Consider the following 57,651-nt stretch of genomic DNA (forward strand, 5'->3'; position numbering starts at 1 on the left):
TGGGGCGCGCGGCCCCGCCCGCCTCATGCATAATTCATGAGGGCGCCACGCCCCCTCCCCTCCATGCTGCATATTCATGAGTGCCCGCCCTCCGCCAATATTCATGAGTCGTCACGCCCCCCCGGATAGGCAACGCCCCCTCATTGAATATTCACGAGGCGGCCGCTATATAAGGAGGGGGGGGGGCTGAAGCGTTGCGTCAGTGGCTTCGCGGCCTCGCAGGCGGTGAAATGTCCGCGGCCGGGGTCTCCCTCACGGCGCCCCCTCAGCGCAGCGCTGACGGGATCGAGGCCTCTCGCGGCCTGTTGGGGCCCCCTCCACCGGGGCAGGGCCTGGCCCGGGTCTCTGGGGTGTCATCCCAGCGCAGCCACAGCCCCCTTGGTCCCGCCACCCATGAAATCCTGTGGAGCTGCTCTGCCTCCGTGTGGTTTCTCAGGGGGTTTTGAGGTCCTTCCTCTGGCCCAGGGGCTCTCGGCTGTCCCASAGCACGCCCTGGCTGCTTCCAGCCCCTTCCCGCCTCACGCTTCCCCTTCTGATGAAGCCCCGGCTTTAAAAAGACACCGCAAAAACCCCGCTATGAACCTTCCTCGTTTTGCTTTGCTCTTTTTTACGGCTTTTCTCTGCAGCCCCGGCACACGCTCCTTTCCGGCCTCTCCGCGGCGCTGGCTCAGCGTGGCCCAGCTCGAGCTCCCGCTCGGCTCTCCCGCTGTCTATAAACGCGCGGCGGCTCCACAAGTGAGATTAGCAGGTTATAAACTCTCCGCCGCGTTAACTGGCGGAGCGCAGAGGCCAACGCCGCGCAAACCCTCTGGTTTAACCCTTTCTGGCACCCGCTCGTAGATATTCGGTTCACGTTTTGCTCCCGCGCCCGCAACGCTCGGATCCACGGGCCGAAGAGTTTGGAGGAACCCAAAACCCAACCCTCAGCTCCCGCTAACCCCTTCCTCCCAGCGCACGGCGGCCCCGCGCCCGCGTCCCCAAAATTTCAGGCCTTTCCCGACCYGTCGTCTTCCATCGCTGCTTGAAACAGGGACTTAAAATTCATCTYGACTCTTCCCTTCCTCTAAAATGCCTCGTCTAAACGGGGTGGTGGAGCAGACTCTACGCTTGCCCGATTTAGAGGTGAATTCCTGGGAGCTGAGGGGCAGAGAGGTTTAGGAAATGGCATCATTTAAACAGCGTGTTTCCAAGTACAACCTGTGAAGCCCTGTTCCCGGTGGATTCTCTGGTGTCTAGTAGTATGGTTGGGCTCCACCTTTTCGGTGCCCCAGCGCAGGGCATTAATTTGCATTGCTTTTCTACACTCAGATACTCAACAGATTTCACCGAGAGGGGAAGGCTTTGAACTATCTTCCTCCCGAGAGGTGCCACATCCTATGGGGGAGCCTCGAAGGAAGAGATGCAAAATCACATTTAATCATCCTGTTTTTTTTTTTTTTGGGGGGGGGAAGGGAGGGTGTGGTGAAGGGGTTGCAAAACAGAGCTGGCTTAGAGGCGATGCGCACCCGGAGCATCCTATCTGCTCGTGGACTGCGCCGCACGTGCCAGCAGGGAAAAGGGAGCAGCGAACAGCCAGGCAAATGGGCTTTGAAAATAAGCCAGTGGGGACCAGACAGCAAGGCATGGGCACGAGCAGAGCGTGCTGGCTGCCATCRGGGATGAGATCTGTGTGCACAGGCAAACCTGGCTCCATCCCTGCCTGAGGAGCAGATTCCTGGGATCTGTTCTGCGGCAGCTCCCCTTCTCCCATCCCACCTACGGGCAGGTTTTGCAGAGGGACACCCTTCCAGGAGGGAAGGTTAAAGAGGTGAGCTGTGGAGTCCAGATGCACATGCCTTGCTCGGGAATTGGAGGAATTTGAGCCTCCTTGGCACGTCGCTGGACTCGTGGTAGCGGGGAACCGAGCTAACCAGCGGGTGACTGAAGACAAATGCTACGTGGAGTTTCAGATCCATGTGATACGGTGCACCAGCATTGCCTGAGGGAACGCAGAACCCACGGAAAAGTGGGCTGGCAAGGTCCCCAAGGGGTTATCCAGCCGTGCCCCTTTCCTACAGCAGGATCAGCTCCGGCTGAGTCACTCCTGAGCAATGCTTGTTCATCCTGTTCGTAAAAACCTCCAGTGCTGGCAACCCACCTCCCCCTCCAGGCGACTGGCTGAGTCTATCCCTATCATCAGAAAGATTTTTCCCTCGTTAGACATAAATCTCCCATARTGCTCATCCCAACGTGCCCGCTGGCCACGCTAATCCACATCCCTTCCTCCTCCCTTAGGCAATTAGTGGGGGAATCTAGCCTAGGAGCTACCTTAGTGCAACGGCTCCATGAATCAAAAAGTGCCTCGGTCAGTGGCCGAGTCAGATCCCAGGGAAGAGGCTTGTGCTTGGCACTGTGCTGACGGATGAGGCCGGAGGCGGGCTTGGGAGGTCGGCCCTGGCTTGTCCGGGTGTTAAACGTGAGGCGTGGGAGCACCCAGCACCCCGCGCAGATGGGAGGCCTGGCCATCTTACCGCCGCTGTTCTGCTTTCCGAGTTACTCCACGCACTGGATCAGGAAGGCCTCTCTCTGCTTAAGCTGGTCCTGTACCCCTGCCTCTATATTTGTACAGCACCAAGCGCTTGATAATAGGGCCGTGAATAACAGCTAAATCTATCCCTGCTAAATCTATCCCTGCCTGCAGGCTGAACRTGTACGGAGTTGTGCGCAGCTCCATCCTCTCCGTAAATTAGGGGTGCAAGAAGGCTTGGGCTAGTCATTGCTGAGGTTTGGGTCATTGATCGGCTTCAGGGAGGGTCAGTCCAACAAAAATACCCTGAAGTTTCCAAAGGGCAATTCATCAGTTTGAAGATCCTGGGAGGTGAGGTAGCAGGGAAGGAGGAAGCAGATAAACTGTCGCTGTCACGTTCCCCTGAAACTTTTCGTGGCGTGAGTTTGCTCTTTCCCACGCCAGCTGTGGAGGTGCTGAGCACAGTGTGGCAGGACTCACGGAAGGATATTCGGGTAGAAGAGGCTGTTCCTCCTGCCGCTAGGACTAAGGAAGAGGGACGTGGATCAATTTGGTATTTGTCAGTCGCTTGCCACAGGGGTGACTGTCATGCAGGGACATTCRGAGGCTTCAGGAAGCCGTCGTGGAGGGTTAGGATGGGACGTGCCTACGGAGTCCGAAAGTGCCTGGCTTGTTCCCAGCCATCAGCCCTTCATGCTCTGGGCTTGCAAACAGGCAGCGCTGGCTGCTCCTGCTGCCGGGCGAGAACATCAAGCCCTAGCGCGAGCAGGCTGCATCCCCTACCGAATGCTGCAACGGGTACGACGGGGCCTGCTGAGGGGCTGGAGATCAGCAAACCCTTCTGCAAAATGTAACATCTGCGGTCCCTTTTCCCGAACCCGTCAGCCCGTGGGAGTGTTGTTGGGACATCTCCTCGGGGAGCTGTCTTTTCTTGCAAGGCTGCGTGCTGAGCAGGACAGAGCACAGCGAAGCGGTGCCTTGGGTTCAGACGTACTACTCTCCGAGGCCTGGTAGCCCTTGTTAGCAAGCAGTGAAAAACGTGTTTAAGGGAATTTCCTCCCGGTACAGACAGGCAGGAGTGCTGGGCTGAGTTTTAGCTAACTCACCTGCACAAACTCTCTGCTGCTTCTGCCCGAGGGGTCTCAGGTCTCAGAGGCGCTTCCCCGTTGTAGCTTTGGTGTGTTAGCCTGTTAGGTGGTGCKCTGGGAAGCATTTTGTGGCCCAAGGTGGCACGTGGTGCGGTTGTCCTGTTGACCATCAGAACTAAACGTCTATCACATACTGCCTTCGGTCAGAGGGCTGGACACTGCGATCCAGATTGCTCCTACTCTTTGGTCCAAGGAGAGATCAGCTGGTAGCATGCCATCGCTGACAGACACGTGCTAAGCCTCTTCTCAAAGATCTCCAGTGATGGGTACCCTGAAGCCTTCCCAGGCAATCAGTCCCAATCCTGTAGTATTTCACTCTTTGACCTGAATTCCTCTAACTGAAATTTAAGTCTGCGATTTGTCCAGTCCGCCAAGGATGTCTTCCCCCTACCTACCGTCCCATCTGAACAAATACCTGTGTTTGCTTCATGTCTCTGTTATATATAATTTCTAAATCCTGGTGCCAAAACATCCACAAAGAAGAAAGTCTAAGAGAGGCTTTTTTGCCTGGACCGGGAGGAATATAARAATTAATTTGGGGCAGGGAAAGATACAGAGGGAAGTGCTGTCTCGAATATCCCTGTGTCCGTGGGGGCARCAGAGCCTGGTACTGTTCGTGTACTGGTGGGGAGAAGTGACACGGGACTGGGGAGATTCCCTGACAGCYGGTGTTGGAAAGTGGAGGGACGGCTACAGGGACACGCAGGGGGCTGGCTTGTTCTTGGTTAAATCCTGAACTATCCAGGCTTAAACACAAATGGTGGAAACCCCTGTAGCTGTGGCTTGCTGAAGTTTAGCCCGTGTAAATAGCTAAGGTGGCACCTGCCTAGTTGAGCTGACTCTGGCAAGGTGATCCTCCAGCCTGTCTCTGTCAAACGCAGGAAAATCATACAATTATGTCTAAAAGCACTTTCAGCAATGAACGGAATTGCAAAAAGTCTTTTATTCTTGCCAAGGACTGAATATTCACAATGGTCACAGAGCTGTGGTGACTATGAGATGGCCGTGCCATCCCTGTTTCCTCCTAATCCAGTCGAATCAAATAAACCCAAGGGCACATAGGGGAACCTTAGCCTTAAGCAGTATCCAGGGGGTTCTTGCGCTGCAGTTCAGCTCAGAGCAAACACGGTCCTTCCCAAAGGCGCCAGCTGTGATCAGGAGAGAGCTGCAGCCTCTTGCAACTGCTGATCTTCTCTGCTTGCCTCTTGGGTCCTCTTCTGGCCAGAGGAGGATTGGTTGGGAAAAGCAGTGTTTGTGGCTTGCCAAGGAGGTGCAGGGAGGGTATCTCAGTGGCAGTGGGGTTGGAGATGAGTCCTGAGATGGGATCTTATCCCCCATAAGGTCAGCGAAGCAGCAGGGACGAAACCTCTGTTGCTAACACAGCTCAAAAGACTTGTTTCCTCTTACAGAGCTGCACTAGCAGAAAGGGTCCCTCACTTCATGCCCACTTTGATCCCCGCAGTTGCAGCCCCTCTGATCCCTGTGCCATCCAGCTGGGCTGTTTCAGTCACCTCCCCYGGGACACTTGTTTTCTACCAGGTTCCTCCTTGGGTCTACAAGAACCTCTTTCYTCACCTCCAGCTTGGCCAAGGTGACTTTATATATATATTTTTTTCTGGGAAGTCCATCGTGTTGAGTTTGTGCATGACTTTATTTTGTCATACGGAGCTCGCACCCTTTTGCATATTGCCTGAAGCAGATTTCAGTAGAGCTTGGTTGTTACCCTCATGGCAATTGGCCTTAGGGCTCTAACAGGCTCACAGATTTCTACGTTCAGGAGCTTGAATCGTTTAGAAGAAATGACAGCTTTTTTTCATTTTTAAGCATATCTGAGATTCAGAATCCCCTTAGGAGGAATTTGCTGTTTCCTTTGGCAAAGGAGCTGGTGCGGAGGGTCTCCGTGTGCCCAGATCCCTCATGTGCTCAGTGCGACTCCTTTAAGACCACTGTTTTCCACTAGTGAATCATATCATACCTGCACCCCTGGATTATCTAAGTGCAGGGAAGATGAATCCGAGAAAATCCGAGGAGGCAGAGCCTTTGCACTGGTTGCTATGGAAATCTCTTGTGCTTCTGTCTTCTGCTTCTTTTCACCTATTTGCTGGGGCACTAAAACAATCTGCCTTTTCCCCACATTTTAATTTAAGCGTCCTGTAATTGAGAGCCAGCGTGATCAAGCTAGATTTGTGGATCGAGGACGCACGCGTGAACGAAACGGCGCTCACCGCCTGGCTGCGTTCGTTATCTCTGCGGCCGCCAGCGAGGGCCGGCGTTATCGCTGAAATCCTGTCCCTCCCCGATAAAGGCTCTCGGCAGAGAAAACGTGGCTGCAGAGATGCAGGCAAAGCCCTCCATCTTCGAGCCTGCGTGGAAAACCCGCTGTTGGAGGGAGGAAGAGCAGATTCATGCCCCCAGAAAGAGCTCCTGAACGTGGCTGGAGCCTACAGGAGGTAGCGCTGGTTTCGCCACGCAGGATTTCCAAAGGGGGCTGGGGAGAGGCACCTGGGTCCTCCACGGCTGCCGGGAACTTGCTGGGGGCTCTCGTTTACTTCTTGCTGCCTTGCCCACGCTTCTGTTTCTAGCTGTGTCCATCTTAGCTGTCGAATGACTAAGGATTTCAGCGCATCGATCCGCTCTGTTGTGGAGACTCGCAAAATACCAGTCAGCAATAAAGATGCATAAAAGCAATAAATTCCCAGGCAACAAAAAACCTGCTAGTGGCTTTATTAAGCCGTAATGACAACACGAAGGCGTTTCGGTGCCGGGACTGGTCTTCGTCCAGACTCCAGGCTGGCTCTCCCCGGCGGCTGTCCCATAGATGTCGCCGCTAGACAGAGTCAGACGGGGCGCCTTGTTCCCGCGGATGTCGGCAGGTCCCCGTGGAGTCGCCCTGTCCCCCGGCAGCAGGCTGGCCTTGGAGCCGGAGCCCGGGGAGTCCTCGGGGAGGGAGGTCAGAGCCTGTCCCCAGCTTTTGTTGCTCCAGATAGAGCCACCAGGATCTCAGTGCTACGGACCAGGCTGAGCCTCCCRTTCCTTCCTTCTGATTTGCCTCCTGTTAGTCATAAGTAGCTTTTTCCAGCTCCAGGGGCAAGTTAGTGATGGCAGGACCTTGATCACAGCAAACATGGGAAGAGGAGACAGACCCTTTTCCCCACCTAAGCCACTCAAGAGAAAACTGCCATGCAGAGCTTTAGCTCTCAGCAGAGGTCCTAGTCATAGAGGGTGGGATTGAGGAAGGGATCTCTCCCATATATTCTCCCACATTATTCCTGCACATCCTGCCTCACCTCGACAGGACTTTGTTTTCGTGTCTCCACGTTTTTCCGACCAAAACTYGGCGATTCGGGGTGTGTGGAGCCCYGTGCTGGCCTGCAGAGGGTATCCTAAGCCCGTGCAAGGCTCTAACCTCGCTTCCCGCAGCCCTGAACYGAAAACTCTGCCTTGCCCAGCCTGCTGGGGGACTTTTCTTTGCTTCTCACCTCTCCTGAGGAGCTGGTGGGATTCTGCTGCTGCCCTGCTTCTTCGTGGCCCTCCCAGCAAGGATGCCAGCGCTGGTGGGAGGTCTACCATGGGGTCACACAGCCCCATTTGCAGGTGGGGGATGTTTTGCAGCACAGCCGGGAGGGATGGACATTTTTGCCATCTGTCCTCCATCCTGGTTGTTCCTTGTTCCTGCTTGGCTGCAATTCCCACCCGGCCCAGCCTCACTTTGCATCTCTGACCCCSTTCCCTCTTCCATTGCAAGCAACCRTGCYGGCCRCAGCTCGCTGCCTGGAGCGCAAGGTGGAGCACCAGAGGCCAAGTGCATCGCGCTGCACGTTTGGTCCAGCCTCTTCGAGTAATTCACCCTCGGAGGCAATCCTGCCCCTTCCCAATGCTTGCTGTGGCTTTGCTCTGCCGGCTTCTCTTTGGCCCCTCTCTCTTCTTCCGTCGCTGACCTCCGTCCCTGGAGGGGATTCCCTCTGTCCTTCCTCCCCGTCCTCTCCAGATCACTGGTTTCACTCTGATTCTAGGCTAGGTACCATGCACTGGTGTTGGGCTTGGCACCCCACTTAAAAGATGGTGAAATTACAGGATTTCCCATTCCAGGGAAATGTCTATGCTGTTCCATTGGTAAATTATCTTTTTAAGCCTCATCAGTYAGTGGCTGCCTTAAACCCCCAAAACGTGCAGATTTAGAGGCCCTAAAAAAATCCTCTGACACTTCGATTCATGCAAAAAATACCTTTGCTTGCAAGTAGCTCTGGCTGTTTGCATGGAGAACAGACATTCCCAAATGCTGGAATGTGCTCCCGCAGGGYTTGACCGGATCCCGCTGCAATTCCACAGAGCCCCTGGGAACGCGCTTTGCCTTAAAGCTACTGTAACAAATGACGTTCCCTACACCCCGGGCTGCAGGTGTTCTCCCCCACAGTCATTAGAGTGCTGTACGATGATAAATGCAAACGCTGCTCCTCCCTTTCCCGGTGTGGTGAGTCAGGGAGAGGCAGGGTGATGTCCTCTGCAGATTRCCTGTGTAGCTCGAGGGGTCGTGTGGAGACGCGGTGAAGTATCTGAGCGAGGCTGAGTTTCCCGCGGGGCCCGTTGGGCAGAGCGGTTTCTGGGATTGCTCCACAGGGAACGCTCTGCTTGAATGTCCCCTTCTGTCCAGCATCCCAAGCACAGCTGCCTTCAAGAGACCTTCAGGAGCCTGCTGAGCTCTTGCCGGTGTTGATCACTCATCAGGGTGGGAATAGGAAATCAGATGTTGAGTGAGGCGACATCTGTACTGGACTTGCAGCCAGAGGCAGCTTCCCCGAGCTGCTGCTGATTCATGGGGAGGTGCTGATGATTGCTCGGAGACAAGGTGTTTCCTTGCAGCTTCAGGAGAAGTTCACCGCTGATGTACAGCCTCTTCGCTTGGAGGCACRTCTCCTGCCATCATGCTGCTGTCAGGAGAGCTGAACCAAAGCCAGGACCTGGCTGGGGTTGGCACAAGAGACCGACTGCAGAGACGGCTCCAGCGAGCCCACCGAGGAGTTCAAGAGTTACACTGGCAGTCGSGGGAAGGAGGTGGCTTCTTTTCCATGGTTTCCCACGAACTACAGCATTACTCCACCTCCGTTTTAGTGTAGCACAGGTATTAGCCACTTTCCAAGGGTTTGAGGTGAAACCCAACCCTCTGCGGATTGGTGGTTGCACTGGGATGGAGGGCTCAGCAGGACGGGGAAGGAATAGATGTGCCATTTGGGAAACTCACCTCCGTGCCAGGACAGCTCATGTGGGGTCCAGTCCGGCAGCGCCTGGGACAGCAGGGAACAGCATAAAGACAGGTCAAGGCCCAGCCCAAATGCTCCTCACCAGCTCCTCTTCCCATCCATGCGCCGCAGAGCCAGCTCCGATCCAGCAGTGAAAGCAGGTCCTAATGCATCGGTGCGGGGAGGCAGGATTTACTCTGCCGCTTGGGGAAAAAAGGTGTTTTTCCTCCTCATCCAACTCTCTCCATCTCCGCATGGTACCCAGGGAAGCCAGTGAGGAGTGGAGCCACCCAAGACATCAGCCCCAATTAACCGAAAGTCCCTCTACACCTCCTGATGGCTTATGTACCTCCAGGGAGGAGGGCTGTCGAGCAGGACGGATCGGGAACAGGAGCCTGCCCTCGCTGGGCTCTGCCGGCTAGCTTGAGCCGTTAGGATGGTTGGTCGATGGTTGCAGGGTGTTGGGGAAAGAGGAAGGCGCTGTGCGTTAGTGACCCTGACAGTCCTGCCCTGGGCTCAGTGCTTCGAAAGGTGGAGGTAGGCTGACTTCTCTGTGGTGGCCGCTCGGATCTGGAGGAGAATTAATAGCCACTGCCTGCTGGAAAAGCCCAAAAGAGAGACAAATAGGAAAAAGGCTGACACGAAGCGTTCTTCAGGGCATCCAGCTTGTGGCCGAACCCTGGGCACGACAACGTCCTTGCGCAGAAAGAGAGCACGACGGCGGCATAACCTAACAGCGACGTATCGTTGCTTTAGGAGGGCAGCGGGAGGGAGGGATAAAGCCCCCTGAAATGAGGTTGTGTGGGAAAGCAGATGGAGGGGATAAACTGGGRCTGTGCCTCCACCGGGCCCTGCGATGGGTGTTTGAACTCTGCAGCACGGCTCAGCCCGGGCTGCCAGCATCGGCTGCACGTTTTCTGCTCTTTGGGGACTTTGAAAATACGAATCAGGGGACCRAGCGGAGAGCAGGTGCTGTTTGTTTTCCTTTCCTCCCTTCCAGATTGCTCCATCATCTCCATGTGGTGGGGAACGGGGAGTTTTGCGAAGTCGTGGCACAAGTACAATTTTGATTTTGCTCGGTTGAAACCTACCTGGTGGAGCTCACCGCCAGGAGGTGGCAGAGAGACAACCTCCCCGCAAACCCTGGGCAGGACCTATGGATGGTGGGAACATGCAGTCTGCAGCTGTTTTACCAAAATTAAAAAGCAGCTACTGTTGGAATGGGTTTAAAGTGAGATTTTCTTTGCTGGAAAGCTATTCCATAGATATTCACTGCCTTCTYATGTGGTTGCTCTGGCATATCTAGTGCTGGTTATCCGCCCTCTGAACAGATAAAGTCCTTAGACCCTGGGGAAACACGAGCTGGTGGGGATGGGATGCCACCTGGAAATTCAAGGTCCTCTAGCAGGGGGAGTTGAAAGCCTCTGTTCGGCCCGACTCATGGGCAGGATTGCAGGAGGAGGACCACAGGAGGAGGACCACAGGAGAAAGACCACAGGAGGCCTGGGTGAGATACCATCCGGGGCTGGTTCCCTTTCCAATCAGTAGAGGAAGTTTGTCCCTTCCAAGGAGGACATCATCCCATTTCATGCCTATCTTGCTGGCATGGGATGGGCCCATCTTCATGGACTATAGCTGACCAGGCAGGCCGAGGTCAGATGCGTCGTCTCCTCCTCTAAGGTACTGAATAGATGCAAAAAAAAAATATATATATATATATGTAGCCCACAGTCAAGTGAGACAGCAGCTCCTCCATCCCTACGTGTCCCTGGGGTAGGAGTCAGTCCTGCTGCTTTGCAGCCTGATTTCTTTATTTTGAGTTGTAAAGACTCATGTTCTGCAGGTTTCCAGCTCCGTCTCCTGTAGCTGGCAGTGCTCACACATGCATTTCTCCTGGCCCACGCACGCGTGTTGGATTAATCGTCAGCGATGCTGGGCTGCAAACTTCCAGGGAAAGGTACGTTGTGCAGCCAACTCCTCCAGCCTGCAGTCTGGCCAGCTCACGATCCTGCCATGAGGCTTGCATGGCAGGGGATATTATTGGAGCCCTCGCTGTTTATTCAGTAGTTTGTAGGAGAATCTCAGTTTTCATGCGAAAGAAGGAATCGTCTCGTCTTCTTGATTGCCCAGAAAGGCTTGACAACATGAAACGGGTTTGACGTAAAAGCTCAGGAACCAGAAGGCAAATAAAAAGGACCCAAGTTTTATTATTTGCAAGCCAATCCCATGGTTTTTGGAGCCTGATTCGTGATCGCAGATGGATTGATGTTGGCAGGATCGAACTGTCAGCCAGATTCCTTCGCAGATTAAGATAAAGAGCCTCATTTTTGCCAAAGGGTGAATGTATTCTTTATTAGATGTAACAGAGACGTAACACAGCACCTTGCTCCTGACAAGACTGGCCTTTATTTCCTGGGTCTGCCCATAGGACATGGCTGAGCTTTCCCATACGTTTTAGCTCTGATGCAGGGCCAGGATCTACAGTCCTGAATGCAGCTGTTGCTGTTGCAGCGGCGACAAAAAAAATAACTTCATTGACTTGGGCTTCGCGTCCCCATTTTTCTAAGTGCTTTCGCAACTGCCTGCAAACCTACACTACAAATGTTCTTTTCAAGGCTGCCCTCTGCGAGGGAAGAGCTGGGAGGGGAAGGTGCCGGCTGCTTCTGGTGAGAGCCGGCAGGAGCCCGCTGTTTACCGAAATCCTCCCGATCTCTTTATCGAGGCCTGGGAAGGACACAGAGAGGCATTGCTAGCAAAATCTGCAGGGACGTGGCGATGGCTGGAGTGGTGAAGGCTGAGTTAGATGGTGCCTTTGGGACCGCTGGGGAAATCAAACGTGGCCAGTGCAAGTCCTGCACTGCACGGAGGCACCGAGCTGCCGATGGACAAGATGCCGATAGTGCGACGGGGACAGTAAGAGAGGGAAAAAATAGGGGTCCCCTGATCACAGCGGAGGGAAATCCCGTCCCAGACCCACCTGGATGCTCCAGGGCTGCTGCCCCATYGCTCGGAGGAAGGGAGGGCGACGTGAACGATGCTGGCCTTCGGGTCACTCTGACACGACGGACATTGTAATCCGCAAGGGATTTCGCTGGCTTTTCTGAAAAACTGGCTTTGTAGTTTGTCAGAAGTTTGCAGGTGCCAGAAGTTTCGGCGTGCAGCCCTGGGGTGGGAGCTCTTGCTTTCTCCTGCAGCCCGTTGGTCCTCCYGCAGTAATCAAGCCCTCGATCACAGGGGCAGGGCACGGAGCAGCGCGGTAAAATAATTCGTGGAGCTTGTAAACAAGCAGATCCGTGATGATCCTCACAGAGGACCCGGCTCCGTTTCTAACTCTGCGCACTTCGATGATCGCAAATAGCCCCGTGCAGGAGAGCCAAGTGAGGTGGGGACTCAGCCGAATTTGCTCGTTGTGCTTCGATGGTTGCCAGCTTCCTTCAGAAAGATGCGTCTAGCCCGTGCAGGTGCAGAAATGTATCTTGACTTCTCGCGCTCAGCGGGTTAAACAGAAAGTAACAAAGCTGAGGATTTAACCTGTTATTAAAACAAGCTTCTTTTACTGCAAAGCAGATTTCCCTTTCTCATCTCCAGCTCCAGGAACAGGCACCTTCTGACATGGTTTGGATATGGGGCTTGTGTTTGGAAAGAGGAGTTTTTGCCACAGAAATTCCCCTCGACTGCTTTCCTCCGCGAGGCAGAGGGGCACATGCCCAGTCTGGGCAGGATTTCCCACCAGGCAGGGGTTTCGGGCCACCTTGGCGCTGCTGGCAAAGCGGTGGCCTGGTGCCAGCCTCGAGTGAGCTGGCCATGGGCGCCAAGACCTCGCTGCCCGGGACCGAGGGGGACGGCGGTACCTGTATCAGGCTGCAGACGCCCATCCGAGGTGGATCTGCAAAGCCCAGGCCCAAGCCTGAATTAATGGAGGAAAATAATTCGGTAATCACGTGGCTGGTGGAAGAGGTCTACAGTCACCTGGTGCCAAACAGATCTCAAGTGATGGATCTCTCCCTGGCTACTGGTGCAAGGAAGCAGAGGGAGAGGAGGGAAAGAGGGAGACCATGTGGTGTGGACATGAAGCCATCTGCAAAGGAGAAGTCCAGGGCTCTTGCAAGGTCTGGGACCTTGGTCTGCAGCCTGCCCAAGGAGGAACGTGAATGTGGAGGTGTGTTCAGGGCTGGTGCCTGCGAAGACTGGAGGGAGGGGATGGCCCTGGGTTAGTTTGGCCGTGGGAAGCCCCGCGGACAGGCAGAGAAGGCTGGGAGCTGGAGCGGGACAAATTCATGCAGCACTTGGGGAGCAGCAGGGACCCGGGAGCAGCTTGTCTGGAGACGCGGTGGATTCTCCAGCGGTGACCGCGTGACCAGCGGCTTTCAAAGCGACGGCGTTGTGGGGTCCTGCTAGCTCGTCCTTCGTTGCGGTTGTTGGAGAGGTGTTCAACGGTGCCATCCGTTAGTTTGAGTGGTGGGACTGCTCTTCCGCCGGGTCCAGCTCAGCCCCAAACTACGGGCTTGGGACGAGGGCCATAAACCTGTAGGCACAGGGGAAATAGTGTCTTTAAAGGTGTTTTTATGGTCCCATGTCAGGGCTGGGCGCAGAGTTGGGTCCCTGCACCTATCGGCATCGCGTCCGCGCCGCTGTTCCGTGCCTGGCAGCTCCTTGCTTCGGAGGCAGCCGAGGTGCGAGCGCGGCTCTCCCGCCCGGGCTGTGCTCCCGGAGGGGGGATGGCGGGAGGAGGGTTTGGGATTGTGGCTCGGCGCCAGGGAGGGGATTCCTGCAGGCCGGGGATACGCTGGTCATTTAAGATGGCTTTATGCAGCTGGAGGAATGTAAAGCAGCTGGCGCGGAGAGCAGGCTCTCCCGCTCCGTCTCGCTGTAACCTCGGCCCCTGCGCGCCGCAGGGATGGTGGGAAGAGCCGTGCGGAGCGCTCCGGGAGAAAGCGCCCCGCTGCCTCATGGAGCAAGGAGCCTTGTCCACGTTTGGTGGGAAGGGGATCGGCTGCCAGCCCGGCGGTGGACCTGGGGCAAGGCCCAGCACTGCCGCCGCGTCCTGGCCTCCGTGGCCGAGCCGGATTTCTCCTTTGCCCAGCTCGGAGCCTGGGAAGTGGGGTTCGGCGCTGCTCCGGGACTGCGTTCGCCCCGGGCTGGGTGCGCTTAGCTATACGCGCTTGACCTTAACGTGGGTGCTGACACCTGTTTTGGGGTGCTCTCACCTCCGGCGGGGTTTAAGGGGCGCCCGGGGCCTCGGAGCGGGGTGACGCGTGCCGCTTGTCCCCCCTCCTGCGCCRTAGCACCCCGGGACCGGGTGGGGGGTCCCTGCCACGGGCTCCCCGGCTCGGAGACCCCCCCCGTGGGTGCAGGGGGGCAGCCGGGGGGGGCCGGCGGCTGCCGGGTGCAGGGAGGCAGGGGTTAAGCGTGCGGCTCCCCGCTGCCTCCCGCCCTCCCTCCGCCCCGCCGCCGCCGCCGCCGAGGAATTTCCTAAAACACCCAGAAAAAGTGGGAAAATAATAATAATAATAATAATACTCCCCCCACACCCCTAAAGGAGGCGCCTTTGATCGGAGCCAGACGAGCCCCGCCGGGCACCGGCACCGGCACCGAAACATCGCCGGGCACCGCTGGGCTCTGAGGCACCGCCGAGCCCCGGGACCGGCACCGACACCGAGCCGCTACCGAGGCACCCGGGCGCCGGCACCGACACCGCTGCATCGCCGGACTCCAGCCCCGGGAACGAGGCATCCCCGGCACCGGCACCGAGACACCTCCGGCACCGGGACCGAGGCACGACCGGGACCGAGACACCCCCGGCACCGGGACCGAGACACCCTCGAGCATCGGGACCGAGGCATCACCGGCACCGGGACCGAGGCACCCCCGGGATCGGCACCGCGGCACTCCCGGGACCGGGACCGAGGCACGACCGGGACCGAGACACCCCCGAGCACCGGGACCGAGGCATTCCCGGGACCGGGACCGACACCCCCCCGGCACCGGGACCGAGACACCCTCGAGCACCGGGACCGACACATCCCCGGCACCGGGACCGAGACATTCCCGGGACCGGCACCAAGGCATCCCCGAGCACCGGCACCAAGGCATCCCCGAGCACCGGGACCGAGGCATCCCGGAGCACCGGGACCGAGACATCCCCGAGCACCGGGACCGAGACACTCTCGAGCACCAGCACCGCGGCACCCCCGGGACCGGGACCGGGACCAAAGCACCCCCGGGACCGGCACCGAGACACTCTCGAGCACCGACACCGAGGCACCCCGGAGCACCGGGAAAGAGACACCCCCGGGACCGGCACCAAGGCATCCCCGGGACCGGGACCGAGACATCCCCGATACCGGGACCGAGACACCCCCGGCACCGGGACCGAGACACCCCCGGCACCGGGACCGAGACACCCCCGGGCCCCGGCAGCGAAGCCCCGTCCGCCGGGCTGCGATGCTTCCCGGGCCGGGCGCCCTCGCCTTCCTCCTCCGGTGCCTGCTGCTGCTCGTCGCCCCCGAGAGCCGAGCCCGGGCTCGTAAGTAGGCGGCGGGGCCGAGCTCCGCGCCCCCCCCAGCCGCCAGCCCCTCCGTGCCTCAGTTTCCCCATTGCCAGGCTCCCCAGAGCTCTGCAACGGGGCCGGGCCAGAGGGGACCCCCATCTCCTTCCCACACCCCCCCCAAACCCCCCGGCACGGTACCGGTGCGGGCTGTGGAGGGGATGGGCGAGGTGGTGGTTTTTGGGGGGGGGGGGTGATGCCATGACAGCTCCCCCAGAGGTAGCGCTCTTCCCGCTTGCCCTGCGGGGACCCTCCGAGTGGCACCCCACGCCCAGGACGTCCCAGCACGCGCGGCGAGTGGGGACCCCCGTCCCTGCATCCCCACGGAGGTGGCTGTGCACCCCCCTCCCTTCCACCTGCTGCCGGCCCCGGCCGCTTCGCGGGGATGTACAGCGCCGAGCACGCCRCTGCGCGCTGCTGACGGGACGAGGCCGTGGGGTTTCGGGAGCTGGAGGGGGAACATGCTGCAGCTCCGGGAAAACCCTCCTGCCGCCTAAAAATCGTGCAGGACCCGGCGTTGAACTGCAGCCCTTCCCCTGCCCGGCGCATCTCGCCTCCTCGGGAGCAGAGGGAAGGAGCCGTCGGGGGACGTGAGCCCCCAAAACCAAAGCTGCTGCATCCCTTGTGCATCCCTGGTTCTCCTGCTCCCAGCTGGCAAACTGGGGCAGAAAAGATTTGGGGACGGGGAAGGAGGAGGGAGCTTCAGYGCTTGTACAAAAAGGCTCGAAGGACTCGGCCAGGGCTGTTTAGCAGCTTGGAGGGTGATGGAGGTGTCGCTCAGCGCCAGGAGGTGCGTTTGGCTCGGGCAAGGCACCGGGACCCGGCCAGCAGGCGCTGGGCACCCTCACGGCATCGCGACGCYGCCCCGGTGCCAAGCAAACAAGCGCAGACCCGTCGTGACCCTACATTTATTCTCCCCTTTAACGTGTCARAACCTCGGCAGAGCCCACTGGGACGGGCGCTGCGTTTGGGTGATTTATGACCTGCCCGGTGCCAGCAATGCATTAGGCTCTGGGCAAATAACCGTCCTGCTGGAGCGCGAATCCGAAACGCGGAGCGCTGAGCTGCCTCGTCCCGGAGGCCGGRAGGGCTGGGGAAAAGGCAGGCGGCGGTTTCGGGCTGCGAAGGGGGCAGGGGGACACAGCAAAAAGGTGACGAGGTTTGCAGCCTCTGCTCCCCAGCGCTGCGTGGAAACCTGGAGAGCAAATTCCTGGTGTGCTCGGCTTGTTTCCCTTTCCCGGAGCCRTCGGAAGCCGCCGAGCTCCAGCCTGCGGCACCCGTTCCTCGTGCGAGGGCAGCGGGTACGATTCCCCGCTCATGCCGGGGAGCTGCGGTGACTCCGGTACCCACGGTCAGAGGAGGATGGAGACATCTCCAGAAGGTGATTCGGATGTCAGGGAGGTGTTTGCTCTTCAGARGTGCCTGCTGATGGTGGCAAAGCCTCTAAGTTGGGCACAAGGCAGGACAAATCGGGTCCGCGGGGTTTTTGCGCTTTGGGGGAGTGTGAGCCAGGCATGTTTCGGAGATGGATGTAGCCTGGGAAGTGCCGGGGTCTGTTTGCAAGGATATTAACGGTGACATGGGCTTGGGGGCAGTGGGATGGGGGCAGGCTTGGAGGTCGGGGATTGCCCCTCAGCCCTGCGTCGCTTTGGCTCAGCCCCGTGTGCGCCGCGGTCTGGCGGACGGGCGCGTTCCCGCTGCGCCGAGGGCTCGGGTGGGCTCCAGGGGCCAAGCGGCCGAGGACCAGGGGGTCTTGGTGACAAGCTCCCGAGCAAACCGTGGGCTTTTCTCCACCGTTCACCTTGGGAACTCCCCGTCGCACGTTTTTTTTGCGGCTGAGCGCTTAGAAAGAATCAATACAGGAACAAATCGGTTACGAGCAGGCTCATCAGCCGGGAGACCTACAGCACTAAAAATAGGTGAGAAGTAGAAACGCTTGGGCTTCAAGGCAAGCCAGAGGAGAAGAATTTGCCCATAGAAACAGGCTATTTTAGGGGATTTACACTCTCAGCTGAAAAAATATCAGAGGCACAGGTTACTGGGCCAAATGTGCTGCAGCTCGTCCACTGTGAGTAATTCAGCAGCGACCGCTTAACGCAATGATGTTTTGGCTGGAGGCATTTAAACGCCAGCGTCTCCGGAGAGCACGGGGTCGCGCTTTTCCCCAGGAACTTGGAAGTTGCCTTTTCATTTTTTAACGCGGCTCCCTGAGATGGGGGGCTCGTGGGATCRCCTGCTCTGTCTGCCCCGCTCGGCAAGTTCGATCCAACGTGACGAGGGACTCGGATCTCCAGGAGAAGGAAGAACTGGCACGGAAAGCAAATCCTACCGGTGGCCACGGTAAGGGAGAGGCGAGGGTTGCCCACCTCGGTTTAGACATCCAGGCATCGCCCTGGGACCCAGACCTCATCCGCTCTGCTGCGGGGATGCTCCGGGTGCGGGATTTCACTCGGGCCCGGTGTGTTTTAACTAATCCCTTTGCAGCTAAGTTGCATTTTAAGCCCTTCATAAATACCGGGCTGTCATACGAGTGCCTGGACTTTCTGTACCAGACAGTTTCTTGCTCTTTATTTCTGGCGGCTCTTAAAACTCGCAAGCTGGTTTGCATAAACACACCCCCGCACGCGCGGCGCGGCGCTGGCTGGCAGGTGCGTGACCTCCGAAAAGGCCGTCGGAGCTGGGGACCCAGCTCGGACGTGCCCTGCTCGGGGGGGGGGAATAAACCAGGGCTGCAGAAATGGAGGGAATCATTTCGGTATCATCCTTGCTGTGAAATCTCGGATCGGCTGGAGCCTGTTTGATAGCCGGAGTGCAACTCGCTGCTGTGGAAACCGAGGCACGTCCCGCGAAGGCACCCGGATGAGGCACCCGCACGATATCCCTCCGCGCCGTCCGCGACGCCCCCGCGGGCTGTGCGGCTCCCCGGCCCCGAGGCTGCCGTGCGAGGCGGGCTGCACGGCGCGCGCCGGGGCTGGCGGTGGCTTTTTTGCAGTGGGCAAGCAAAGGGGAAGAGGTTGTTTCTCATTTTCCGTGCCTTCGGGTCTTTGCGGGCGCGTTAGCTCCTGCCTAGCTGCGGGTCAAGGCTTTAGCTGTGGTAGGGGATTCGCTGGTGTCTCGTAGCGTAGCTGAGCTCACGGTTTAGCCCACGGTGATTCGTGTGGGTTTCTCTCTCCTCCATCCCGTTCTTCTGAACCTTAATGCACTTGCGTCTTGGTTGAAGCTGGACAGGGGAGGAATTGGTTGGGGGGGGACACAAATGCGTATGGCTTGTCCTATGCAAACCAGGTTGAAGATGTGCAGCCAGTGCAGAACCGGTGGGTCAAACAGGCCTCGTACTTATCTGCTGGGATCCAGCGTAAATCAGGAGCGATCCCCTGATCCTGCCGCTGTGATCCCACGCGCGCAGAGGCCAGGCCCAGGAGTAGATGCGTGAATGGGCGCAGTCCCCTGGGGCCGTTTGAGACATGATGTAAATGCAGCTCTAAACCTCGCACGACCCATCGGGACCCTCTGCTCAGGTCTGGAAAACCCCAGTCTGGGGGCTGGGGATGGAGGGGCAGGGTCTTGTATGCCTGCGTGAAAGCGCACGTACATGTGTAGGTCTTTTACCATGCACATGTATGTGTGATTTGACCTCACTGAGCAGCAGTCCCTCCTGTATCTGGAGAGGAGTGACGTGAACGTAGCTGAGCCTGAGCAAGACGATGATTTGGCAGGCAGAACGTGGTATTTCAGTAGCAGTCATGCATGCACATTTAATAGCTTGTGCTGGTTCCTGTTAATAAACCGCCGCGGGGCTCAGGAACGGTGCAGGAGAGCATCTCCCATCTGCCAGGAGGATTCCCAGTCCGGGCACATGAGTGGACCAGTACTGGGGCTACTGCTAGAGTGTGGCCAACCCTTCTTCTGGGTTCAGCTGGAAACTGAACACATTCATGCGCTAGGACTGTACACGCTGGCAAATGTCCCTGATGGCCAGGGGATCTGTGGTCACCAGCTGTTTTGGCGGGGCAGAGTTTAGACGGCACAGAAGCTGTGCCGTACTGCTTGCCTGCAGGTTTGGAAAATGGGCTCTGACCTGTTTTAGCTCCTGGTTCAGCTGTAGTTGAAGTTCTCAGGTAGCAGGACAAGGTTGAGAGACTTGCAGGGATGTCCTTGTTCTTACAGCCTGCTGCAAATGTGGAGTATGCACAAGGAACTGGCTTGAAAGGGCTGTGCAAGCGGACAGGAGAGCTTGGAGGGACAGGTCCCATGGATCTGCTGGTCTGAGGGGACCTGTCTGTGTCTGAGACCCAGGAGATGTCTGGGGCTGGTGTGACCAACATCAGTCAGGCTGATGGGTCAGCAAGAAGTCTTGTCTTGTGTTGCTGTCCCGAGTCAGAATTAATGAYCCGTGAACCACTAACCCACCAGCAAGTTAGCAGGGCCGTTATGATCACCCTGGATTTGGGGAAAGCTGGGTCAGAGCTCACACTCTGGTCGAGACCAGGAAACCCATGGCCATGTAGGAAATCTGTCTCCATCGCTCTTTTCCGCTCACCACCCTGTGTTGTCCCTGGGAAGCTGAACCAAGCGGTCCTTCAAACGCAGTAGCTTGTCATGCTATGAGGATGCTTTGGCTGCATAACTCTTCTTCGTGCCTGTCTAAATGCCCTCAGTGAAATGCCTGCAGCAGGTGCTGGATTTCCTTTTGTTCTACCAGAGAAATGTGCCTTGAGGAATATGGATCCGAAAAAAAATACGGAGCTATGAAAAGGGAGACAGTGGGGTCTCCCTTCGGTTCGTTGTCTCTCACTGTATCTAGAGTGGGACGACAAAGAGCCGGGATGGCGTCTCTTCAGTGGCTGAGGCACGAAACCATCGAGATGTTTGGCTCGAGGAGGCTTTGGGGGCAATTCTTACGGTGTGAGAGACACGTCAGCGGTCACCAGAGGCTGACCAGGAGGGGTTTCTCCAGGCCGTTCACCTTGGATCTAGAGCATCTAGGCCACCTCTGGAAGATGCTGCTCCAGTCGCTCCGTAGACCATCTAGGAGCCTCTGCAATCACCTGCTCTGGTGCTAAATCTCCTCATAGCTGGAAAGCTTCCTGTAGTGTCTGCCCTAAATTCTCCTGGCTGCTCCCCAAGTTGATGGCTTCTTCTTGTCCCTGCTGGGGCTGGAGGTCACCCTTTCCTTTGTAGCAGCCCTGTGCAGCCTTGCCCTCCCTGTCGTACTATTTATCTCATATTACATGCCCTCCCTGCTGTCCAGGAGGCAATTAATGATAAATGATGATAATTAATGACAATTAAAGTAAACCAGGGCTTGGGCACAGCCTCAAGCATTGCCCAGGGGTGTCCAGACTCTTCACTGCTGGCACACTCCCCAGCACGAGTTTGGCCTGTGCCAGCYTGGGCTTTGCCAGATGCCTGGGCACGGTCTGGGGACAGCCGAGGCCAGGGCTGTCCCAGCAGGCAGGTACGGACATGAGCTGGGCCAGGCCACTGGCTCCAGGCCCTAGCTTGTGCTGTTTACTGGTCTGTATGTAGCCAGGTGGTCCTCCCTCAAGAAAACACCGGAGCCACTGCAGGGAAGGGCTGTTGGATCAGGAGGCACGGGGAAACCTTCTTCTCGCACGGCGTCCCAGGAGAGCCTTGTGGGGTGAGCAAGGCAGAACGGCTGCTGCCCGGAGTGGTCACTCTCCACAGCATCTCCCACCCTCCTGCCAGGCACGAGGACATGGGACTTGTCATTGGGTGCCAGAGGAATTATTTCCATGGCTTTTAGTTGTTTTTTCCAGCATATACAATACCTAATGACACTCTTAGGAGAGCAGTCTGTGCTGTATCGAGGGCTCTTTTATTTGGTAAGAAACCAGCTAGCCAGGACCTGTTCTTGGAGATGACCACGACAGATGAGCTCATGTCCCATATGCCTGGGAACAGCCCATGTCCACCCTGGTGACCCTATGGCTGCAGCCTTCTCCTAGGAGCACCCTGGGCCCCAGGCTCCTTTGACCAGCTGCATGAGGATGAAACATCCACTCTTCAACAGGCCAAGGAACTGGGTGGCGATGGTTTCGCCCCCATCTTGCTCCTGTGGGAGACAGAAAGGAAATCTCTCCTTTTGCAATGGCAAGCTTGCCCCTTCCCACCTCTGCTCCACGCTTCCGGCTCCCGCAGTGCCAGCTTCAAATGCGGAGCTTCTGGATTGAACTCAAACCCAGCCCGGGCTGTGTCTCTGCRGATGGCATGGGGCAGGCTGGCCTGTTGTCTCCTCCTGCCCCGGGATTGCATGGAAGGAAACCCGAGGCGGTAAACAAGGTGACGGCTTCATGTGGATTTTTGGTACTGCAACCTTGAAAACGCTCCGCAGCTCAAGAGCCCTCCCTGGAAAAAGAAAAGTAAAACAACGTGACTTTTGTGAGCGTGCTATTGCTGAAGATGCAATAAATAAGGAGACTGAAAGGCACGGGAGCAATTTACTGCCACAAATGGCTTTTCACTCAGAGCAAATTGGGAAGATATCCAACGTTTGACCTCTGAAAATGAAATTATTAGCCTGGCATGGGAAAAAATGATCCAGAGCCTCCAGCTTTTAAGCCTCCTCCTTCCATCCATCCCCAGATTGCTTTTAACCAAACATGCATGTGCTTCTTGCCAAATATGCAGCATAGTGCCGCTGAGATGCGGACAAGTGTCTGCTGCTGCCCAGTGCTGCCAGTCGTCTTTAATTTTACCAGTGGGCCCTTTGCAGACATGAATCAGGCTTGCTTTCGAGGGCTGGACCCAAACCAGGGTTCCACTTGTGAAAGGCAAGTGATTAAATGTTTGATCGAAGCAGCCAACTGGCTTGGGAGCCAGCAAGCTGAGCGGGGCCGTGTCRCATGAAGGCAACTAGATTTCTTCACCCTCAGCATAATTCATGAAGATGCTGCAAGCAGGGAAAAATTAAGTCATTTTTCTCACTCTTTTTGCAAAATGATGATGAGTTTTTCTTTTTTTTTTTCTTTCTCTCCCTGGTTTCTGTTGTTTCTAGTCATGTTCTTGCACGCCTAGGTTTGCTGGAAGCTCATGTTATGTCTAGGCAGGGAAGTGGGTTTGCTGACCCGTCAGAGGTTGGGATGAGCTATGGAGATGGTGTAGAGAGCCCTCTGCTCTGCGCTGGTGGTGGTGGAGGTTTCTGCTGCTGGTGGCAATATCTCCTGTGGGCCAGGGATGCTGAGCCTGCTCCTTGTTCAGCGTTCAAGGGATGCACCACTGTGCTTGGGCCRGGGAGTCTGCACAACTGGTATTGGCCTTCTCTGAAGCTACAGCCTGGAGAATCACATGCTTGAACCCATCAGCACCATGAGGACCGCTACCCTGGTTGTGGTAGAGGATCCCCTTGGGTTCATCCCGATGAGTGGATGGTCAGGAGCCTTGTGGCCTGCACAGTGTCCGTCTGCAAAATTTGCTGGAGGAGGGATGGCAGCATATGATGGTGTTTGTGTGAATTTTGCCTAGCTGGTGGGAAAACACTTGTATTAAGACGGCAGCGTCTCCAACTTTGGCAAAGTGGGGCAGCGCCGGCCAGGCTAGCTCAGCCACCGCCATTCTGCACGGGCTTGCCCAGGGTGATGGAGTGGGGCACGGGACGGGTTTTTAGCAGCACTGGAGCGGTGAACTCCACCCAGGTAGTTTTGGGGACCCTCTGCTGTTCATCGGGGAGTCTAAACAGCAGCGTAGCAAATTCAGCACCCGCTTGGTTGCCTGTCCCCAGATTTTGTGTGATGTCCTAGGGCCGCGGGTTCGGTGGCTGGGCAGCAGCGAGGCACCCTGGCCTCCCACGGCGGGCGGTGGGAGCTGGGCACCATGCCTTGGAAAACAAGCCGTGTCAGCCGGCTCCCCCTCTCCCCGCAGCGCTGGCAGTCCCCAGGGCAGCGTAAGGTTTTAAAGGCCTGTAAATGCTTCAGGGAGCGTAAATATCTCAGCTGCCTTCGAGCAACATAATCACCCAAACTACCTCAAATCCCCTCGATGACATAACCTTTTAAATCACCTTCAATTTTTAGTGGGGCTGTAAGCRCTTAAACCACTAATAACATACACGGACAGGCATGTGCTTATTCACAGAAGAGCTGAAGCCTCAGCGCGTCCCTCCGGCTGCCCGGGGCTTGTGGACATGGTGCAAGAAAGCAGGAGCAGCTGCCGGGCTGTGATGGGAGCTACAGGGTCCAGGTTCATGCAGGACTGACGGGGGTTGAAGCTCGTTCCTGCAGGGCCAGGTGATACTTGTTGATGCAAACGTTAAGGATGACTGAACTGGGCATCCAAACCAATCCCTGGGGTTGCTGTTGGTGATTATGGCCATGGTTCATCCCCTAAGACCTGCTGTAGACTGGGCTCATCCTGCCAAAGAGTTGGCATGTAATCAAGGGATCTTTGCTGGAGGATGTTTGCTAGCAACCTGCTAAAACCCAGGGAGAGGGGATCTCTGAAGGGGATTTCTTTCTTCCCCGGTTGTGCTGGCACCACCTCATCCCTCTCCCCGGGCCCAGGTTAAACCCATCCTGGTGGAGGCAGGGACATCTCTCATTTAGGAGCACGGCTGGAAGCTGGTGTTTCTCATGATGCTATGATTGGGAAGGAATAGAAAAACAGATGGTTTTGTTCAATTCAGGGCAAAAATTTTTTTTGATCAGACTGCAGTTTTTCAACATCCCAAGAAATATTTAAAAAATTGGGTCACCTAAAAATCATTGGCTTCTGTACAGTGGGCTGAGCCCTTCCTTTGCCACGTGGGTGCCTTTCTGCGTCTGCAGTGGGTCCTGCAGGGACCCGCATTGATGCCTGTAGTGTCCAGCTGTCCCCACTGGGCTTGCTGACCCTTTGGGGGTGACAGCGGGTATTTCATGGGTAGCAACTGGCAGGGGGAAGGTTGGCAGTGGGTTTGAGATGGTCCTTTCTGCAGAGAGCCACCGTTTGCTCTAAGAGAGCAGCAATGAGAAGTGACTCCCAATAGCCAACAGTCACTGTATGTCGTTTTATGGTCTCAGTGGGCAAGGTGGACTTGCCATTCCCCTTGACAGACCCATAAATTAAGAGTTTGGCTCAGGCCATGCTAGCCAGATTATTGCTGGGTTGAGCCCAGTGAAGCCAACGGCTCCCTGGGGCTCAGCCTGGTGTGATGGGGCAAGCCAGCACCATCCTGCTCCTTAGAGCAGATGCTCAGCTGCCCGTGTGCTGGAAGTGCTGTCAAAGAGATCCTCGAGAGAATGAGCTGAAGCTCTTAAGGGGAGCAAGAGGTTTTCCTTCAGAATGCTTTTCTACCCCAAAATGTCTTTTTTTGGATAGCTGTGAAAATGCCCCCTAAACTCAGCTCCTTCTCTCCCTGCCATCACTCACTGCTGATCTTCCTGGGTGAAATTCACTCTCATAGCATCACCCTGAAATCACCTGGCCATCCTCAGACGAGCGTGTCTGACCTATTTGAGAGGGTTGACTTTAATTTGTGCCTCAGAAATGCCCGTTCTCTCCCCTGCCTGCAAAGGGAGTCCAGCTTGAACAGAGGAGCTGCCATTTGGCCAGATAGGTCCCAACCTAAAGAAACAAATCACAGTAAAAAAAAAAAAGAAGCTTTTGGGGAATGTTTTGGGTTGGGGTTGGGTGGGCAGGATACAGCCATCAGCTACTCATGGGTGATGGCATGAATGCACTGAGCCGTCCTTGCTCTGCTCATCATGGAGGGAGGAGAGCTCTTCCAAGGACTGTCCCTTTCTCCCACAAAGCTTCTCCCCATTGACTTTCAGGGCCAGATACTTTCTGTGATTTCAACGGCAAGAAGTACAGCCCGGGAGAGAGCTGGCACCCCTATCTGGAGCCTCAGGGGCTGATGTACTGCATCCGCTGCATCTGCTCCGAGGTACGTCTCCCCGCGCAGCCGTGGCAGGAGATGGTAGTGACACCACTGTGTTGGGGTGCTGCTTCAGCAGCCTTTAAACAGTCTGATTCTGGTGTCAAAACTTCTCCAGAGAAGCCCCTTTTAGTCCCAGAGGGACGATAGATTAATCTATCTCCTTCTGAAACTCCCCTGCATCCCCCCATGGATGTTGGATTGGCCTTGGGAGCGACTTGTCTCAGCAATGTGGGTGGACTGTGGGTGGAGGTGGCTCAGGGCTGCAGTGGGGCCACGGGTGATCTTCGACAATGAGAAATGAGCCTGTGACCTGGCCTGGCAGGCCAAGGATGGAGAGATGCTTGGCCAGGAGAGTTAAACCAACACAACCTGTTGTGATAACGGGGCTGTCATGCAGTATTTTCCTTCTCTGCTGGGTGCCGTGGAGAAAGACTAAGAAAGGAGCAACTTTGGGAAGCTCTTTCTTCCCTCATGGGGCTGAATGTGTAGCTGAAACGAGCCAACTTTCTCTCCTCTCCCCAGAATGCCAACATGAGGTGCTATCGGATCCAGTGCCCGGCTGTGCAGTGTGCCAGCCCCGTCACAGATCCCCAGCAGTGCTGCCCGCGATGTGTCGGTAGGTGGATGTCCCATATCTCCGTCAGGCCAGAGAGGGGCTGTTTGGGAGGGAGGAGGCAACACGACAGTTGTGGGCCCGTTTTGGGGCAGCTGGGCAGAAGCAAAGGGGAATTGTTGCACATGAGACAAGAAAACTCTTTATGTGGTTAGATCTCTCCCTGGGGCCACCACACTGGTGCTCTGCCAGGGACACACAACCCCGATGTCCAAGGAAGCAGGTAGACATCTTACAAGTGGAGAAACTGAGGCACAGCTTGGGGCTTGGTTGCAGTCATGCAGGTTATATCTCGACTGCACGCACATGTCTCGGGCAGCTCAGCAGTGCTGGGTCTGGTCCCGCTTGTGGAGTCACGGCAACAGTGGCTGCTCGGGCTGCCCGCATTGCTCTTTCCCTCCCCAAAATGTCACTTTGATGGAAACGGACTTTTTACCAGACCCCTTTCCCCATCCTGAGAAGGCTTTTAGGGACAAACTGTCAGTTCACATTTCAATGACGAGCCAGAAACCAGCACTGTATTGAGATCATTTGTCAGCAAAATGTTTTGGTTGTGGGAAAACAAAAGGGTTTCTCTCGCAAGTAATTAGCTAAAAATTAAACCCACCTTTTTTCTAATTTCCCTCCAAAAATCTCTGGTGGTTTTCGTCTAGCTTTGCCACCACTCTGGCACAAGAGCCTTGGAGGTCTGACTTCACTCTTGCAATGAGCTCAGAGCAGTCATGGCAGCCTCACTCCCAAAAGCTTTTGCACACCTAGTTCCCCTGGGCACTAGACTCCATCCTGCATTTGAGAGGGGCCCTAGTGCGTACGCGCATGGGACCAGGGCCGCAGGAGCAGCGGGGCCACGTGGTGCCCCAGCTGGCTCTCCGTGAGGACCGTGGTGTGCTGGCCCTAGAAGCCAGCAGAGCAGGAAGGCATGACTGGGTGAGGGAGCTGCCTCTCATCGTGCCCTTGTCCCACGCTCTGGTGTGGGATGGCTTTTTAGCAATCCCAGCCTGATTTTGAGACAGGGGATAGCGATGTGTTTACAGGACTCATACCAGGCATAGCTGGCTCAGCCCAGCCTGGATCTGGTGCTGCAAAGTCTGATAAAAGTGCTCCGTGTTTATGTCTCCCTGTGGAAGATGGTCCTGGCTCCCTGTTCTTCAGCTGGGGAATTGGCCAAGCACCCGCACTACGTTGGGGCCGGGGAGGGGATGGCTCTCAGCCCGCTGCTTTCTCTTCCTTCCTTCCAGAGCCAAACTCACCTTCTGGCCTCCGGGCGCCTGTGAAGTCCTGCCAGTACAATGGGACAACGTACCAGCAAGGCGAGATGTTCACCACGAGTGAGCTCTTTCCCAGCCGCCAGCCGAACCAGTGTGTGCAGTGCAGCTGCTCCGTAAGCTACTTCCAAGCTCGTGGGAAGCCAAGTGCAGGGGGAGGCAGCAGGGAGGCAGAGAAGGCTTGGGGTCATGTCCTGCACCCCGACAATATCGCACTAGGTGAAAAATTTCCTAGGATGGTGGAGACCGGTCTCTACCTGCAGGGCTTTTGTCTACACTGCTGTGCAGGAGCAGCCTGGGGAAACCAGGCTCATCACCCAGATACACAGCTTATTTGCTGGAGATCCAGCAGATCTCCATGGAGAAGAACCTGGGAGTCCTGGCAGGCAACAAGTTAACCATGAGCCAGCAAGGTGCCCTGGTGGCCAAGAAGGCCAATGGTATCCTGGGGTACATCAGGAAGAGTGTTGCCAGCAGGTCGAGGGAGGTGATTCTCCCCCTCTACTCAGCCCTGGTGAGGCCACATCTGGAGTACTGCATCCAGTTCTGGGCTCCCCAGTGCAAGAGGGATGTGGCACTACTGGAGCAAGTGCAACGAAGGGCTACAAAGATGATGAGGGGACTGGAGCATCTCTCTTRTGAGGAAAGACTGAGAGAGCTGGGCCTGTTTAGCCTGGAGAAGAGAAGGCTGAGGGAGGATCTTATCAATGTGTGTTAGTATCTGAAGGGAGGGTVTMGAGAGGATGGGGCCAGACTCTTTTCAGTGGTGCCCAGTGACAGGACGTGAGGCAACGGGCACAAACTGAAACACAGACAGTTCCATCTGAACATGAGGAAAAACTTCTTCACTGTGAGGGTGACAGAGCACTGGATCAGGTTGCCCAGAGAGGTTGTGGAGTCTCCTTCTCTGGAGATATTCAAAAGCTGCCTGGACGTGATCCTGTGCAATGTGCTCTAGGTGACCCTGCTTGAGCAGGGGAGTTGGACTAGATGATCTCCAGAGGTCCCTTCAAACCTCAACCATTCTGTGATTCTGTGATTCTGTGATCCCATGGGACTCCTTGGGATGGGCAGGGGGCAAAGCCTTGGCTTTGAGCACACTAATGAATGTGTTTGCTTGCTGCGTGGACCAGACTTCATGCTCTGGGTCTGTAACCACAACATCCAGCCCCACAGAGACATTGTATGAGAGATGGCCTGCAGAGAGGCCAGCCTGGGAGCCTTTCTACATACACTCCTGCTGCAGAGCGAATGGGATTCATAGCCAGCGGATCCAGGGGAGGTGATCCTGCCTCCAAGGAGATGTGGACATGAGGTGCCAGGTCTTGGGCTTTAGAAGTTTCTGGGATGCCGAGTTTGTTGTCGAGGCAGCTGGTGGGACCAGACCCACTGGCCACTGCTTTGTGCATAGCCAGGGTGCCTGGGTGTCGCAGTGCCTCCAGCAGCCAGTTTGGGACCCCTCCTGCCCAGCACAGCTTTACGTGGCCAGAGCTCACCCTCGAAACAGCTGGGAGATGACGGCAAAGATGATGGCATTCACAGCAGAGCCTGGCAGTGCTGGAGTCAGCAATGGCAAAGGGCAGGCACCCGGTGACCTTTGTCCCCTCTGCTTGGATTTAAGTGGAAGCTGGACCCAGTGCTGAGACGTGTTTGGGTGCTCCAGGGCTGCGGGTTTATCTGCTCTGCCCTCCCAGAGGGCTGGGAGCTGTCCCATCGATCAGACGGCAGCCGGGATGCTGTGTGGTCCACGGTGTGTGTCTCCGGTGATGGATTGCCCGTCTGCCACCCATTTGCCAGTGCCTGATAGATGTTCCTCTTCCCCGAGTGTCCAGCAAGGCCCTCAGACAGGGCTCTGCCCCAGTCTCTCCCACCCGCCGCCTKCCCGGACTGGGATCCTGTGAATGCCTGTCAAAAACTGAGTCCTGACGCTTTGCTCGAGAGGCGAGAGCCAGCCTGGCCGGGGAGGATGGCGAAGGTGTGAGGAGTGCAGGGCTGTGCATGCCAGGAGCTGAGTGTTGAGAGATAGATGGAGTGGCTTCTCCTTCTCGAGAGCAAGCAAGGAAGGAGAATATAAAGGCGCGCTGTGACGACTCCGGACTTGGACGCTGCGGGGAAATGCTCGCAGMGACTGCAACCTCTCTGCTGTAAAAGAGAAGAAGGCTGCACAGACATGGCTTTCACTTCCTGCGTTCCAGCGAGCTGTCAGATGGGGCCAGATGGCTCCTGGGGCCGGAGCCACTCTGCTTGCCACGGCAGCCAACGGGCCCATGCCAAGAGGTTGTTACTGCCTGCTGGCTCTTGGACGGCCTCAGTGGAAGAAGCACAGTGGCCAAACCCAGCGCTGGGCACACGGGTGTGGGGGTCACAGCGGACAGTAGCACCCTTGTCTGTGGGGCCAGGCGGGCAGCCAGCACCAAGGGAGCCGCGCGAGGTGGCCCAAGCTGTCTCAGCCTCCAGCTCAGCGCAGGGAAGCCGGGGAGGTGGGAACGCTCTGCTGCATTGGCGTTGATGCTCTTGTCCTCTTTTGTCTGGATAGCCTCCATCTCCAGCCAGGCTACGCAAACCTCTGCAGGGCCATGGTCCCCTTACCTCCCAGACAGGCTGCTGTGTGTCAGCTGAGCACGGGGAATACTCCATTTGTCTATGCTTTGCATTTAGCAAATGCTTTGACTAAGCTTGGCCAGAAAAGAAAGCAGGGTGAGCTAGCCCGAACCGTCTCGCTCACACATGCCAAGAGCACACACATGGAGGGTTACCAGCGCTCAGCTGGTGCATGGTAGTCAGTAAAGCCATCACACCAGGAAAGGTGATCTGAGCCCTTGATGTTTGTGTAAGTCTCGGAGCTAGGTGGCTTAGAGCTAGGTGGAAAGAGGAATAGCTTAGGCTTAGAAATTATACAACTTTGAGGCTGGCTTCTCTCTTACTGACCCCAGCTGGACACCAGTCCACCTTCTGATGGAGGCAAATGCTGGAGACAGGAACACTTGAACCTGACTGTATATGTGCCCACTTGGCCCTGCTTTCCAACCCCAACCACCACCATCCCCTAGAGCCTGTGAACTTGCGTGTCCCTCTTGGAGTCACTGGCTCTTGCTCAGGCTCTGTTTATTCGGTAGGATAATGCCTTGGATACGAATGGGAAAATAAAAGGAAAGCAATGAAGCCTTGCAGCAGTAGGCTCTCGCTGGGCTGTATCTGATGTTGTCAGCTGTTGGAACAGCTGCATGAACAGCTGGTCTAAACCTCTTTGAAAACTGCCCCAAGACCAGAGCCTCCAGCATAAATTCTGTTTTTTATGGCATTTGCTCTTTTCTGCCTGTGGCAGGTCTTTGCAGTGACCTGCAAGTCAGAAGAAGGAGGGAGGAAACAGTTTCTCCATAGCCAAACCCTCTCCCTGCAGGTCTGTACTCCATGGAGGTCACTTCCATTTCCAGCCCTGAACCGGACAGCAGTGTTTGGTTGTGGCAACCTCCACCAGATCCACTCATTTACCAGATTTACTTCCTCCTCTTCACTTCTCCTGCATGGTGACTTTGCCTCATCCAATGTGATGGTGGAAGAAGATGCTGTGATTCCTTTTCCTGAAGACATCTTTGTATAACCTCTTGCTTTCCCTTGGCTGACAGCCTGTGGGTACCCCAGAGAAAATTGCTGCACGGAGAAGAAGACCTCGCTATTGAGGTCTGGATGCTGTTGGGCTTCTGAACATCCTTTTCTGCTCTTCTGCAATACAGCACAAACTAAGCCCTGCAGCAAGTGCAAATCCATTGATTGAGGTGGGACTGGGCATGCTAAGTTCAAGACTGTCCTTGGCCTATGGTTTTCAACTTGAATCACTACAGTAATGGGATTTTCCAGGCTAAAAACCAAGCCAGTGGAAGCAGGTTTACACGCAAATGTCCATCTGCAGGTCTTGGCTCGGTGTCTTTGTGGGCTTGGTTCTGGTGATGTCGAACGACCCAACATAGAGGAAGGGCAGAGTTCTGGGTTGGACCTAGCTCTGGGTTCAGCTTCATAATTTCCCTTTCCATCTAGCTTCTCCTGGTTCCTGTCCTGGGAGAGGTTAGAGAGATGGATCTTGTGCTGCTCTGAAGTGATGAGTTTTATGCCAAGTTTACAGGTGTCTAGTGGCTGTTTAAGATCTGGTAGCACTAATGATGCCTGAGAGCAAGGCACTGCCTCCCCCTCTTTGGGGAAGACCAGTCCACTCCATGCACATGAGAGTGAGCAGAGTATGTACTGGCAAATAGTGGACTAGCTGTGCTGGGAGAGGACAGCAGCCTTGCAAAACAAGTGCCTGGTCACAGCAGCCACCTGGATAAAATACCCAGGGAGAGCAGAAACAGCATCAGGTTAAAGGCAACTGGTGCAATCTGAGGTGGTGCCACCCCAATATGAAGCATATTTGGCCTTGCTGAGACCTTGGTAATGCTGATAATGGTTTTTTTTTGCTCCTGTCTCCTAGGAAGGACAGATTTACTGCGGCTTGGTGACCTGCCCTGAGCTGTTGTGCTCCTCTCCCCTAACTGTGCCGGATTCCTGCTGCCAGGTCTGCAAAGGTAATGAGGGGTCCAGGTGCTGCTCCTGGGTGAGGGCTGGGATCCACAGGTTTTGCTACTAACTGACATTTCAAGCCAATTACGCAGGGTTTTGGAAACCTGTGCTGTAAATCAGGCCATTTGCTGCCTTTGGGTTGCATCAGGAAACAACAGACAAGGGGCTCAGTTTTTTCTTGCATGCTTTCCCTCCCACATGTCCTTGTGTCCTGACTCCCTGTGGCTCTATGCTGGCTAGGGGTGAGCTTTTTGTCTTGCTGCTGTGCATCGTGCAAGAGATGTGACCTGCACAGAGGGTGAAATCCTCCAGCTCGCTCACCCGCAAGCTCAGAGGTGGTTGCATGGACCATGTAAGGATAGTGCATATGGCTGTTGCTCCAGGGAATTTTCTGGGACAGTCAGGCCCTGGGGAAATCCTCGCTTCCACCCCTGTACAGCATGGCCTTGGTTGGGTTTCACTCCCACAGGTCTCCATGGGGTGAAACTCTTGACTTTGCTGCTGTTTCCCCTAACTCGCACCTGGGAGGATGAGGAGAGAGTCAAGCCTTGCATCTCTGGGTGAGACTCTGGCTCAGGAGCGAGCAGGCAGGTTCACATCTTGTTGCCTTTCACTAAAGCAGTGCTGGAGACAAGGCCCCGTTTTCGCTCTGTCACATCAGGGCAATTGGGACAACATCTTGGGAGTTACTCTAACAAATTCATTTCGATTTAGACCAGAATTACAGAAAGCTGAAACTAGCCCCAGTGCTGGTGTTTCCCTGTGCTCCTCACTGGTAAATAAGGGATTCACATGTAACACAGAATTCAGAGTGTAAAATGACTCTTTAATAAGAGAAATATTTATGGAGCTGGAAGGCCATAGCGGTCTCCTGGCCACGGGCACAGTGTAAGCTTGGAGTGCCTCCTCCAAACTCTCCCCTAGTTTTATTTAGGTGCTAGGGTTGCTGTCAGCTGCTGAAAACTAAGCAGAGAGCTGGCATTGGGAGTTGCCACCCCCAGCTGCGCTAGGCTGCATTTTCCTTATGTTGAAAAAAAAGTCACTAGGTTTAGCAAAATCACAGACCCTCAGGGGATCACAGAGATAATATATTTAGGACTGTGCAATTATCTCATTCACAAGAGAGAAGTAGGCATTTTAGAAGTTTTGGTGGCAACTCTATGGCCACATTGACCTCACTGGGAGCATACAAATTACTCTGAATGCAGGGAGGAATTTTGCTCTGGTGCAGCCAGGCTTTCAGAAGAGCTCAGTTTCCATAGAAAGTCCTAGATAAGGGCTAGACAAGCTAAAGGGCTTTGTATGCGGTGAGCATATCAGGAAAGCCAGACAGCTTTGCCCAAACTGAGCTGGTTGTGGACCACTAAGAGAATAACATTCATGGAGTCGTGGGCATCATCAGAGCTGTCCTGGTCCTCAGGGCATGTGTTGTTGACTCAATGTTTCACAAGAAATGTCTTTGGCTTTCTTTTTAATGCCACATCTGCCACATCACCTCATACCTCTACCTCTGGGGTGGTTTCCTGTCACCTAACTTCAGAAGTCTACAAGGCAATGTCTTTTTTGGAGCTCTTATTATAATCAACGGGGATAAAAGGGTTTTTGGGATGCGACACAGACAAGCTGTGCTCCCACATGCTTTGGGGGGATGTGAATCGCGTATTCAAAGCACCTCTGTCTCCAGTCCTAGCAGGTGTACCAGCACCCTGCAGRTGACTGCCTTTAGTCATCCGGACCCCAGAGAGCAAATCCTCATCCCACTGCATTTCATAGGATAATGTTTTTTCCCTGCAGATGGCTCATACGAGAAGTCCACGGAAGAGGAACCCCTGCAGTTAAACAGAGGTGTTGTACGTGATGTTTGCATTTTAAAATTCAATTATTGCTTCTAACACAGCCCCATTAAACTGCTCAAAGAAAGCCATTTGCCCTGGGGCATAGTCTTCTACCAGGAAATGACCTACAGCAGCTCTACAAGGGCAGTCAGTTCCTCAGGCAGCAGAAACACTGACACCTGGTTTGTGGTTGAATTGTGYCTAGGAGTTGACTTTAACTGAGGGTTGTCAGCCTGGGCTGAGGCCTTTAACAGACCTGAGAGATTCCACTGGGGAAACACTCTTGTTCTTTCCTCTGTGTCATCTCTGATGTCTTTGGGCGAGCACAAAACTTGCAGGAACTGGACATCTTAGGCACCTCTCCTCCTTGTTGGCTAATCTGGCTGAGGTTGACCAGTGGGTTAAAACAACTGGAAATGGGGTCCCAGAGARCAGACTTGGAGGTGGTCATCAACCAGAAGTGACCCTCGCCTGAAGAGCTGGGGGGCCCAAGTCYCTCTCTAGGGGCTTTTGCTTTGGGTGCTGGTTTCTCTTCTTTCCCTCGGGACAAAGGGTGTCCTGTCTCCCAGTCATGGCTCCCACAGAGCCAGCGCTGGAGCTGGACACGAGCATGCTTTCCCCAGGCTGTTTGTATCGGCAGTCCCAGCAAGGAAAAAATGACTCCCTGGCTGCTGAGRGTTGATTCATGGTGACATTTCAGAGTTGGGCGGCCCATGCCAGGTCTGTGGGATTAGGTCACTTACARCTCCTTGCCCTTCCCTTTTCCATACTGCTGGGTGAAAAGCCAGTGTCACACCTCCACCACCTATAAAATCTCCAAAATAGACACAAGGGGACCCATTGTGCTGTATGTCTTGTCCCAACATTTTGCTTTTGGAAACCCAAGACGTTCCAGGGATCTCAGTCCTGCTGGCTGGMAGCCCTGCACCAACTCTCCTAGGGCCATCCAGGTGAGAAGGCAGTATACGACCCGTCCTTACCTCTCCATCCCTGCTTGGGCAGCATGGAGGCAAGTCCTGTTTCCCAGTAGGCATGTGAAGACGCCCAGTAGGCATCTAGAAATGGCCAGCCCATTTCCCTGCCTCTGTTAGTGATACAGGACCCCAAATGCCTCCCTGAGGGCATTGGGTGGAGCATGTGAAGAGGCCAGTTCTGCCCCACTGAGGGACGATGACCCATATACAGCTTAGGGAGGACAGCAGTGTGGAGCATTGATACAAATTGCTCAGCACCTCATAGGTGGTAGCAGCCACCGAGATGGTTCCTGGGTCATTGCTCATCCCTATGGTCTTTGTAGCTTCCCCTCTTGATGTAAGGTATGCAGGGCACTGCATGCCTTTTTCCAGCATGCTTTAGAGTGAGAACAACTGAACTGCCTGGGTCTGAGTCCCCGTGTTGTCTCCGACTGTTCACAGAGGCACTCGCAAGACCAGTGCTCAGGGGAAGCAATGGGCAGGAAGCCGCTTGGAGCCACTGCATCCACCATTCTCAGTTCCTCCCTGGAGTTCATTCCCAGGAGCTTCAAACCCAAGGGAGGAGGTGGCACCACSGTCAAGATTGTCTTGAAAGAGAAGCACAAGAAAGGTAAGAGGTGGAGGGGCTGGGGAGTCTTTATGTGGCCGAAACTGCCTTCCCCAAGGCTTTGAGGGTCACCAGGGAATCAGTTTCAGCAGCAGGTTCCCACCATTGGCTCCTATCTCCTGCTCCTCCACAGCCAACCTCACCCAGCTATCTTAACCCTGGTGGCTCAGGCCCTGAGCCCACAACCCCTTCTCTGCATGAATCTGCCACTTTCTAAGAAAGGTTGGAGGAAGTCTGGCCCTTGGGCTTTTTTGGAGATCTGGGACCTGGGAAGGGAAGTGCTTGGCTGGAAGACCCCACATGGTCYTTCCAGGGCTGCCTGAGCAACCACCACAGAGCGACATGGTGGTTCCTTGCACCTACCCTCCATGTTGTGGGTCTGTGCTGGTGCTGCTGTCTTCCTCCTGGGGAGAGACTAAGAAGGCAAGATGGGGAGGTAACCCCATGGAACCAAAGGGGAAAGACAGGTGCCTTCCCCTCTTGGGGGCTCTCCTGCCACTGTGTCCCTAGAAGGGTGTTTCCCAGCCCTTGGAGATGGAGCCTTGGAGGAAATTTTGGGACCTCCAGAAATTTGCATGGAGAAGTCAGCAGGTGGCACTCTTCACTGTGCTTCGTGCCGCCTGACCTCATAGGGACCCTGGGCTTGCAGAGGGCTGGAGGCAGGTGAGGTCCTGCCCACACCTACCCCTCACCCACTCTGAGGGGGATTGATCCCAGCAGCCTCCAGCTCCTGGAGCCCTGTCTGCTTGCCCCATGGCACCTCCAAGGCAAGGCGACTGCAATATCCCCATGCCCACTGCATCTGCTGCAACCAGAGATGTCTCTCCACGTGCTGCCAGAGGGTCACGCTCTTCAAGATAGCGGGGCTACCCATTAGCAAGGTGGTAAACATGTTGAGCTCCACCAAGCCTTGTGTGTGGAAAGAGGAAGAGGATTTACTTCTACTGGCAACTCTCTTATTCCTCTTCCAGCTTGTGTTTACAACGGGAAGACCTACTCCCATGGGGAAGTGTGGCACCCTGTGTTCCGGCTTTACGGCCTCCTGCCCTGCATCCTGTGCACTTGCAGGGATGGTGTCCAGGACTGCCAGAAGATCACGTGCCCTAAGGAGTATCCGTGTGACTATCCAGAGAAAGTAGATGGGAAATGCTGTAAAATATGTCCAGGTATGTGGGATCTTACTGGCCTGCTCTGTCTGGTCCTGCATACTGTGTCAGCTGCCTTCCGCTTCCTTCCTTTAGCCTTGGTTTAAGGCCCTGGGCGTACTGATGTGTAAGGGTTCATGTTGCTGGTGACTTGAATTCATGCCGGGTGTATTCAGCCAAACAAGCACTGATGTAAGGGTTGGCCTGTCTTGGAGAGCAGCAGGACTGATCCAAAGTGAGGAAGCTGCACTGATCCTGAAAGGTTGCATGTGTTGGTTGGGTGTAGTCTGGAGAAAGATGCCCAAGGAGGGACATGATAACAGTCTTCAGGCAAGTACAAGGTRCCTTCTGGGGAGAGGGCATGGCCTGTTCTTCAGGGCTCAACTGGCTGCAACAAGAAGTCATGGGGTTRAATTGTGGCAGCTGAAACATAGGTTTGAAATTAGGAGGACACTCTCTGGGTGCAGGGTAGCTCTGACGCTTGTGGCTGCGTGGTGTTGAGGTCTCCATCCCTGAGGGACCTTATGGAAGGTTAGACACACAGCTGTCAGTGTGGGMCAGATAGAGCTGGGTTGGTGCTGGGGCTGGGACACAGCAGAGAGAACATCTTTTCTGTGTCCTATGAGTTAATGGGTTTTGGGTCTCTCAGTTGGTTTCTGGTCTTTGGAAAGCTGTTTGTCTTGAACCACAGAGCTGTCAAAGAGGTGGCAGGACATCAGATCGGCTCCCCTTCCTACTGGAGGATGTTTCCTAGGCTACACCTCTGTGTATTATCATTCAGAATCAGATGATGGTTTAGATGATGGACCACCCACTTCTTCCTTAGTGAGACTAAAGATACCTCGAGTCTTCTTGGAGCCTGACCCCAGATGGAGCAATTGCAAAGTGACCTTCTCTGATGTGTTGTCACGGTAGTTTCATGGAGGGCTCTCACCAGGGAGAACAAGCAAGGGATGGTGTCACATTAAGGAATAGGGGCAAACAGGCTGCAAACTAATTTGAGCTAGGATTTTCAAGGTTTCTGGCTGCTGAGCAGAGAGGTTCTGGATGGCCTCCCCCAGGGAGTGAAGGGCAGAAGCCCAGCTTGTTTTAATAAAGTTTCTGATATGTTTATGAGCAGGATTTATGATGTGGTGCCTGGTGGGAATGGGATGTGATGACTGAGCAGAGCTCTTCCAGTCTTGCATTCCCATTATAGCAGGTCTTTCTGGTTTAAAGTCTACAACTCTCTCTGCTGGGATCTCTTGTCTGCTGATCAGTCTTCATTTATTTCCAGTTAAACACTCTGACCCAGCCAAAACGATTTTCTTCTTGCTTTCCAATGCTCATAGATAGTGATCATACACACACGTCGCTCAGCCAAGTTACATGCTTGTCCTTCACTACATGAAGATTTAGCCTGTCTTCTTTTCCAGGCACTTTCCTTGACCGTCCTCCTCTTGCTCCTTTGTAGGCAGTAGCTTGGAGAGAAACGCTGACTGATTTCTGTTTGCAAAAGGGATCCTGATCAAAGGGGAATTGCTGTGATGCACTGGTCAGACAGGGAAACCATCACAGCTGCACGGGGGGAAAGCCAGGACTCCTGGGTCCTCGTTCCTCTGCCCTGACCCGCTGCACACTGGGCCATCCGATGGCTCTGGTGTGAAGCTCTGAGGCTGTTAAATACCTGTTGTAGCTGTGAGGGCATTTGATTCCTTTCCTCTTGTGAAACTGGTGCTGCCGCGATGGATGCAGAAAGCAGCCCATGAGTAGGTGAAATGTAACGGTCTGGGCTGGAGGTTTCCCCGCACCCAGACTCCATGGGAGAGGGCTGGCAGCAGGGAGGGTGGCGGGCTGTGGGTGTCCCCCTTCGTGTCACGCTGAGGCTGCAGAGCTGAATACTTGTCATCTTGCTGAAAGAGCCCTGCTTTGCATTTCTTTAGGTTGGGATTTCCATCTCCTCTACGCCAGCGTTGCGTGCAGAGTAGTTCAGGACCCCCCCAGAAAGCATGGGGGAGAGCAGAATCAGGCCTAAAATAACTGTCCTACTAAAATAAACCCCACGCGTCTATTTATAGCCAAACTTTCTTTCGAGTAGTGTAGAAAGCTTTAACATCCAAAATTACTGAGAGAACAAGGCTAAATTCAGCAGAGCTGAGCTCCTCTGCGTTCCAAGGACCACAACCAAAGGCAATAAATCTGCTTCCAAAACCATGGGGAATTCTTAATTACTCCAGAAACAAAAAAATTAACAGCTCTCCTTCACCAGGGATGTTAAAAAAGTCACGTAGGGTCCTGCTGGTGCCTCTGGCGCAGGTCTCCCCACTGCCCCGTGGAGGGGCTGGGGTGAAGGTGCCTTCGCGCAAGGGTGCGAGYGTGGGGAGGGGGGTCGGACTGGGTCTGAGCCCACACGCGGGGCTGAGGCCGGGCGCTCTGCCCAGGCAGGCCAGCCACAGCGCTGGCTCCTGTTCCCTGGGCTCATCTCTTTGCTTAGCTGACGTTGCTCCTTCGGGATGGCAGCAGGAATGAGACGGGAACTGGGGAATCCAGCCTGGGGTTCAGAACATGCCAGATAACRATAGTGCTGAAGGTCTCCTGCAGGGGGTATGGGGGAGCCGGGCAGAAAAACTCCCCTTTCTCCATCCCCGCTGGCTTAGAGGCTGCCAAAACCAAGGGGAATTGAAAGTATGGAGACAAGCAGGTCCCCAGATAGTTTATCAGCATCTCTCTTCCTTTTGCTGTCGTTCCCAGCTCAGTATCAGACCTCTTGCCTGAAAAGACAGGATAATAATGATGCGATTGGTGTTTGTCCTCTAAGGATGTAGGCACTGCTTCGCCCTGATCTTCCCCCCTCCCTATCAGTGCCTCCAGGCAGCCCTCTGCCTTGCCAGCCTCCTTCTCTGCCAAGGTGGGATGGCAACCCCCTGGCTTGATGGATGGCTTCTCTGGCAGCGCAGATTCCTCACCCTGCTGCTCCGGAGCTGTGTCAGGATCCAACCCCAGATCTGATCCTTCCCCCAGGTCAGGTGTGCTCTGATCCTGGGTCAGCGATGCGGCTGTGTGACACGGCATCAAATCCAGCAAGCTGCCTTTCCTTCGCCTTGGGTGCTGAGCTGACCTCTTCCAAACTTGTTCCTYGGGGTCCTCCTGCCCCTTGCACTGCTCTTGAGGGCCCTGGTTAAGAAATTCTGTCTTTCTTTTTGCCCAGAAGCCAGAGTGAAACCCACCGATGAAATAATCACCACCCGGTGTGGCAAGAACCCCAACCGTGTCCTGGTGTACATGTTTGTGCCGTCAAGCTCGGAGACCTCCAAGGAGATCCTCAGGACAATCGCAATCGAAAAAGAACCGTCAGAAGAAGTGGAAATCTACAACTGGAAGCTGATTAAAGGTGAGTCACCTAATGAAACCAGCCAGCAATGGAAAAGATGTGTGTGCACCACTGACCTCTTCTCTCACCCAGTTTGTGTGGCTGGAAGGATTTACGCTCTCTTCTTYGGTACTGCTTTGGGTTTGAGACTGGCTTGAACTTTGCGACACAGATTTGTGGTGAGGGAGGACCGTTGCCCAGTGGTTTCCAAGCTTTGTTTGATCTTTTAGGCTGTAGAGCTTTTCTACCGATGCTCCCTACCTTGTATAGTGAGTTGAAACCTGCTAAGAGCAGCCTGGCTTTTCTAACTTCTCCTTGCACATCTGTTCACTGTAGTTGCTGAGTCCACCAGGCATGCAAGCCAGAGGCTGGAAACCACTTTTGTCCCCAGCATATCCAGTCAACCGCTGTGACACCATTCTGATGCACACAGTACATGGGCAAACAGGGCAGGGGCCATGGAGCCGTCCCTCAAACCATGCCCGCTTTCATGCCAGRTGCACATGGAAACCAACACAGTCAAAAAATGTTCTGGTCAATCCATATTTTTCTTCTGCTCTTTCTTTTTCCTGGTCCACCGACCACTGGGAGCAAAGTTTGCAGTGCTGCTGCAAAGGTGCATGCTGGGGAGATGAATTGTCCCCAGTCCACTTTTTGGCCCAGTTGATTTGAATCCTCCAGTTGGGGTGTTCTTCTGAGGTCGAAGCACACCCAATACACCCCCATCAAATGACACGAACTTTTTGCTCTCTTGCAGTGCCTTTAGCTGTGCAATGCTCTTGTAGACCAGAGGAGTCTCTCTTCACTAGAAACTCTTGGTCTGGTAGATATCTGTGTTTTGTTTCTCCTGGGCTCTGGAGGGGATCGTGGTGCTAAGCTGTGCCCCATCCTGAGGTCTCCATTGGACGTATTCTACCCCTTGCAAACAGTTGGGCACTTCAGGTGGGTCACAGCCTACCTGTGGTTACAGCGACCCTCCATCCATATAGCTGGATGTCTTCTGGACGTCTATAAATAGATACTCTGATCTCTTGTGTCTTACCTTACTTCCCTGATGGAGTTCTCAGCCTTCCTGGGGCTGGCTTTCCCTAGCTGCAGCGAATGGGTGTGGGGGCACAGATGAATAATTACTGCAGTAACCAGAGAAATTAACTCAACAGACGGAGCCCTGACTGTCACCATGTCTCCATCCTCCCCCTGCCATCCTCCGTCCTCCACGGTGCCCCTCTCCCCTTCCTCCCCCCACTCCAGCAAGCCTCCTTCACAACRGCACCTTGTAGCTGGAGGACAGCTCTGAGACTTCACTGTCTGGGCCCCACCGTTTCCACTTCTCACTGTTTGGCAGAGGTCACTACCCAAACTGTCTTGCCACCTCCAAGGCCAAAAGCTTAGAGACTGCACGGAGCTCCTGAGCCCTGCCAGCCAAGGACAGGGGAGGCCCTTGTCCCCGAGGCCAACACAGCTCTTTTGCTTGGCAGAGTGAAGTGTTACTATTGGGAAAGAGCATGAGCTCAGTCACATATGGATTCCACCTCTCCATGGTCCATCACTCTACCAACAGAGCAGCATGTGTGAAGAAAAGAGGCTGGAAGTCATGCCTGGAGTCCATCCATCTGCCTTTGTACGGTCTTATGATACCTACGTGGCCTCATCTATTTCTGTGTCGGGACAATTTCCTCCATGAGGCAGTAGTCAGGAGGAGAAACCAGCAGCAATACCCAGTCAAAAACTTTGCCCAGCTTGCTGATGGTGCACAACAAATCCTCAGATGAATTGCAGTGGAGGCTTCCCCACGCATTAAGGGGTCTGAATACCTCAGGAGTTTTGAAATGTGATTTTCCAATGTTTTGGAGCAGGAATTATCAAGGGGAGTGAGGACAGAAAAGGAACAGTCAGGACAGAGAGAGAGACTGGCATGGTTCATAGGCTCTGTCATTGACTCATGCCCCTCACTCAGCCTTGCTGGATGTCTGGGCTATACCTGGAGGCACAATTTTCCCCACGGAGCTCTTTCTCATCTTTGCCCTGCCAGACTGTTGATTAGACAATGACCAAAATATTCCTTTCTATCCTGAGCATCTGCAGCTCTGGGACCTTCAGCCATCCCCACTGTTTCACCACACTGGTGTACCCTCACACATACATCTGGGTTGGAGGGGGCCTAAAGAGGTCCAGACCAGCTGTCCCCACACTCTTCTGACATATACTTGAAGATCTGCTGCCATGGAGACACTACTGCCTGTGCAACCTTTCAGAGCCACAAGGCCCTTCCTYGGAGAAAACTTTTCCTGATGTCCAACCTCCCTGCAGCTCAAGCTCATGCTTTTTTGTCCTATCCACCACAGGTGGGGAGAACAGGAGACTCCTTTGCCAGGACGCATTTGAAGATGTCCTCTGCTCTGGACTCTCTCCATGTCTTTCTTGAAGTCCAGAGCCCAAAACTGGATGAGGTGCCCTGGTCAAAGGTCCTCCCATTGTGCCCTGCTGGGTCAGGTCTCATGCACACGTGTGCAGCCACGTTCCCTCTCACACACGCGTGCAGCCTGGCTGGCTGGGCATCTCCATCCAGCCACTGCCAGTCTCGGGTTCGTGTGCTCCCTGGGATGCTCCGGGAGGTTTATRATATGCCTTGTACTGTGAGCTCCTGGGAGAGAAGCTTTGCACTTGGCTATGGCAAGACGTTTTGCCTACTGAGCGCAGTAGGTCTCTCATTCAGATCTCATTGTTTACCATCCCACGCTCTTTTCTGGGTCAGCCATAAGTTTTATCAGGAGCAGTTTCCTGGCTGCTTCCAGAGCATCTGTGAGGATGTTGTCTCGCACTGGTCTAAGGCTCATTCCGTGAGAACTGCTGTAGAAATACCTGTTTTGTTGATACTCWGTCACTACTGGCACCAGTTTCTTGAATGAGACCACATCTAAACAGTCATTTTGCTTCCCTTCATAGTCAGTAGAGAGAAATAGTTACCATTTATCCCATCCACCTGTTTTAGGGTGAGCAGAACGGCTCTCCAGAAGAGCTGATCCTTGATTCATTTCTCTTTTGCTCTGTGGTACTGGCCCGTGTTCATTTTTTGGTCCTGAGACGGTGTATAATGCACCAAGAAAGGCGGTAAGTGCATGGCAGCCCCACCGCTTCCCTCCATGTCTCATCCTCATAAGCCTTGTGAAGAGTGAACCAAGATGTGTTGGACAGGATCTGCCCACTGTGAAATGAATTTGTCCGGCCTTAGCTATCTCAAATGCTCTAATTCTTTATCAGCTTAATCCCACGTTGGCTTTTCCACGGATGGCAAGCTGAGTGGGCTATTCTTATCTGCGCCGCTTCACTCTCTCGTTGTGCATACTGGCACAACATCTGCATTCTTCCACTGCTTTGCAGCTTCCCAGCTCCTGACATTTGTCAGAAATGACCATCCAGGGGCCAAAGGTCTCAGCCAGCTCTCTGAGGGCTCTTGGGTGAAAATTATCCAAGCCAGTTGATTAAAAGATGTTTATCTCTTGTAGCTCTTGTTTAAACTATCCTCTTGGTTACTAATGTACTGGAAAGTGCTTCATGAGACACAGGGACTATAAGCACACCCTCCTGCTCCTTTCTAAGTATAGACCAGAAGGATTTATTGAACACTTCTGACTTTCTTGCGTCACTAACAGTTTTATTACCTCCATCCAGTATCTTCTTTTGTTACTGGTAGGACTTCTTTTCCTGGCCCACTTAAATGACTTATATTAATAGTCCAGCTAGGCACATATTTTTCTTGATGTCTTTGACTTCCCGTGTTAATTTTCCACACTCTGTAACATCTCGTTTATATGGATTGCTAGTCAGTTCCCATTTGTTACATATTCTTTTTATGTGTAATTGCTGCTGGGAATCAGGAAAGTCTCTTAACCGAATATGGGGGACAATGTCGCCTCTGACATCTGCAGACAGTATGGTGCTGGATGCAAAGGGTGCCTGCAGTGGGTGGGAGGTTGAGTGAGACGTGGGAAGGATATACCAGGCATACCTGCTCTCTTTGTCACACTTTGCAGACCAATATGAATATTATAACCCCTAATCCTGCAGAAAGGTCACTTCTGTTGCTAAATGCAAGTTCTGGCTTTCTTGTGTCAAACTTCTGACTCAGGCATCTCCACTGACAGGATGATGCTGGTACAAAAAGAAATATCAATCTGTGCTGAAATCGTTTCGGTGTTTTCTGTCCTCGTGAAGTTACAGAGCTGGGGGCAGGGGAATGGAAAACCTGGATCTTGGCTGCTTCGAGGAAAGCAGAGTCTGAGGACGGAAGGGTTGCTATGACCAAGGAAAACGGGGAGAGAGGTGGTCAGTCCCAGGAGAGCAAAGCAGGGCATCTCAGGATACTCCTCCTTTCACCTTTATTTCTCTTATGGTTTCAGGGGAGACCAGACCTCCTCTGGCGTGAAACACTTTTCAGAGCAACAAAGTCTTGATACTTTCGCCTGCTTCATGTTGTTGTTACTCGTGTGTTCTGATTTAATGAGCAGTTATCACTTTCAAATACGATTAACTTCTGTTATGATGAGGGTTGGCGTCGGCACAAGATGACGGGTATTCCAGGGGCCACAGYGGTGCAGCGTGGTGCAGGGATTTTCAGCTTTCCCGGGAGCATGGAGCCCAGACGGTGCTCAGAGCGCAGGCACAGCCCTGGATTCGCTCCCAAGCTGCCACCAGACATTCGTGGCTGGTCCCGGACCAAGCCAGGACTGTGGGCGCATCCAGTACAGCCTTTCCTGTGCAACGTCCTGTGGTTTTGCCTCCCCGGGAGGGGACAGAGAGGCACGCTTTAAAACCAGGCTGGTCTTTAAAATGAGTGCAGCGTAGACTGATGCCCCTGTGTTTCTGCCTGCAGGGATATTTCATTTGATACAGACCAAGAAGATCAGCAAACAGGAGTTCAAGCAAGAAGCGCAGAACTTCAGGCTGATCACGAGGACAAATGAAGGTAGAGAAAAATAACCCCAGTCCTCCAGCAGGCCCTGCCTGCCGCAGTCTCCTGGCCCAAATGCCCCATATTCTCCCTGGCATGCCTTGGCTACTCGGTAAAGGCTGCGTAAATCACTGCACAGTGTGCGGAGTGAACCACAGGGAGAAGACTTGTGCAAATGYAACCGGTCAGGGCTGACCTGTCTTTACAGGCATGTGCAATACTCCTGGTTAGCAGTCACATTTTCACTTTACGATATTGGAAAGGGCAGCCAACTTTCTAAAAGTGGACGCACACTTGTGAAATCCAAAGGTTACATCTCTCCAAAGTCCATAAAACTGTTTGATTTTTATATCTAATCCATCTGGCATTACAGGGGAAAAAAAAATTATGCAAGAGATTTGAAAAAAATAAACTCTGAAATATTAAAAAAAAATCTTTCTTAATGTTCTTGGATGAGCGTAAATGTTACAAAAAACAGGAATTCCAGTGCACATGCCGAGARTGCTTGTGCAGAGTGAAACTGCATTGCTATTTCCGGCTGGCTGCCTCTTTACTTCGACTGGATTAAGTTGATGGATTAAGTTTGAATCGAATCCGTTCCTATATTGTTCATTTGATAGCACTCCAGCACCTACAGGCCAGGGTCTCGGTTCAGCCGGCAAAGGGCTCTGCTGCCCAGTACGTACCAGCACAGCCAGTGCCAGCTGAGCGCTTGCTGGGAGGGTGGCTGGGGTGGATGGAAATTTGTTTTCTCCTCCAGTTCACATGAGACAACACCTCTGGGCCAAACCCTGGRGGAGCTGACCTGCCTTCAGAGAAGTGGGCACTTCTCAACATCCTCCTCCCCGGCTGTTTCGCACCCAAAGGCATCAGGCGCTGCTTTCTTACCCTCTTTACAGGCTGCTCTCAAAATCTCCGGCCCGTGCTCCCTTCTTCTTGCCTTGGTTTCCCCTTAGCCCAGTTCAGCTCTGTGGCCGTGTCTCTCCCCCGGGCGGTTCTGGGGCAATGGGGACGCCCGTCCCAGTCCCAACTGGCCTCTCGTTGGAGAACGATGCTTGGCTTCGGTCATGCGCAGCAGAGATTTTGGGAGCAAAACTAAACTGGGCTCCAAATGTCAGAGGCAGCAGTGCCTAAAATAACTGTTTAAAATCCCTTTCACTCATCCTCCTTTCACATGCGGCGGGATTAACACCGTGACACAGTGAGCCTGTTTTTCCGGCAGAAGCTCCCGATGACCTAAGCACCGTGCTCTGCGTGACTTCACGGGGGCACCATTTCAAGAGGGTCTATGATGTGAGGGGGGGGAAGAAAAAAAAAAGACAAATAACCCTGTTGTGAAATCATCTCTCCGCTGTTACCGCAAGTTCTAGGAAAGCATTGGCTGGTGACTTCTCCACAACAGGAGATTAATTCAGCTAGAAAATATGCCTCCCAGGGATGACGCCATTAGGGCTGCGTAATCCTTCCTGGGATCACAAGGGCTGCGACCACCTAGGGGGAGAACAAGGAAGCTTTCAAGCCACCTTCTGAGAYCTGGAGTTGGACCTCAGCAGCATTGCTGGGGGGGTTGAGGTGGAGGGCCCAGGGATGCCGCTGTTTTTGGGGGGAGTGGGAGAGGACTTGGCGAGTTTTGAGCCCGTTGTCGCGGCATCGCCCAAGTCCCTCAGGTGCATTTGCTTCGCAGGGTGGTTGCAGCTTGCTGACGAGGCTGAGGGCTGGGAGATGCGAGACTGATCCCCGTTTCAGACTGAGCAGCTTTGTTTTTGAGAGCACGTGAGTGGTTTACCAGGGAAAGCGTAGGAAATACCACTGATTGCTTCACCTATGTGTTAATTGTATTGCAGGAGGTCTATAGGGACCCTGTTTGAAAGCAGGGTCCGTAACCGRAGCAGGACGGAGGGGATAGGGGAGAGCAGCTTCCCCGGCCGCAGTGGGAACTGGTGACTGGTGCTTCCGAGGAGGAGATACCCGAGCTCTTCGGCATCTGTTTACCTTAGAGACCTTTTTAATTGCAAGATCAGTGTAAGGGCATGTAGTCTGAATACAGCCCTTGAGCAGCGTTTCTGATTTCTTCTGCTGCTTGACTGAGRAGAGAAGGTCAAGCCATGCCCAGAYAGCAAAATCTATGACTTCAGGTTATGGGACCACTAATGAGCCAGTCTGACAGTGGCCCACGTTGTGGGCAGACCTCTCTCACCACCTCTTTCCCAGCAYGGTTCCTGCAGGTCTTCCAGTGCGGAGATGCTATGCATGGGRAAAAAATGTGTTGTCTTCCTGATGTGGCAAGTTTCTGAGAGTTATTTCTAATCAATGTCCATCTCTCTTCATCCAGGTCACTGGAATATCTTCCGAGCCCAAACGTCAGATCTGAAGATGACAGAGAGTCCAGAAAAAGAAACAAAGAACTTGTAAAGAAAAAACTTTCATCTAGCTTTTGATTTATCTATACACACATACACACACACACACACACACACACACACATATATATATGAAAAAATTGCATTATTAAATAGACCGGCACAACTATAAAAGGAAAAACACACCGATGTAAATTACAGAAACTCAAGCAAACAAATCAGATTGAAACACCACCACCATATCCGGGTCTAAATATGGCAATAGCCATGGATGTGACACCCTTTGGAGCACTCCAGCAGATGAGTGGAAGAGGCCATTTGTTGTCTTCTGCTATCAAAGATTTCAGGTGTGCRAGGAAAGGAAGAAGAGACAAGAGAGAGATGTGAGGCCTGCTGCARTCATCCCCAGCATTTCTGAAGAGCATCAGGAGCTCACAGCAAAACAAGACAGGACCATCCTTTCTTCCACTGCCAGCTTAAGGACAACCTGCAAGGAGAGAAAGTCATCTCAGTTTCCTCTCTTGGAGCCCCTGTGATCTGCAGAGGGTTTCTTTTGCTGAAAGTCCCTTCAAAGGGTACTTCTCTAAAAATCTCAGGTCTTCTCTCCTCTGTTTTAGCTGGAAGAATACTTGGAGGATTGGAGGACTAGAGATACTTTAATACTGCAAGATAAGTGGGCCCCAATTCAGCCAGGACTTAGGCCTGGTCAGACTTCAGTCACATGAGTGGTCATGCCTCTGTCTGTAGAAATCTTTATTTTCTCCAGGTTCATGATATGCTTCAGTACCTGGCTGGACTGGAGCCCTAAAGAGCAGCAGCGGAGAAGGAAGAGGAGGTTTATTTCAGGAGATTCCCATGTCTGACTTTGTATTTCCTACTTACCAGCTCTTTAAATCAAATTCCCAGCCACTAGGAAAGGARATATGTCTCCCTTGATAGAAGACTGAAAGGCTTTTTTCTCCTGGTCAGCAGATGACCTCTCAGCCTCGTTCTCCAGCTTTCTCACCAGGAAGAGCAAGACCTGACCTTCCTGCTGGCGAGAAAAGGAACGAAGTATAAAAAATCCTGGAAACCAAACTGACAGGGGAGACCTCTGTGCCTTCCTTCTACATCCCGAGGAGGCAAAACACAGAACCAGCGGGAGGTTTTAGGGCTCTTTTCCTTCTTTGCAGGTCACTTGAAAATGCACTTTTTGAGAGGACAGATTTAGCCTCTGAAACCCATCGCATCAGTGCAGAGTGCAGAGGGGGAAGCAAGGCAGGAGGTCCCACAGCCCCTGGCTTTCCTTCTGACACCACTGCCCTGGGCTGGACCTGGCTGAAGGTGTCCATGGTCAACCCCGTAATTTTCTCTCTCTTCAGCTCCACTTTCCATTCCCAATGAGAACTGCACTTCCTTTTGGCTGTGACACTTCGGGAGCCCCATCCACGGTGGTGGCCCTGCTCCTGGGCGCCACGGCAGGGCAGCAGTGTGCCCTCCCTCCTGCACCGTCTGCCCCACTGTGGTGGGAGGATGCCGAAGGGGAAAAATGCAGCGTTGGCCACCGCCACGGCTGCTTTCAGCTGTGGTTTGCTCCTGCAAGGACATCCTGGGCTGTGTGGGTCACCTTCAAGTGGTGATGCTGCTGCCGTCTTGGGAGACACCTCCTGGTGCCGTAGCCACTGTGGCCATCAGAGGTGAACGGCAACCAGGACTGGTCCCAGTAAGGGAGCCAGGGCCACTCTCTCCTCCCCATCCTCCGTTTCCTTCTCCACATTATGCAGACCAGGGCACCCCGACGTGCTCTTAGTGTTTGGTGAGAGACATGAAGCAAAGTCCCTGCAAGCCCAGGGAAGTCCCCGTGCGCTGGTGGGGTGTCACAGCCTGTCCGGGGGTTGGCACGCAGCCACACACCTGAACCCACACACCACCTCTTCCCACTGCCCAAGGGCAGCCGGGGCAAACACTACGGTTGTCCTCAAGTCCAGTAAAATTTTACTTTAATTTATACCCCAGCGAAGAATGTATATACCAACATATATACCAATCCTGCTCCTGGCAAATTCAGCAGCAAAACCGCTGCTCGTTTCAGGGCTGGAGGACCCAGCTGGGACTGGGGGAAGAAATCCCGCCCTGATCACTGGTGTCACCCTGACCAGATGCCCATCGTCCCCGGGGCTCCCCCGCGCGAGTCAACGTCCCTCACGGGAGGCCCCGTCTCCTTGCCATGGTAGTCTGCAAAGATGTAACTCCGGCGCTAGCAGCTAGCTGGGTCTGAGACCCCCCCAAAACTGCACTAAGGTAGCTATTAAGCATGTTATTATGCTATATATTTATATATATCCTACATAGTATCTACTGCGCTGTATTCACAGGAGGGGTATCTCCCAAAGGGCAAACAGGACCATTTCTGCAGCATTGGGGAGGAGGGCGTGCGGCAGCACGGCCGTCACCCAGACTGGAAATAGCTTTGGGGGATTTTCAGGTTGTTTTGGTACATGTATTTATCCCTGGTTTCTTGTTTTATTCTGTTTTGATAAATCTATTTATTTGGAGATCCAGATCTGTCTGATAAATCCGATTAAAGTGTCTTCTCAATTCACCATCCTGTGTTGGCTCTCCTTTCCCTGGCAGGCTCGAGGGTTTCTCATGGGTCCATGTTACGGCTCTGGGGCTGTGCCAGGATCCCGTCCCAGCAGGGTCCACCACTCCGGCTCCCTGTGGTCACTCATGCACCCTCCTCGGGGTTGGGATGGTGGAACCGTGGCCTGGGTGATGTCTCCTTCACCTTCAGCTCCTGTGCAGGAGTGTGATGGCTCAGCCACACTCCCTTGGGCACATGGTGCAGGCGAGGACCACTCTGGCCCCGCTCTGCTGCCAAGAGATGCTGCAGGCTAGTGATGGAGGGACCAGGAAGCATGGAGATGGGGAGAGGATTCCCAAAAGCCCTGCTCTTGCCATGCATGATTCCCCTGGCCGTGCAGCCACGCTGGGCCAGAGCGGGCAGACGACCCCACTTTGGCTGTGCATGGTCAGAGAGTCCTGTTCAATACCCCTTTGGCAAATGCTAGCTGAGATAAGTGGACACCTCTCACCATCAACACAGCTGGGAGCCCCAGCTGCCTCCAGCTCCTGCTGCTGCTGCTCACCAACCCCATCTGCAGAGAAGGCCATGGTGGGGGAGAGATAGAGGCCTGTCCATGAAGGGGTGGGAGCAGGAGGCTCTCTGGTGGACGTCCAGGTCAGGACATGAGACGGGGCCGGCTGGTCCCATTGGGTCTCCCTTCAGCACGGAGACAACCATCACCCAGGCACAGGGCTGGCTGCTGCAGGGGACGCGGACGCTGGGCACAAGGTTATTACCCAGAGGACATTGCGTTGATGAGAAGCTGGGGTTTTGCAGAGAAACGTCCCAGCAACGACGTAGCCACATTTGCACGCCACAAGGATGCTTGCTTGTTGTGAACATGTCTTTGGGGGTTGGCATGCGGAGGAGAGCATCCTGCTGTGCGGGGTGGCACCGGCACAGCCCTGACCCTGCTTGGGTACGGTCTGCAGTCGTTTTGGGGCTGAAAACTGAGCTCAGCGCTGGCAGCTGGCACGGGGGGTCAGGCAAAGGCTGGGGGCAAACTCAGGCCAGGAAACGGGAGGTTCTGGCGTGCTGGAAGAACGCCTAAGCAAGCTGTTAAGTGAGTGCAGGTGCTCTCTCTTGGAGAGGCAAGCGCTCACGCGGGGCTGTAAAAGGATCAACAGCAAGAGCAGCTCCCACCCTGGGGACAGCCGTGCCTTCCCCTTCGCTCTTCGTTATGCTCTGCACGGCCAGGGGTCGTTGCCACACGCTTGGGACGTGGACCGACACCAGGCCTGCGCGTGTGCAAAGGATGGAGGACTTGGCGCGGGAGCGTCGCGAGCGCACGCGGGGCCCAGCCCTTGGCCCCGGAGCCGGCGAGAGACCAGGCGCGTCTCCAGCTCCCAGCCTCGGCCGCCGCGGGCCTGCAGCAAAGAGCAACCAGGGAGAAATGCGGCAGCGAGAGCGCTGGGGCACCGGTGCACGTAGACCTGGTACTGCTGTACCGGGCACTTCTGTTTTGGCAAGGTGAAGGCACCGTTCAACATTGCTCGGGCTAATGATAGCTAAAGCGGCAGGGACGGTGGCCTGCAGCCTGGATCCGCGGAGCAGGGAGTGATGGATCCAAGGAATCATCTGAACTCTGCTGGCAGGACACTGAGGTGTTTGCACTAGGGTCTTCGGGTGTGTGGCTAAGGGGCAGGGAGGCACGGAGGGAGTTGCACCAAGTGCTGAGGGCAGGTGCTCAAAAGAGGTTATATGGGGTCAAGGATTGGCTGAAAGGGGTTTGGGAGCAAAGAAACTTCCCTGCTTTGCAAAACAACAGGGCTTTGTTGAGGAAATACCTGGCTCCACATCCACTTCTGCTGACTGGAGACACCCAGGAGGACCCAGACAGCTCCTGAAGGGACATGGTGTCTTTTGGTGAGAAGCCAGGGTGTCCATGCTGTGCACGACAGCCACGCCGCAAGGATGCGTTCCCTTCATCCCTGCCACATCTCTCCCAGCGAAGGGTACCCAGGCATGTCTCCGACATCCCCACGTTGCCCTGTGCTGGGTTCCTGTCCCCCGTGCTACGCACCGTGCTGTGTCCAGCCATGGCTTGCAAGGCTGTGCAATGCACCCGGACATGGGACTGATCCAGTTAAATTAACCCAAGGAAAAACAAGGACCCCAACAAACTAGTGATGCTTTTTGAGCTGGTTGCCTGTTGGGAATCCCAGGAAGGGATGAAGGGGAGGGGCAGGAGAAGGGATAAGTCCCGGGTCTCGTCTCATGGCCGGAACAAGGCTGCTGAGTGCGTAACTGAAGGCGAGCGCCTGCGGGGAGGATGCTGCCAGTCCGCTGGCAGAGGCTAACCCTTCGCTCGTCAGCCTAATTAACTCACACTTGAAAGCTCTAATTGAAGCAGAGCTAAGGCCCAATTTAAGCTCATTTACCAGAAGTGGTGGATATTTGAAATGAGGTTGCCCAGTTGGGTTCCTAGGGATGGCCTCATTCCTGGGGGAAAATCTGCCCAAACCCTGCACTGTCCAGTCCAGATGAGGTTTTCTGTAGGTAGCTATGCGCTACCAAACCCAAATGCAGACAGGAGCTGTCTACGCAGAATCACAGAATGGTTGAGGTTGGAAGGGACCTCAGGAGATCATCTAGTCCAACCCCCCTGCTCAACCAGGGTCACCTAGAGCACGCTGCACAGGATTGTGTCCAGGCAGGTTTTGAATATCTCCAGAGAAGGAGACTCCACAACCTCTCTGGGCAACCTGCTCCAGTGCTCTGTCACCCTCACAGTGAAGAAGTTTTTCCTCATCTTCAGATGGAACTGCCTGTGTTTCAGTTTGTGCCTGTTCCCTCTCATCCTATCGCTAGGCACTGCTGAAGAGTCTGGCCCCATCCTCTCTACACCCTCCCTTCAGATACTTATATGCATTGATAAGATCCCCCCTCAATCTTCTCTTCTCCAGGCTAAACAGCCTTTCCTCATAAGGGAGATGCTCCAGTCTCCTAATCACCTTCATAGTCCTATGCTGGACTTGTTCCAGTAGCTCCATGTCTCCCTTGTGCTGGGGAGCCCAGAACTGCACACACTACTTCAGATGTGGCCTCACCAAGGCTGAGTAGAGGGGCAGGATCACCTCCCTCGACCTGCTGGCAACACTCTTCCTGATGCAACCCGGGATACCATTCCCTTCTTGCCCTGCTTCCTCCTTGCAGGATCCTGAACTCTACCGTCTCATAATGACCTGTAAGGGGTGCAACTTAGTAAATAAGGTAAGTGCTGTGGAAACAGAGCCTCTCTAACACCTCTTTATTACCCTTGGTAGATCCAGAATTGACTGACCTATGGTCTGGAGGCTGGTTGTTTCAGATATCGCTGTTTCATAGCAAAGCACAGACTCCAATCGCTGCTGTGGAGAGCTGGAAATGAGGTCCTGGCTCTGGTTCCCACCAGCATCCGGGAGCCCTTCTATGCACCATCCCAGTCTGATGTTGGACAGTGGTTGGTACTGGGTGCTCCATGGCCAGGAGAAGCCCTGCAGCAAGCAGGTATGGAGAAACCTACCTGGGATCAGATCCCTCCCTGGCTTTCATGCCTTACTAATTTATAGCTAGAGCATGGTGCATGGTATTTCTTCTAAAAAGCACCACATGTCTAAAGTAACCGCATCATCCATGTCAGTGCTGAATTGCTTTGGACCCCTGGCTAAGCTTTGCCTTGGGCAGGGTGTTTCAGAGATTAACGGTGTCTGTGCAACAGAGAATTTCCTTGGAGGGATGTTTTATGGAGACACAACAGAGAGATGGAAACTTCCAAGGAGAGGCAGTCCCATTCCAAGGAACTTCCAACTGAGAGATGATACTGCTGCCTGATGCTTTTCCTGGAAATGTGGTTCCAGTGCAGGGAGCATGCCAGCATTGCCCTGCTGTCTCGACTGGTGCCGTTGTTCTCCCGTGCCCTGGGTGCATACTTTTGGTATTGCTGCTGTTGTCCTTGCATTGAAGTTGGTTCTAGGAAACATGTTTGCTGGCCTGCGTGCTGCAGGGTTAGGAGTTGCACGCACCCATCATGAGAGGAAGAGCTGAAAGACTGAGATGATGCCATTTTCATGGGGTAACCACGGATGTGACTGATTTGCCCTTCCAGGAAGGTGGAGCTTTCTTTATCTCTCAGATCCATCATGTTGCCCTGGTCCTGGATACCTCTAAGCAGCATCTAGTCTTCTCAGGTGTTAGCTTTTCCACTGCCTTCAGTCTCTTAAGCCTCAGCCAGCTTTCTGTTGCCTGCAAGTCAGGCTTTCTGCTGTGTTTTGTCTATTCCTTTATTGTAGCGCTGCTTTGGGACACTATCATAAAAGGCACACCATAATTTTTTTACTGAGCAATAAAGCATTTTCTCGTTGGCTGCTGTTCCCCCTCACTCACTACGGCAGCACAAACCGAAGGGATGAGCTCGTGTTAGGCAGCAACCTGCAGCCACACAGGCCAAGTGCCCGATTCCACTGCCCAGCTCCTGGCGCATTGCTTTTTGCTGGTTTGGTTGGAGGAATGATCCTGGAGGCCGATCTGCTGGCGCAAGGCACGTCACCAGCTCTGCCCCCGAGCAGCATGCCATCAGAGGGATACAGCCACAGGTGGCATAGCACAGCATTTATCAACCTAAGGAGGCCCAAAGCATCTCCTCCACTTGCTGCCATGAGGCATGAAGGGTCCTTACCCATCTGAAGTGATTCCTGAGCCACAAGGGATGAGATATCCTGAGCTAAGGGGCAGACCCGGATCTCCTTCTAGATGACAGAGATGCACGAGTGGGTTTCTTAGGTGGGTTCCTCACCCTTCTCCATCCACCCTTCTCCATTCGTAACCTTTTGGGCCCTCTGGCTTTTCCTTCCCCACAGTGGCACAGGAGGGAGAAGACCTCAGCTTCATCTTGGGTTACTCTGAATGTTGGCCGGTGCCAGAGACCTTCATCTCTCCCAGGACTCTAAAAACAAACCCAGTACCAACAACCTATCAGGCAGGAAGGCTGGAGATGCACACAGGGTCCATGAGGACTGATATAATAAACTTCCCCTGCAGCACTCCCTGGTGATGTGCTGCTGAGCAGAGGCAGAGAGACTCGCTCTGGGAGTAAAACGGGCTGTGGATAATCAACTGCAACCGTTCCAGGGATATGCCAGAGCTGGCTTCCCCTGGGATCCTGCCCTGACGACCATGCCTCCCCTTGGGGGGTCCTCTTAGAGGCTGCTTTCCCTGCGGGGGCGTTTCTAGAGATTAGCCCTTTTAATTGGATCAGCAGCTGGTGTTTTAAACCCATCATTTCGCAGTTGGTCGTATCAGCTCCTTCTCCTGCAGGACTTGCGTCTGTGGCTCTCCGTTTGCAGGAATTAGGCCGTTTTCTTCCTGAACTATGAGGACAGGGTTAATTCGGGGACAGAGTTGGCACCTGGCACTGGAAAGCCTTTCATCTCTTGCGACAGCGAGCTCCTAGGGCACGCCTGGGCTTTCTGCGTCAGGTTTGTACATCTGCTGGCGTGGAAAGGACCTGCTCCGTGGCGGCGACTTGTGGTGCCGCTTCTGGTGTTTGTTGGGAGAGATTTCCTGGGAAGGAGCTGCAGCCACAACATGTCCCACCTCTGCCTCCCTGTGCACCAGCAGCCAACCCTCACCAAAATGACACTAAAGCGCTCATCCCACTCTCATCCCTGCTGGCTCCGAGTGTTGCGAGCCAACGGGCATGGTGCCGGGCAGCCTGTGGCCATGGTGTGGGGTCCAGCATGGATGGAACCATTCCTGGTGGGCAGCGGGGCTGGGACAGCACTGGTTTGCAGCTTGTAGAGCTGTATGGAGGGGGAAAGCCCTCTGCTCCCGCTCTCCCACCTGTTTCAGCCCCTTCCTTGGGGTTCTCCTGGTGCAAAGGCTGAGGTAGGTTATGTTAATGACTTTTTCATCCAACTCTATTTGTGCATCTGGCCCGGCTCTCGCTGGGGGCATTAAGGTACCCTGGCTCAGTCCAGGAATCATCGCTACCGCTTGTGTGTGTTCTCCTTACCCAAGGGCAGCTCAGCATCTTTGTACCCTTCCTTTACAGATGGGCCAGCTCCCTTACAGCTTCTGAGCGGGGTTTACAGCCCTGTCACTCTCCAGCGTTGCTGGTTGTGTCTTGCATTTCTGATCTGTACAAGGAACCGGAACAAAACCTTGCATTTGTGGCCGTGGTTGCATAGCCACGAGCAAGGAGGCGCCTCAGTTTGTGGCTGCAGAGACGATGCATGGTTTGGGAAACACCGGGCTCTCCTGAGATCTCCTTGTGTAACTCAGGATAAGTCCCTGCTCTGCCCTGCCCTGCCAAGAGAGGAAGGAGACCACATTTCTGTCGAATTAACCAGAGTGCACGACAGGGAATTTGAGCTGGGTCAATCCTTCATTCTGGACAATTGCTGATCTGGAGAAAAGTCTCTGGATAGGAACTCACCACCCATTGCTAATGCTACTGAGCTGAAGGACCAGTACATGTCTTGATGCTGTAGAACAGAGTTTACCTGAAGCACTGAGAGAAGAAAATCAGCAAATACCCAAATACAGTTTATCTGTATGGTACCAAGAGCTTTGGAGATTCAAATGCTTAGTTCAAGGGAACCTGACATGGACTAGGACACCAGCCCTTGCCTGGAGGAGGGCAAGACATCAGCGCCCCAGCTGTGCAAAGAGAAGGGCTCTCACACAAGGGCTGAGATGACAGTTGATGGGTTTTGCCATCCTGCCTGCATGTGCTCGATCTCTGCCAGCATTTTTTGGGGGTAGAATGACATTAATTCTGAGGGCCGTTGGCTAGCTGCTCTGTTTAACTTGCTGTGGACTCCTTGGGATATCTACAGGTGCATCCATGCAATTACCACAGCAGCATCTCTCCGTCTGAGAGGAGAGGGACTTGGCTCCATGGGGCAATACCAATGCACAGATGTGTTTAATGTGGCCTCTCTGGTCGGTGCAGTAGTTCTCTGCTCACTGCAGACCCTTCTCCTCAGGGAAGTTACTTTTTTATCATGTGTACGTAGGAGACTTTCACCCGTTCAGGTCCATCTCTAGCGGTTCTTCCAAACAGCAGCAGCCACCTCTTGCTGCCAGTCAACGTGAGGCCTTGCCCATGTACACAGTGCAGAAGAGGAGCGGGGCACGTTGCTGCTCCTGGGGCTCAGCTGTCTTTGCTCTGTGCTGAGACTTCAGTACACCAGGTTCAGGCAAGGCACTGGAGAACTTGCTTTCACTCTGCAAAGTTGCTCCAGAGAAGCTTCCCGTGTTTTTTGGACCTCTGGACCACAGTGCTGCTCACAGACCAGCAAGCTGGGGCTGGAAACCTTTGTTGAGAGTGGCTTCCTATGATCCCACAGCCTGGGAGGTGGACCACAAAGCCACCAGTGGATCCACCAGCCACTGCATGGGACACAGTGGCTGGCAAAGCCACCTACCAAAACATCATTCAGGAAAAAAGTCCTTCATAATTCACAGGCAAGTACATGAAATTGAAAAGGTGCCAGATGCAGATGCAGAAAACACACACGATCTATAATCGCAAGCTGCAGCTTCTTCTGCAGGACCTGTAGCTCCTGCTGGCTCTCCTTCAGTCACCTCACAGCTACCTCTCTTCTCCTGCTGTGGTCAGCTTTGTGTGCAATAACTATACTGCATGTCCCAGGGCCAGTGCAGACGAGCTGCGATGCTTTTGCTCTCCGCAGATCACGTCTGGGGACTGGGTCCAGTCTGGGTGTGCCAGTACCAGACCCCAAGCTGGTCGAGGCTGGAGCCCGGGACGTACGAGGAGAGCTGGGGTTGTGCAGCCGGAGAGGAGAAAGTCGAGGGGGATCTCCTTGCCATCTGTGACTCCCTGCTGGAACGGTGCACAGAATCACAGAATCACAGAATCACTGAGGTTGGAAGGGACCTCTGGAGATCATCTAGTCCAACCCCCCCCTGCTCAAGCAGGGTCACCTAGAGCACATTGCACAGGATTGCATCCAGGCGCATTTTGAATATCTCCAGAGAAGGAGACTCCACCACCTCTCTGGGCAACCTGTTCCAGTGCTCTGTCACCCTCACAGTGAAAAAGTTTTTCCTCATGTTAAGATGGAAGTGTCTGT

General features: G+C 54.3%; 1 protein-coding gene and 1 long non-coding RNA gene across 4 annotated transcripts; both read left to right on the forward strand.

Annotated features, from left to right (window-relative positions):
• The first annotated feature begins 231 nt into the window (after positions 1-231).
• Positions 232-6,344, forward strand: LOC112975296. 3 transcript variants are annotated; one of them, XR_003256541.1, is made up of 3 exons: positions 232-1,122; positions 5,064-5,245; positions 5,802-6,344. It is a non-coding gene; the product is annotated as an uncharacterized LOC112975296 (long non-coding RNA). The 3 variants fall into 3 exon arrangements; XR_003256542.1 differs by lacking the exon at positions 232-1,122 and adding an exon at positions 1,480-2,105; XR_003256543.1 differs by lacking the exon at positions 232-1,122 and adding an exon at positions 2,760-3,304.
• Positions 6,345-15,335: 8,991 nt separating this feature from the next.
• Positions 15,336-47,020, forward strand: CHRDL2 (chordin like 2). Its single transcript, XM_026085182.1, has 11 exons — positions 15,336-15,417; positions 25,209-25,321; positions 25,838-25,931; positions 27,167-27,309; positions 31,659-31,752; positions 33,542-33,597; positions 34,998-35,166; positions 36,135-36,329; positions 39,496-39,678; positions 44,531-44,623; positions 46,941-47,020. Exons 1-11 carry the CDS (start codon positions 15,336-15,338, stop codon positions 47,018-47,020), a joined length of 1,302 nt encoding a protein of 433 aa, XP_025940967.1.
• Positions 47,021-57,651: the final 10,631 nt, after the last annotated feature.

Source organism: Apteryx rowi, unplaced genomic scaffold, assembly GCF_003343035.1.
Source record: "Apteryx rowi isolate R43461 unplaced genomic scaffold, aptRow1 scaffold_660, whole genome shotgun sequence".
NCBI lineage: Eukaryota > Metazoa > Chordata > Aves > Apterygiformes > Apterygidae > Apteryx > Apteryx rowi.